The 72,089-nt window shown below is 46.1% G+C and overlaps 1 long non-coding RNA gene and 1 pseudogene across 8 annotated transcripts; both read left to right on the top strand.

Moving 5' to 3' along the window:
• The first annotated feature begins 27,316 nt into the window (after positions 1-27,316).
• LOC126062589 (leucine-rich repeat-containing protein 37A2-like) lies at positions 27,317-32,992 on the top strand (annotated as a pseudogene).
• Positions 32,993-52,176: 19,184 nt separating this feature from the next.
• Positions 52,177-71,783, top strand: LOC126063006 (uncharacterized). Of its 8 annotated transcripts, none has more exons than XR_007514185.1 (6): positions 52,177-52,276; positions 57,247-57,334; positions 57,639-58,663; positions 67,957-68,096; positions 68,292-68,583; positions 68,738-71,783. It is a non-coding gene; the product is annotated as an uncharacterized LOC126063006 (long non-coding RNA). The 8 variants fall into 8 exon arrangements; XR_007514186.1 differs by having other exon boundaries at positions 67,957-68,583; positions 68,738-68,820; positions 71,145-71,783; XR_007514187.1 differs by having other exon boundaries at positions 67,957-68,583; positions 68,738-68,881; positions 71,145-71,783.
• The last annotated feature ends 306 nt before the right edge of the window (positions 71,784-72,089 follow it).

The raw sequence follows: 72,089 nt of genomic DNA, 5'->3' as shown, positions 1-72,089 counted from the left end.
GGCCCTTTCTTCTTTTTGGATGTGTGCATTTATTGATATAAATTGACCTCTGAGCACTGCTTACATACACTGTGTTCCAAAAAGGTTCTTATAGAAAGTGTTTTCATTCTCACTGGATTCTATGAATTTCTTTATTCCATCCTTAATGTCTCCTATAATCCAGTCTTTTTTGAGCAGGGTATTGTTCAGTTTCCAAGTGTTTGATTTCTTTTCCCTGCTTTTTCTGTTATTGATTTCTACTTTTATGGCTTTATGGTCAGAGAAAATGCTTTGCAATATTTCAATGTTTTGGATTCTGCTAAGGCTTGCTTTATGATCTAATATACGGTCTGTTCTAGAGAATGTTCCATGTGCACTAGAAAAGAAAGCATACTTGGCTGCTGTTGGGTGGAGTATTCTGTATCTGTCTATAAAGTCAAGTTGGTTTATTGTGGCATTTAGATCATCTGTGTCTTTTCTGAGCTTCTTTCTGGATGTCCTGTCCTTCATTGAAAGTGGTGTGTTGAAGTCTCCTACAGTTATCATGGAGCTGTCTATCTCACTTTTCAATGTTGATAGAGTTTGTTTTATGTATCTTGTAGCCCTGTCATTGGATGCAGAAATATTTAATATGGTTAGGTCCTCCTGGTATAATGTCCTTTTAATCGTTATATTGTGTCCTTCCTTGTCCTCTGGGTTGATTTAACTTTAAAGTTTATTTTGTCAGAAATTAATATTGCCACTCCTGCTCTTTTTTGATTGTTGTTTGCTTGATATATTTTTTCCTATTCTTTGAGTTTTAGTCTGTGTCTCTAAGTCTAAGGTGTGTCTCTTGTAGGCAGCATATAGATGGATCATGTTTTTTGTTTTTATACATGCTGCCACTCTCTGTCTCTTTATCAGTGCATTTAGTCCATTAACATTCAGTGTAATTATGGATATGTATGAGTTTAGTGCTGTCATTTTGATGTCTTTTTTGTGTGTTGTTGACAGTTTCTTTTTCTCACTTAATTTTTTGTGCTGAGTAGTTTATATATTGGCTTTTCCTCTTTTTTATTGTTGTTGATTTTGTTTCTGCTCAATCTCTATTTTTTTCTTGTATTTTATTTTGATGAATAGGATAGTTAGTTGAGACAACTTCTTGTTTCCCTTTTGACCTCTGCCAGCCCTAAGGCTGTGCCCCTTGGCTCCACCCCAGCAGACCTTCCCCAGGCTCGGTCCCAACACAGAGGGAACAGGTTGGTAGATATGATTGCTAAGCTGACCAGGAGGCAGAGTCGGGCCCTTTGGGGGCAGGTAGGGGACCCTAGCATTAGAGGGCGAGTTCAGCATCTGTTGGGGGTGGCCATGGGGCCCATAGGGACAAGGGGACCCCTCTGGGCCTCCATCCTCTGGCCCTAGGTTGAGCTGGGGTCTGGGGCAGGGGCCTCATGGAGTCGGGACTTCTAACCTCTCGTTTGAGGCCCAGCCTGTCTGAGAGGAAAGACAGGGCAATGCTAAAAGGGGGTGGGCAGCTGAGGGAGGAGAGGCGGGGCTGCCACCTGCTTGTGGACAGGGGGAGGAAAATTGGAGATGAGGGGACTGCTGCTGTCAGGAATTGCTGGGGGGTTGGTAGCTGGGGGTGATGAGAGCCAGACCCCTCTTGACTGGGTCCTTTAGCTTGAGGTGGGGGGCCACTTCCTCTTTCCCACTCATTGTCCCTTTCGTCTCGTGGATACAACTCAAGTCTGAGCACCAGGAACCCTTGGTACTCTAGTCAGGCCCCTGCTGCTGGTCTGTGTCTGGGTTTTGCCTGGGCCTCTGGGATTTGAGGGCAGAGGCCCTGCTGTAGCCATGGTGAGCATCCCCTCCAAGCCAAAGGTATGGGAGGGCCTGGCCTTATCTGTCCCCAGGAGCTGGTCAGGTCCAGCCTAGGCTCTGCCTGAGAGGAAAATGCCTCTGTCTTAGCACTGTGGGGGCTCAGCAGAGAGTTCTCGGTCTGAAGGGGCCTCAGGGATTTGGTAGTCTGGCTACCTCCACACAGCTGCTCTTCTTGAATCATCCCTAGCAGGTGGTTAGACCCTGCTTACTCATCTCCAATGATGTCCACCCTCACTATCTCTTGAACCTGGCTGTGACTCTGGGGCAGCCCCAATCTTTACATAGTGTTTCCTTCAAAGGGGCACTTCCCTGCCCCCATTTGATCTGCACTGTGGAGCCCCACAGTGTGACTCTGCATCTTTTCCTTGTGACAGCCCTGTCACGCTGGGGGCCCACTCTTCTACCTCCAGGATCTCCTCTGTACCTGCTTGGGGTGTTCCGTGTGCGAGATCCCTGTCAGCTCCACCAGCCTAGGACTCCCTGTGGACTCAGAGCCACGGCCAGCAGCCTGGCTCCAAAGAGCCTGGCTCCTCTGCTGGTTCATACAGGCCCCCATGGGCCATTTGAATCCCACCCCAGGGATGGGCATGGCCACTGCCTCAGTGAGTCCAGCTGGGGTGGGTAGAGGTTGTGTGGTTTATCTGCCTTCCTCCACCCCCTGCCTCCACCCTGTCTTCCCAAGGAATCTCCTGGTTTCTGTGGCTGAAACCTTCATGCTCAGGAAGTTCTTACTCAAATCTAACCTTAGTCTCTCCCCAGCATCAGGTCTGTTTGTATGTTTGTTTGCTGCTGCAGTTTACCATAGGATTGACATGGGTACAGCAAGCGTTTTGGTGGATCTGCTATGTGCTATGGGGCATTGGAGCACCTGCTGGGGGTGACAGGGATCACTTAGTCAATGTGGGTCTTGCTCTCCAGTAACTCCTGCCTTTTGGGGCAGAGAAAGTAAGCAAATGGATGGACAACTCACCAACTACCTAATGGCAACAAGCAGAGGGCCAGAGGGTTTGGCCTCTCTTAGGAGGGGGAAGGCCTTACGCAGGAGAGGCTTGGGAGCAGAAAGCCAGTGGATGGGCAAGGTTTGGGTAGGCAGGGACCCAGATAAGGGCATTCCAGGTTTCAGGAAGCACAGGAGCAAAGGCACAGGAGGTAGGCAGGTGCCTTTTGTGTTTGCGGGAGGGTGAGCTGTCTGGTGAGTTGGAATGCTGGATCCCACATGAGGGCTACAGTGGGAAAAGAGAACAGAGAAGTGGAGGGGAGCGTCCTGTCTCCACCACACGGAAGCGTGAGTAGGGGTGTGTCCCCAGGTCTCTCTGCCCCTGTGCCAGGGGAGCTGCCCTTTCACAGGCTCCCTGTCTAAAACAGCAACGCCCCCTTTTCTGACTGCGGTTTGGTTTTCCTTCTTAGCAGTGATAACCAACTCATCATTGATGTGCCTGCCATAGACACACACATGCACTAGAGTGTTGGCCCTCCCAGGGCAGGGATTTGTGTCCGCTTGTTGCTTTCCCAGTGCCTAGAACAGTGCCTGGCACACGGCGGCAAATTTTCTTGGACGGATGATTTCTCAGGTGCCTGCCTAAGGCCCTTGAGTGGGACGGGCTTCCCCTCTCAAAGAGGTTATAGCTTAGTGAAGGAGTCACAGTCAATGCAGAAACTTCTATGATTTTTTTTTTTTTTTAAGGTTTATTGTACGAATCTTTAAGGTTGCAGGAAAGTTTAAAGAAACAAAAAACAAATTCAACCACTATAATATAACTACCACAAATGACCTCTGTTAGCATTTTGGAGGGTTTTTTTCTTTCCTTTTTTTTTCAGTTGTGCTTTAAGTGAAAGTTTACAATGCAAGTCAGTTTCTCATACAAAAACTTACACATTGTTATGTGACCCTAGTTGCTCTCCCTACAATGTGACAGCACACTCGTTCTGTCCACCCTGTATTTCCCATGTCCATTCAACCAGCTCCTGTTCCCCTCTGCCTTCTCATCTCACCTCCAGACCGGAGCTGCCCACATAGCCTCACGTGTCTGCCTGAGCTAAGAAGCACAACCCTCGCCAGTATCATTTTATGTTTTAGAGTCCAGTCTAACCTTTGCCTGAAGAGTTGGCTTCGGGAATGGTTTTAGTTTCTGTTACATAGAGTCTGGGTTACAGAGAGTCCTTGACCTCTGGTGTCCTTCCAGTCTCAGTCAGACCATTAAGTCTGGTCTTTTTACTAGAATTTGAGGTCTGCATCCCACTTTTCTCCTGCTCCATCAGGGATTCTCTGTTTTGTTCCCTGTCAGGGCAGTCATTTGTGGTAGCCGGGTACCATCTAGTTCTTCCAGTCTCAGGCTAATGGAGTCTCTGGTTTATGTGGCCCTTTCTGTCTCTAGGGCTCATATTTTCCTTGTGTCTTTGATGTTCTTTATTCTCCTTCGCTCCAGGTGGATTGAGACCAGTTGATGCATCTTACATGGCTACTTGCTAGCTTTTAAGACCCCAGCTGCCACTCACCACAGTGGGATGCAGAACATTTTCTTAATCAACTTTGTTATGCCAATTGACCTAGGTGTCCCCTGAAACCATGGTCCCCAGACCCCTGCCCCTGCTACTCTGTCCCTTGAAGTGTTTGGTTGTGTTCAGGAAACTTCTCAGCTTTTGGTTTAGTCCAGTTGTGCTGCCTTCCCCTGCATTGTGTGTTGTCCTTCCCTTCACCTAAAATAATTCTTGTCTACTATCTAATTAGTAAATACTCCTCTCCCTCTCTCCCCACCCTTGTAACCATCTCAAAATGCTTTCCTCTGTGTTTAAACCTTTTCTTGAGTTCTTCATAATAGCAGTCTCATGCAATATTTGTCCTTTTGCAACTAATTTCACTCAGCATGATGCCTTCCAGATTCCTCCATGTTATGAGATGTTTCGGAGATTCGTCATTGTTCTTTATGGTTGCATAGTATTCCATTGTGTGAATATACTATAACTTGTTTATCCATTCATCCATTGATGGGCACCTCGGTTGTTTCCATCAGTGATGCAGTGAACATGGGTGTGCATATATCTATTCATGTGAGGGCTATTATTTCTCTAAGATATATTCCAAGGAGTGGGATTGCTGGATCCAATGGTAGTTCTATTTCTAGCTTTCTAAGGAAGTGCCAAATTGATTTCCAAAGTGGTTATACCATTTTATATTCCCACCAGCAGTGTATAAGTTTCCAGTCTCTCCACAACCTCTCCAACATTTATTGTTTTGTTTTTTTTGGATTAATGCCAGCCTTGTTGGAGTGAGATGGTATCTCATTGTAGTTTTGATTTGCATTTCTCTAGTGGATAATGATCGTGAGCATTTCCTAATGTCTGTTAGCCGCCTGAATTTCTTCTTTGGTGAAGTGCCTGTTCATATCCTTTGCCCATTTTTTAACTGGGTCATTTGTCTTGGTGTTGAGGTTTTTTTTTTGTAGATTTTAGAGATTAGATGCTGATCGGATTTGTCATAGCCAAAAATTTGTTCCCAGTCTGTAGGTTGTCTTTTTACTCTTTTGGTGAAGTCTTTGAATGAGATAGGTGTTTGATTTTAGGAGCTCCCTGTTATGTAGTTTCTCTTCTGGTGCTTGTGCATTGTTAGTAATGTTTTTGTATACTGTTTATGCCATATATTAGGGCACCTAGCATGGTCCCCATTTTTTCTTCCATGGTCTTTATTGTTTTAGATTTTATATTTAGGTCTTTAATCCATTTTGAGTTAGTTTTTGTGCATTGTGTGAGGTATGGATCTTGTTTTTCTTTTTTTTGCAGATGGATATCCAGTTATGCTAGCACCATTTGTTAAAGAGACTGTCTTTTCCCCATTTAACAGACTTGGGGCCTTTGTCAAACATCAGCTGCTCGTAGGTGGATGAATTCATGCTTGGATTCTTAATTCTGTTCCACTGGTCTATGTATCTGTTGTTGCACCAGTACCAGGCTGTTTTGACTACTGTGGCAGTATAATAGGTTCTAAAATCAGGTAGTATGAGGCCTCCCATTTTGTTCTTCTTTTTCAGTAATGCTGTACTTATCTGGGACCTCTTTGGAGGGTTTTTTCTTTTTTTAAAAAAGAAAAGATTGGAACAAAGCTAAGTTTATCATTCTGAAATTTGCTTTTTTCCTTGGAAGTATTATGTATTCTTGGAACGTAAAATTTCCAAGAATAAAATTGCTATTCTGTTGTCTGGGTTATGATAATGTAGTTTTCTATCCGTCCGGTGAGGGTGCTGAACTCAGTGTGGTGGGCACACGGAAGAACAGACCCAGTCACCTCCCTTGGTCATGGAAGGAATTCCCAGGAAAGGTCTTGAACCTGGCACCTGAGCTGAGTCCTGGAGGAGGAGTTGGAATCAGCCAGGTGAGAAAGGGGTGGGGTAGGGCCTGGCAGGCCTTGAAAGAGTTGAGGCCTGGAGCAGTCACAGCTACTGGAGCTTCAAGTTCAAGGCAAGGGGTAAGGAGTGGCAGGAAATAAGGTGGGAAGCACAGGCAGGTGATGGAACCCTATTGTGCCTGATAGGGCTTCTACTTTGCCCTCCTGGCAACTGGGAGCCTTGAGGGTGTTAAGTGGGAGAGCACCACAATGAGGCTTATATTCTGTGCAGCTGAACCTGCCAGCCCCCCGTCCTTGCCATCTTTTCTGAGGAGAGGGGTGCTCTTCTTTTTTTGCCCCTCATTCCTCGCTGCCCTGACTTTCATCTCTCCTTCTCTCTCTCCTTGTCTGGGATTGAGTTTGAAGTCTGCAAACTTCACGTCAGGGAAGTTCCAGCCAAGGGTTTCTGAGCCCACAGAAAAAGATGGGTGGGGCTCTCAATGGGGGCCCCAAAATGGGTACTTGGCTCTAGAATGGCAGAGCCCTGCCACCACGTGACTTGAATGAGGTCCACAGGAAGGAGTGGGTCCCAGGGTATTTCTCTGTTCTCTGAGTGCACAGCTGTGAGAGCTCCATCATCTATATTTTATTATTGTTAATAAATCATGAATGCAGTTTTCCCACACATCTGGGCACTTCATACTTTACAAACTACTTCAAGAACATTCCTCTCTGTCTCTTCACTACAACTTCCAGAGGTGGGTAGGACAGAATTTTGACAGCTGGGGCACTGAGGTCATATGACTGGCTGAAGGTGGCACAAGGGGGGCAAGTGGCCGACTGGGTGCCATAAGTCCCGGGCTTGTGTGACCCCGGAGCTCTCCCGAAAATCCTGTCTCCTTCCTCCTCCCGCAGGTGAACAAGCCCTCGGAGCCTGTGTGCGAGAACATGAAGCAGCAGCCTGGGGCCACCTCCCCAGCGCCGCCGGGCCCCGCACCCCAGCTCCGTGTGGGAGACGCTCACAGGCGCGGGCTCCGGGCGCCCCTTCTACTACGACCCAGACAGGGGTGTGAGGACCTGGGAGTCGTCCTTTGAGGCTGCAGAGGGCCCCGCTAGGCCGGCCACCTCCGGGGCCTCGGTGGGCAGCTGCAAGAGTGTCGAGGCCAAGTGGGGCCAGTACTGGGATGAGGAGAGCTTCTGGGTGTTCTACCCACTGACAGGCTGGAGGAGCCCGAGGATGAGCTGGAGGGCGAGATGGAGATGCAGCCGGGCCTGACCCCCCCCCACAGCCCCTGGGACCAGAGGTTGAGGGGTGGGGCCTGGTGTGAAAGGGCAGGACCTGGCCAGGGTGGGCGGGGCTGGCTCTGGAGGTCCCTGATTCCGCCTCTACTCCCCACAGCCCCAGGGAACAGATGGTCGGGGCGGGGCCTGGTGTGAAAGGGCGGGGCCTGACCAGGGTGGGTGGGACTGGCTCTCCCAGCCTCTGGCCCAGCCTCTGCTCCCAAAGGCCCCAGGGAACAGAGGATGAGGGGTGGAGCTGGGCCTGCTGTGAAGGGGCGAGACCAGGCCAGGTATGGGCAGGGCTGGCTCCCAGACCCTCTAACTCTACCTCCTGCTTCCTGCAGCCTCCCACCCCCAAGACTGACTACCCAGAATCGCTGACCAGTTACTTCGGGGAAGCCTATCCCCCATGGGCTTCTTCAGTGAGCCTGGCCTTGCCTCTACCTTGGCCACGCCCCCCGGCTGGTCTTTGCCACCTAGGCCGGACCAGCAGACCCTGTACAGCAACCACTTCACCCAAGAGCAAGTAGGGGCATGTGGGCAGATGGGCCCAGCTCCCATGGCCCTGTCTGCTTTTTAGACCTCTGCACAGGGAACCTTCTCCCCAGCTCTTCCTCACTCATCGCTGCCCCTCATCAGGCTTTGTGTATTGTCCTTCCCTCTCCTTAACACTCTAAACTGCAGCTCCCCTACAGCCCCAGCCAGGCCAAGACACTGCAGCCACCAACACTGCCCCTCCAAACTCGCTGGCACTATTTTGGATTCTGGTTGGAGGAAACCCTTTCCTCCCCTCTCATGAAGTGGCCAGGGGCCCTGACCATCTCTCTCTGCACAGTGGGTGAAGCTGGAGGACCAGCACCGGAAGCAATATTTCTACAACCCAGATGACTCTGTTCAGTGGGAGATGCCCCAGGTAACCCACTGGGGAAGGGAGAGTGCCAGGGAGAGAGGAGAAGGTTATAAATGACAGTGTCTTTCTCCCCTGGAGCGCCTGGTTGGTGCAGACGGTAACGCGCTCTGCGGCTAAACAAAAGGTTGGAGATTTGAATCCACCCAGAGGTGCCTCAGAATCAGACTGTGGAGCACAGTTCTGCTCTGACACATGGGGTCCCCATGAGTCGGAATTCACTCGACAGCACCTGCTTGTTTTTGTTTTCTCTCCTAGGTCCCCGTCCCTGCCCCTCAAAACATCCACATATCCAGCCCAGGCCAGCCTCGCTGAGGAGAAGGTGAGGGGGCCATGTAGGCTCTGGCAGGGACTCCCACAAAAGAAGTGGGGGGTTTCTGGAGGCCCTGGGGGGCAGGAACTGGGTCTGGTGTGTCTGTCTCCCCCACAAGCCCCAGTATTAGGCTGGGCTGAGTGAACTCAGGAGTCTAGGTCTGCCCAGCCCCAGAGCTGGGTGAGCTTGACAGCTGGGTAGACATGTCTCCTGCTGCTGCTACTGATACTGAAGCAAACAAGCCACCCTCTACCACCAGTCAGGTGGCTGGCTGGGGTGAGGGGGTTTCAGTGGAGACTCTGCTCCAGCCCGCTTGGAGTTGCTGGCTGAGCAGAGAACAGCCTCTGCCTCCTGTGGTGCACCTCTTAACTGTCTCCTTTTTCCCCTTCTCTCTCTAAGATGAAGACCCTGGACAAGGCAGGCATGCTCCATAGTACTAAGACAGCGGACGAGGGAAAGTGGCTCTGGTGAGAGCCTGTCTGCACCCAGGGCAGAGTGGGCCTTAATGATGGTACTCACTGAGCACTTCGTATATGCTAGGCTCTTATTTATCCTCAAAGGGACTTCATAAGAAGTCCTGTGAAGAAACTGAGATAAAATGACTTGCCAAAGGTCTCTTGGCTACCAGGTGTTAGAGTTGGGAGTCCAGCTCTCACTGTCGGGTGCCCCAGGCTGAGCTCTCAAGCTCTGTGCCCTGCTCCTGGGGGTGGTTAATGCTGGGAGAGGGCCTCAGCCCAGGGTCACCTCCAAGCCCTGCCTGACCCCCAGCCACCTAGGAAGAAGCACTGGAGTGCCTCCTGGATGGTACTGGAGGGCGATATCCTGACATTTTTCAAGGACTCAAAGACCTCAGCTCCAAACAGCCTGGTGAGCCCCAGCCCCCAGGACAGTGACCGCCCCATCTGCTCCTGATCCCAGTCGGTCTTTATCTAATCAGGTTTGTCAAGGACTAGGTCTGGGACAACAGAGCTTGAGTGTCAATGAGTTGGGCCTTGCAGGGAGGGGGCAGGAACAGCAGAGTCAGCCCAGGACAAGCAGGTCCAGCCACCTTCTGGCTAGAGAGCAGTCCTTGAGGGTGGATATCTTCAGCTCACAGGGTCGGGGGCTGCAGTCCTTCCTTCCTTTCCTCTCCTGGGTGGGCAAGCAGCAATGGACAAGCCAGCTGATAGGCTTCATGGTTAAGAAGCTCCAAGATCTATAGGTTTCAGGAGCTCCTGGGCCCCCTCCCCCAGAGCCACCAGTGACCACATCTTGTCGTTGGAGCCAGAGGGAGACTGGTGGGTCAGAGCCAGGGTGCTGGGGCAGGTCTGTCTAAGCAGAAGGGTCTCTGTACTGGTTCTCCCCACCCTTCCTCCCGCTTCTACAGAAGCAAACTTCCAAGCTCTCCACCCCTGAGTACACAGTGGAGCTGAAGGGGGCCTCTCTCGCCTGGGCACCCAAAGACAAATCCAGCAAGAAGAATGTGCCAGAGGAAAGTGGTGAAAGTAGGGAGAAAGACAGAAGGGGTTTACTGGTGGCCTGGGACCCTCATTACTAGGGAAGCCCCATTGGAAGAAAGGGGACCTGGGAGAGTTGGGGTTGGAATTCCCAGGGCTCAAGGCCAAAGCTGCCCCCACCTCAGGGATCCACACTGGTTTCTGGTGTCACAAATTCTGCACTTCCCTCTCCAGGAGCTGAGTTTGTCTGTTCTTGGCCCCGAGAGTGGTGAGGAGTAGGGGTCTCTGGGAGATGAACCTCTGTCATGCCTAGGAGGGCAGCCCTTACCCCAGCCACTCTGGCCTGAGAGAAACAGGAGACTCCTCGACCCTGGTCACTCACTCTGGTAGGCTGGGGCAGGAAACCTGTTCTGGATGCTCAGAGCCTAGCTTCCAACTGGCCTGGGTCCCCAGTAAATAAACCAAGGCAGTGGACATGCTTCTCGGGCTCCCCTAGAAGGAAGAGGGGCCAGTGAGGCTCAGGCAAGGGTCCCTGCCCTGCCACAGACTTCATGGTTCAAGTTTGTATTTTTTTTTTTTATTGTGCTTTAAGTGAAAGTTTACAAATCAAGTCAGTCTCTCATACAAAAATTTGTATACACCTTGCTGTATACTCCTAATTGCTCTCCCCCTAGTGAGACAGCACACTCCTTTCCTCCACTCTCTATTTTCATGTCCATTCAGCCAGCTTCTGACCCCCTCTACCTTCTCATCTCCCCTTCAGACAGGAGATGCGAACATAGTCTCATGTGTCTACTTTATCTAAGAAGCTCATTCTTCAGCAATATCATCTTCTATTCCATTCCAATCCCTTTCTGAAGGGTTGGCTTTGGGAATGGTTCCTGTCTTGGGCTAACAGAAGGTCTGGGGACCATGACCTCCAGGGTCCTCCTAGTCTCAGTCAGACCATTAAGTCTGGTCTTTTTATGAGAATTTGGGGTCTGCATCCCACTGCTCTCCTGCTCCCTCAGGGGTTCTCTGTTGTGTTCCCTGTCAGGGCAGTCATCGGTTGTAGCCAGGCACCATCTAGTTCTTCTGGTCTCAAGCTGATGTAGTCTCTGGTTTCTGTGGTCCTTTCTGTTTCTTGGGCTCATAATTACATTGTGTCTTTGCTATTCTTCATTCTCCTTTGCTCGAGGTGGGTTGAGACCAATTCATGCATCTTAGATGGCCGCTTCTTAGCATTTAAGAACCTAGATGCCACTCTCCAAAGCAGGGTGCAGAATGTTTTCTTAATAGATTTTATTATGCCAATTGACTTAGATGTCCCCCGAAACCATGGTCCCCAAACCCCTGCCCCTGCTGTGCTGGCCTTCAAAGCGTTCAGTTTATTTGGGAAACTTCTTTCCTTTTGGTTTAGTCCAGTTGTGCTGACCTCTTCTGTATTGTCCGTTGTCTTTCCCTTCAACTAAAATAGTTCTTATCTACTATCTAATTAGTTACACCCCCTCTCCCTTTCTCCCTTCCTCCCTCTTCTTGCTACCTTCAAAGAATATTTCCTTCTCTGTTTAAAGTATTTCTCCAGTTATTACAATAGTGGTCTTATACAATAAGTCCTTTTGCAACTGACTAATTTCACTCAGCATAATGTCTTCCAAGATTCCTCCACGTTATGAAATGTTTCATGGATGCATCGTTGTTCTTTCTCGATGCGTAGTATTCCATTGTGTGAATATACCATATTTATCCATTCATCTGTCGATGGGCACCTTGATTGCTTCCATCTTTTTGCTGTTGTAAACAGTGCTGCAGTGAACGTGGGTGTACATATATCTGTTCCAGTAAAGGCTCTTAATTCTCTAGGCTATATTCCAAGGAGTGGGATTGTACTAGAAAAGAATGTATACTTGGCTGCTGTTGGGTGAAGTGTTCTGTACATGTGTATAAGGTCAAATTGGTTGACTGTGGCATTTAGATCTTCTGTGTCTTTATTGAGCTTCTTTCTGAATGTCCTGTCCTTCACCGAAAGTAGTGTGTTGAAGTCTCCTACTATAATTGTGGAGCTGTTGATCTCATTTTTCAATGCTGTTACAGTTTGTTTTATGTATCTTGCTGCCCTGTCATTGGGTACATAAATATTTAATATGGTTATATCCTCCTTGTAGATTGTCCCTTTAATCATTATATAGTGTCCTTCCTTATCCTTTGTGGTGGATTTAACTTTAAAGTCTCTTTTGTCAGAAATTAATATTGCCACTCCTGCTCTTTTTTGGTTGTTGTTTGCTTGATATATTTTTTTCCATCCTTTGAGTTTCAGTTTGTTTGTATCTCTAAGTCTAAGGTGTGTCTCTTGTGGGCGCATACAGATGGGTCATGTTTTTTCATCCATTCTGCCGCTCTCTGTCTCCTTATCGGTGCATTTAGTCCATTTACATTCATCGCAATTATGGATAGGTATGAGTTTAGTGCTGTCATTTTGATGTCTTTTTTGTGTGTTGTTGAAAGTTTCTTTTTCCCACTTAATTTTTTGTGCTGAGTAGTTTATATATAGTCTTTTCCTCTCATTTGTTGTTGATTTTTTTTTCTGCTGAGTCTCTGTTTTTTTCTTGTATTTTATTTTGATGAGTAGGATAGTTACTCTCCTTTTTGGTTACCTTAGTATTTACCCTATTTTTCTAAGTTTAAGCCTAACTTTTATGTCTTTATATCACCTTGTCTTCCTCTCCATATGAGCCATCTGTGACCGCATTTCTTAATCCCTCTTTATTATTGTAATGTTGTCTTCTTTTACATAATGACATTGCTGTTTCCCTGTTTTGAGTGTTTTTTTATCTTGATTAATTTTTGTGATTTCCCTTTCTGGGTTAACATCTGTTTTTTGCTCTGTTCAGTGTTCTATTCTTGGATTGATACCTGATGTTACTGATTTTCTAGTCAAAGAATTCCTGTTAGTATTTTTTGTAGTTTTGGTTTGGTTTTTATGAATTCCCTAAACTTCTGTTTATCTGGAAATTCCTAATTTCACCTTCATATTTGAGAGACAGTTTTGCTGGATATGATTCTTGGCTGGCATTTTTTTCCTTCAATGCTTTATATAAGTCATCCCATTGCCTTCTTGCCTGCATGTTTTCTGCCAAGTAGTCCGAGCTTATTCTTATTGACTGTCCTTTGTAGGTGACTTTTCATTTTTCCCTAGCTGCTCTTAAAATTCTCTCTTTATCTTTGGTTTTGTCAAGTTTCATTATAATATGTCTTGGTGACTTTCTTTCAAGATCTACCTTATATGAAGTTTGATGAGTTTCTTGGATAGATATCTTCTCATCTTTCACGATATCAGGGACATTTTCTGCCAACAAATCTTCAACAATTCTCTCTGTATTTTCTATTATCCCTCCTATTCTGGTACTCCAATCACTTTTAGGTTATTTCTCTTGATAGAGTTCCATACAATTCTTAAGGTTTCTTGTTTTTTTTTTAATTCTTTTATCTGATTTTTCTTCAATTTATATTGGTTTTAAGTACTTTATCTTTAAGGTCACCAATTCTGCCTTCTACTTACTTGATTCTGCTCCTCTGACATTCTATTGAGTTGTCTAATTCTGTAATTTTATGGCTAATCTTCTGAATTTCTGATTGCTGTCTATGGACTCTTGCAGCTTATTGAATATTTCATTATGTTCTTGAAGAACCTTTTTGGTTTCTTCAGTTGTTTTATCTGTGTGTTCCTTGGCTTGTTCTGCGTATTGCCTGATCTCCTTCCTGATGTCTTGAAGAGTTCTGTATATTAATCTTTTGTATTCCACATCCAATAATTCCAGGAAGACACCCTCATCCAGAAGATCTTTTGATTCTTCATTTTGAGAGCTTGTTGAAGCGATCATGGTCTGTTTCTTTATGTGGTTCAGTATCAACTGTTGGCTCCGAGCTATCTATAAGTTATGTATTAGTTTATGTTTGCTTACTGTATCCTAGTTTCTTGATTTGTATTGTTTTGATATGCCTTAATGGATTGCTTGAGTGAGCTAGCTTGATTATTTTCACCTTTGGAGCTCTGACATCCTGTCCCCAGATGGCTAGAGTTATTATCAGGTATACGAGGTTATGAGTCCATTCACTTTTCTTGTGTGGATTCAGCTCAGGTGTCCAGGTAGCTGGTCATCAAGTGTGTGGTACAGGCTCTGTCCTACAGTCTTAGAGGGGCAGGAGTGTTTGGTGTAGGTACCGCTATCTGGTTGCAGAAGGAGGTTACGCTCTGAACAAGGCAGGGAGCTGAGAACCGTTCCCCAAGTGTCTCTAAGGAAAGCATGTCCCAGTTCCCTAGAGCACACAGGTGGGTTGGTTCTGCAGATGGACCATGGGCACCCAATGTTCTTGGATGTAAGGACTGGGAGTTACCAGTTATGCTTGGACCTCCGTCACGGGTGGCTGGGTGACCTCAGTGGAGCCACCAGTCCTTAGGCCCCTGATGTGGGTAGGCGAGGACCCTATTTAATATGCAAATCAGTGTCAAGTATCAAACACCCACCTCTCCACCGCACAGCTGAAACAGTTGCAGTCTGCCAACAAGGCCCTATTCTCCCAAAATAGGTCCACAAGGGTCCATGCAGGGGGGAAAGGTATTCAAAGTCCATGGACCATTTACCCCTGGACAGGAGCTGCTTCTGTCCTAAGCTCCCCCAGTTAGTGGCACTGCCAAATTATCTTTTCCCACAGTTGTGAATTTATTCCTTCTCCAAGGCCAAGAGCATGGCTCAGTGTGCTCAGATGGGCCTATCTCAGGCCCAGGGAAATCAACATCCACTAAAGCCGGCTTGGGGATGGGGCGCGTGGTAAAATATAGGCAAGTTCTTAGCTTTTGCCAAGAGTGCCGTTCTTCTCTGGTTCCGGAGGTGTGAGTAGGCTATGCAGCTGTCTGCTTCTCACTGAGAAAACTGGGGCCAAATGCTACCACCAGCCCGCTGCAGCCACTGCCAGGAATGGTGCCTGATGGATCCTGGCGATTCAGGTCTGATAACTCCTCTCCATTGCTGAACCGTCTCTCTCTTACCCTGCTGCTCGGTCCGTTTTGTAACTTTGCCTTTGATGTTCAGGGCTCCTAGCTTGTCATAAATATAATCATTTCACTTGATTTTTAAGGTCTTTGTTGTAAGAGGAATCGCCAGAAGCATCTGGCTATTCTGCCATCTTGACCCCGCCCCCGTCTTTTGATTTCTCAACTGCTGCTTCCATGGGTGTTGATTGTGGATCAAAGTAAAATTATTTGTGTCATGTATTGCTCCGTAATTCTACAGCTCTGCCTTCTGTATAAAGCTTTCAAATATGAACTGACTGTGTTTTTAGAGAAAGCAGCCAAAAATGATTGTTGATTCAGAACCACTGTTGTTAGGCTATTCTCTGGGCTAACAGACAGCAGGTCTCTTGTCTCTTACATTAAAGTGAGTCTGTATCATTTTTCTGTTGAAGGTTCTCTAGTCTTTGCAGTGGGAGGAGGTGTTGTTAGGTGCCATCAAGTCAATTTCAACTCATATCGACCCTGTGTGACCGAGTAGAATTGCCCCATCGGTTTTCTTGGCTGGAATCCTTATCCCAGAGCTTCTGGATGGGTTCGAACAGCCAACTTTTTGGTTAGCAGCAAGCACCTAACTGTTGCGCCACCAGTAGAACATGAAATTTTTCCTTTTTTGATATTTGAAAGCATTTAAATAATACTCAAGTATAAGATTCAAAGGAAGGCAGTCAAAAGACAGTGTTCTCTGATTCTGAAAATTGTTTGCTGTTCTTTGAGACAGTTTCTGCTGACTCTGATGCTTACTGGACACAGAGGGCAGAATCAGTGTGAGCTGCCACACCAAACATCCACATTAAACTCCAACACTTGGTCCTTAGAGCCAGAGGATGAGGAGGGAGTAATCTAACTGGCCACCTCATTCTCCAGAGACTCTGTAAAGGAATATGGGCACTCAACAACAGTTGGAGAAGAGCAGTCTAGGCTGTTGACATCTGCTTATTCCTCAACAGTGTAAAAGAATGGCTGGAAACCTAGCCTTTGGGCTTCTTAAGAATATGGCATATGGTCTGGATGAAACATCCAACAGACTTACAGGGCTGTGCTACTTCCTCCAGCTTACACCCCTGCGGGCCATCCAGACCACACATGCATTTCCTTGGAGTGAGGGCAAATGGCTTGGCCACCCCAGGCTGCTAGTCTGAAAGGGTTTGGCTTTGAGTAGGCAGTCCTGTGGCAGAGAGTTTCTCCCTGGTGGTTGATTGCACTGAAGCTTCTTGATGAAGTGAGCGGTCAGAGGATGCTGTGCCCAGGCTGGAATGGCGGAGAGGTTGGGACTCCTGGCTGCAAAGGGTGGGGCAGCATTGCTAGGTCCTCAGGGCATATAGGCGGTAAGCCCTTGTTTTCTCCAAAATCAGCCACAATCTGCTCTCAAAGCCTCTGTCCCTGCATTTCCTTCACTGTTAGTTCTAGCATCCAGGCCTAGGGCCTCCCACAGGAGTTTCTTTCACTTAGTGTTTTGCAGGCCAGGGCCCTGGGTGAGGCCACTCATGGGGAGGCAGGATGGGGCAGGGGAAAGTGAGGCAGACACTGAGCCATGCAGACCTGCACTCGGATCCTTGCTCCATTGCTCACTAGCTCTTGCCCATGAGGAAGTAGCTTAGACTCTCTGAGCCTCAGTTTGTTCATCTGTAAACCAGAAATGCTTTCACCTACTGCTCTAAGTGAGGTGGATACCTAGGCCTGGGGTGAGGCCCTTTCTCCGTTAGGCTCTGGGTTCCTGGTAGCAGGGACAGGTCACCTTCCTCTCTGGAACCCCCACGGGGCCTAGCCCTGGGGCAGGCCCAGAGAACCACAGATGACCAAGTGCCTTGTGTCCCTCCAGCTGTGGAGTCTTGATGGCTCAGAGTACCTGATCCAGCACGACTCGGAGACCATCAGCAGCACTTGGCGCAAGGCCATTGCCCAGGGTGTCCAGGAGCTGGTAGGCAGAGGCCCAGGGCCTCCGGGGCTGGCGGAGAGGGGGTGGCCAGCCATCATGCAAGGCAGCCGTGCCTACTAGGGGTGGCTGGCAGGGTGTGGGGGTGTGGGGAAGCTCTATGGCCTCGATCGGGAAGTGCCCCTTCCTGCAGACACAGTTCCCCATGTTGCTGGGATGCCAGGACAGGCTGCTGAAGAAACAGCCTTCCTTCAGTATGTGAGTCCAGCCCCTGAGCGTTGGCCTTATAGGAGGACTCTCCAGATGGAGGTGGGGGACCACCTAAGCAGTCTCATGCCGTTCTCACTGGTTGTGCCTCCCTCTTGGGGTATGTCCCTGATTTCCACTGCCTGTGACTTCCACTCAAGCCCTTTGGCCCACTGTTTTCTCCCCTTTGGTGAGCACAGCCCCTTCCCTTTAGCTCCCCAGAAGAGCAGAGAGACTGGAACTGTGGGAGAGACTCTGCGTGAGCCTAAGGCAGGACAAAAGGGAAATGAGCCCCAGAGCACAATGGGCAGGGTACCTCCAGTCAGTGCCAGGAGAGAGTCCTCCTCCGAGACCCCCAGGCCTTGATGGTGGCCTGAGTGACTGGCACACTCAGGTGACCTCCCATACCTCGCCATACAGGCCGGCGGTGCCAGGACAGCAAGCTGACCCTGCACACCCCCCCACACCCTGAAAGTGAACCTGAGGACCCTGCAGGGCCCTGTTTCTGGGGGTCTGTGTTTAATGCCGCCTCAGCTCCTTTCCTCAGCAACCCCAGGTGCAAGGGTGTGAAGACAAACAGGTGAGGGGTGGTAGCCCCAATGAGGGCTCCAGTCTCCTGGAAAAGTCCCCCAGAGAGCTTGAATCTGAGGGGGTGCTTTTGGCCACAAGTTACAGAAAATCCTGCTCAACTGGCTTAAAAGATAAGGGGTTTAGTATCACACATGACCAGAAGGAAAAACAAAAAGTTAGGACAGTTCGAGGGTCCAACAGTTTCACCAGCGTACCACGAGCTCTCCTTCTCTCTGCTCTACGTTTCTCAGCATATCAGCTCCCTCCTTAAGTCAGTTCCCCCTATGGTCCTGGGCTGGCACAGCTTCAAGGGTCACAGTCCATGACAGTGCCCAGAAGCAAGGAAAAGATATTTCTTTTCCTTGTTTTCCCAGACTCTTCCCTCCCATCCAAGTGGCCAAGCCATATGCCCCCAAGAACTCCTTCATAAAACTGGACAGCAGGTCGTGCTGCAACCACTGTGGCTGCTGGTCCAGGTACCATCACTTCCAGAGTAGGCCCGGAACATGGTCCAGCTGACCTCTGTCCCCCCAGTGCTGACCGAACCCTGGTCTTTGCCCTCCCCTGATCTCCCACCTGAATCATCCCATATGCTTACAGCCCCACCCACGCCACGGGGCTCTGACCTCAGTAGTTATCTGAGACTTTGGGCACAGATTCGGCTCCACAGTTTGAATCAGTTTGCTGGCCCACTACTGAATGGAGTGACAACCCACATCGGAATCTGAATGCCAATCTAAGTCGGCGTCAGAGGCTCCCAAAGGTGGTTCCAATGCTTCATTGGGATCAGAATCAGGCCGTAGCTGTGCCTCGACTCAAAAATAAGATTGAAAGTCCAGGTATGAATCAGGCTGAAGGTCACCAGTCATTTGAAATACGTGTTCCACCTCTAGATAGTCATAGTTCAAAACCAACGAAGGTTGTTATTTCACCCCCAAATCTCACAAAGGATCTGGCTCAGCATGGACAGCTTGCTAAGGTTGTTGTTGGAACTTCAGGCCCATTTGCAAAAATACCTAACCGGCTAGACCAACCTGTGGATGATTATCTTCTAGACCCAAGTTTAGATATAGTGTATCCTCCAGACAACCTACCTCCTGGATTCCTAGGGTCCCCAGATCAGCCTCCAGAGCCTCCTGAATTTGATCCTACTCTACCTACGGTGGAACGCCCTGAGCTTCCTGAGGAGGAGGAACCTTCAGTTGAGCAAGGGGCCCCAGCTCAGACTTCAGAGGCCCCTCAGTCAATGAAACCTTACCTAGCCCATCAGGAGGCCCCACATCTGCCTCTAGAGCCCCCTATGGAGATGGAACCATCTCGACTCCAGCAGGAAGGCCCTGCTGAGACTTTGCAAACCAGTGAAGGGGTTAAACCTCCAGTCCAGCAGGAGGCCCCATCTCAGCCTCCAGAGTCCCCTCAGGAGGTAGAACCTTTTTCAGCCCAGCAAGAGACTTCAGCTGAGCCTCCAGAGCCCGCTGAGATTGGAGAACCTTCTCAAGTCCAGCAAGGGGCCCCAACAGAGCTTCCAGAGCCCTCTAAGTTAGAAGAGCCTTTTCCTATAGAGCAGGAGACCCCAGTTCAGAGTCCAGAGGCACCCGAGGAGCATGAACCTTCTCTAACCCAGCAGGAGGCTCAGACTCAGTCTATAGAGCCACCTAATGCAGTTATACCTCAGACTTCAGTGCATCATGAGGTGAGTCTTCAACCTCCAGGTCGGAATCAAAGTCATCATTCAACCTTGCCCAATATCACAATTCAGCCAGTGGATGTGGAGCTTACCCTAACCCCGGAGCATATGAAGGAGGTTCAGTCATGTCCAACTCAGCAGGAAGCCCCAGCACAGCCCCCAAAGCCTCCCCAGGAGGTTAAACCTTCTTCAAGCCAGCAGGAGGCCCCAGCTCAGCCTCCAATGACTCCCCAGGAGGTCAAAGCTTCTCCAGTCCAGCAGGAGCCTCCAGCTCCACCTCCAGAGAGACCTGAGGAGATTGAGCCTTCTCCAGTCCAGCAGGAGGCTCCAGCTCCACCTCCATAGCGCCCTGAGGGGGTTAAACCTTCTCCAGTCCAGCAGGAAACCCCAGCACAATGTCCAAAACCTCCCCAGGAGGTTAAACCTCCAAGACATCATGAAGCCCAGGCACAACCTCCAAGGCCCTCTGAGGGTACTGGACATTTTCTAATCCAGCAGCAGTTTCCAGCTGAGCCTTCAACACTCTCCAAGGAAATTAAACCTTCTTCAACCCAGGAGGAGGCTCCTGCTCAGACTGCAAAGCCCACTAAGGAAGCTGGACCTTCTCAAGTACAGCAGGGGGACACATATCAGCCTGCACAGCTTCCTGAAAAGGTGGAACCTTTGCCAGTCAAGCAGGACGCCAGAGTTAACCTCTAGGGCCTCCTACGGAGGTTATAACTCAAACTACTGCAAATCATGAGGTTCCACCACCAGGTCAGAATCAACTTTATCTTTCAAACTTGCCCAATGTTAGAGTTAAACCTGTTGATCTGCAGCTTACCCAAACTCCAGAACCCACTAAGGAGGTTCAGTCATGTCGAAACCAGCATGAGGTCTCAGCTCAGCCTCCAGAGACTCTTGAGAGGGTGAAACCTTGCTCATTTCAACCTCCTGAGGAGGTCAAACCTTATCCAAGCCTGCAGGAGTACTCAACTAAGCTTCCAAAGCCCACCAAGGAGGTTGAACTTTCTCCAGTCCAACTAGAGGTCCCAGGCCAGCCTCCAGAGCCCCCAAATGAGGTTTTAACACTGCCCTCATTGCATGATAGTGTGACATGACAATTCAACCCCAGGTCATCCTCAAGCTCACTATTCAGCCTTGCCTAAAAAGTATCAGTTAAACCTATGCTTGAGCATTCTCTGACACAACGGGGTGCCCCAGTTCAGCCTCCAGAGTCCCCTGAGGAGGTTGGACCCTTTTCAACCGAGGAGCAAATCCCAGCTCAGCCTCCAGATCCACCTAAGGAGGTTGAACCTTCTTCAGTTCAGCAGGAGGATCCAATTCCACTTCGAGATCTCCCTGAGGATTCCCAACCTTCTCCAGTTGAGCAGGAGGCCCCACCACAGCCTACAGAGCCCAATAAGAAGGATGAAACTTCTCCAACACACCAGGAGGACCTAGATCAGCCTCTAGAGCTCCTTAGGGAGGTTGAACATTCACCCATTCAACTGGATGATACAACACAGCTCCCAGATCCCATTAAAGAGAATGAGCCTTCTCCAACGCAGGAGGAAGACCCTCTTCTACCTCCAAAGTCCCCTGAGGAGACTGAGCCTTCTCCAGTCCTGCAAGAGGGCCTGGCTCAACCTCCAGAGTTGCCTACAGAGGTTGTAACTCAATCAGCAGGGTATCATGAGGTGCCAGTTTCACCTACAGGTCAGAATGAAGCTCAGCGTTTAATTTTGACCCGTATCACAGTTAAACCTCTGAATCTGGAGCTTACTGTATCTTCACAACCTACTACAGAGACTGGACCTTTTCCAACCCAAGTAGAAGCCTCATCGCAGCCTCTAAAGCCCCCTGAAAAGGCTGAATCTTCTTCAGTCCAGCAGGAAGCCCCAGTTCAGCTTCCAGAGCCCTTTGAGGGGACAGAATATTTTTCAGCCCAGCAGGAGGCACCAGCTCAGTCTCCTGGGCCCCCTGAGGTGGTAGAATCTTCTGTGGTCCAGCAGGAGACTCCACCTTCACCTCCAGTGCCGCCTACACAGGTGGAAACTTTCCCAAACCAGCAGGGGTGCCCATTTCAGACTCCAGAGCTGCTCAAGGAGGTTGAATCTCCTCCATCCCATCAGGAAGCCCCAGCTCAGTCTCCCGAGCCCCTTTTACCAGCAGAACCTTCTGCATCCCAGCAGGAGGCCCCAGTTCAGTCTCCCAAACCCCCTATGCCAGCAGAACTTTCTCCATCCCAGTAGCAGGCCCCACCTATTACTCCACAGCCCCCTAAGGAGGTAGAATCTTGTCCAGCAGGAGACACGACCTCAGCTTCTAGAGTCTACTACACAGGTGGAAACGTCCCCAAAGCAGCACAAGATCCCATTTCAGACTCCAGAGCCCCCCAAGGAGTTTAGACCTTCTCCATCCCAGCAGAAGGCCTCAGCTCTTACACAAGAATGCACTAAGGAGGTAGAATCTTCTCTGATCCAGCAGTAGATTCTGTCTCAACCTCCAGAGACTCTTACACAGGTGGAAACTCCCCCAAACCAGCAAGGAGTCCCATTTCAGACTCCAGAGCCCCCTGAAGAGGATGAAATTTCTCCAGCCCAGCAGGAGACTCCAGCTCAGTCTACTGAGCTTCTGTGCAGGTAGAAGCTTCTCCAATGCAGCAAGAGGCCTCATCTCAGCCTCCAGAGCCCCCTGAGAAAGTCCAACCTCCTTCAGCCCAGCAGAAGGCTCCTGCTTCACCTCAAGAACCCCCAGCAAATGTACAACCATCTTCAGTGCAGCAGGAGGTCGCAGCTGCACCTTCTGAACTACCTAAGGAGGTAGGGTCTTCTCCAGTCCAGAAGGAGCCCCCAGCTCTACCTCCAGAGCCTTTTGAGAACGTCCAACAATTTCCAGTCCAGCAAATGGCCTTTTTCCCACCTCCAGAACCCCCTAAAGAGGTTGAACCTTCTCCAAGCCAACAGGAAGCCCCAGCCTCACCTCCAGAGCACCGTAAGGAAGTGGAGCCTCCTCCATCCCTGCAGGAGGTCCCACCTCAGGCCTTCTAAGGAGGCTGAACCTTGTCCAACTCAGCAGGAGCCCCCAGTTCATCCTCCAGAAACCCCTAAGGAGATAGAACCTTCTCCAGTCCAGCAGGGAGCTCCAGCACGGTCTTCAGAGCCTCCTAAGGTGGAGGCCTCTTCAACAACCCAACATGTGTCCCCAGCTCAACCTCTGGTGCCTCCTAAGGGGGTACAACTCAACTTCCTGTGCTTCATGAGGTGAAAGTTTCACGAAAAGGTCAATATCAAGTTGAGCATTTAAACTTACCCAAGATTACAGCTCAGCATTTGGACCTGGAGCTTACCATAACTCCAGAACATGCTACAGAGGTTGGACATTCTACAGCCCCACAGAAGACTACAGCTTCTCCTCCAAATTGTTCTGAGGTGACCATTCCACATCCAGACCAGTTTCAGACTCAGCATCCAAATTTGACGGACAGTACAGTTCAACCTTTGGACCTGGAGCTTACCATAACACCAGGACCCACGACACAGGTTGAGCATTCTATAGCCCTGCAGAAGACTACAGCTCCTTCTCCAAAGGGCCCTGTGGTGACGCTTCTACATCCGGACCAGGTACAGGCTCAGAAGCCAAACCTGAGTGAAGTCACAGTTCAACCAGTGGACCTGGAAGTTACTAAAACTCCAAAACCCAATACGGAGATTGAACCTTCTCCAGTCAAACAGAAGACCCCAACTCAGCCCCCAGAGCCTCTTACGGAGGTTGTGGTTCAACCTGTAGTGAGTCATGAGGTGACAACTCCACCGTGAAGACAGGATCAAGCTCAGCGTTCAAACTTGCCCAAAGTCACAGTTAAACCTGTAGACCTGGAGCTGACCATAACTCCAGTGCCCACTATGGAGGCTGAATATTCTACAGTCCTGCAGAAGACTACAACTTCTTCTCCAGAGCACCCCGAGGTGACATTACCACCTCCAGACCAGGTTCAGGCTCAGCATCCAAACCTGACTGATGTTACAGTTCAACCTTTGGACCTGGAACTTACCGTAACTCCTGAATTCACTTCAAAGATTGAACGTTCTACAGCCCTGCAGAAGACCACACCTCCTCCAAAGCAAATCACGGTTCAGCCTTTGAATTTGGAGCCTACTATAGCTCGAGAGGAAACCCTGGTGGCGTAGTAGTTAAGTGCTACGGCTGCTAACCAAAGGGTTGGCAGTTCAAATCCGCCAGGCGCTCCTTGGAAACTCTATGGGGCAGTTCTACTCTGTCCTATGGGGTCGCTATGAGTCGGAATCGACTCGATGGCACTGGGTTTGGTTTTCTGGGTATAGCTCCAGAACCCATTACAGAAGCCCGACATACTGCAGCCCTGCAGAAGACCAATATCCTCCAAAGCAAGTTACAGTTAAACCTTTGGATCTAGGGCTTACAGTTACTCAGCCACCAGGGTCATCTGGGGCAGTTATTTTCCCCCCAGCGACTCAGCAATTATTGGTGCCTTCTGAAAATTACACCCCTGAAAGGGTTCAGAAAGCTCTAACTGAGCAACAGGAGCAGAATGCCATCACACATCACCCCCTAGAAAGGACAGAAATGGCTCTAAATGAGCTACAGGAACAGAATGCTGTTATACGTTACACCTCAAAAAGGGCACCGATGCCTTTAACTTTGCAGTGGGAACAGAATGCCACCAACGGAACGAACATATGTGAGCTCTGCATCTGCCAGGATGAAACGCTGTCCTGTACTGGCCTCCGCCCAGAGAAGAGGCTCCACAGAGTGCCTGTGCCAGAGCCCAACGAGTACAATGGCACCTTCACTGTCTTGTAAGAATTGCCTTTCCTCATTTGTCCTGTGCACTCTGCTTAACATGACAGCCTTTTCCTTGAGGTCTTCCAGCAGCTTTCCAAGATGGCTCCTGTCCCAGAGGCCTCTGGGATTCGTAGCAGGACTTATTATGGGGTGTCGCGCCTGCACAGTCTCTCGCTCCCCGGGTTTGATACCCTGGCTGCGGCTTTAGCCCCTCACTGCCCCTGGTGGAAGGTCACACAGGGGTCACAGGTGGATGTTCTGGACATGTCCCTGGGGCTGCTTTTCTCCAGCTGCTTCTGAAAGACAACTTTAAAGTAGTTTGTGGGCTATTTCCTCATCACCTGCCCGATTGTTCTGGGGAATGGCTTTGTTTCTGTGCCCTGGCCCATTTCTTGTTACTTTGTTTGCAGATTTGGGGGTCCCTCTGTTCCCTGTCTTACTAAGTCCCTAGGTTCCATACCCAACCCCGTATTACCCCCCTAATAGTATAGCCTATCTCTCTTTTACTTACTTCTCCTCTAACCACACCAGTCTCTTTGCTATTCCTCAAACAGACACCTGATCTCAGGGCCTTTCTTCCCTGTCTTACTCCCCCCTGAGAGACTTCAAACCCATAAATCTTTACGGAAATGTGGATGGAGGTCTCTGCTTCTGTAACTTCTTCATGCTGGACTGGGGCATTGTTCCTGCCTAACCGAGTACAAGTCTCTTACTATCTGATTTAAGTTACTATCGGAACCCCTTCTTGGTCTCTTTGCAATTGCTCAAACAGGTACCCTCCGATCTCAGGGCCTTTGCTCCCTGTCTTAAAAGTACAACCTTGAGTATATCCCACCTGAATTTAGAGACCATCTCAAGAATAGATTTGACGCATTGAACAGTAAGAACAGAAGACCAGATAAGTTGTGGGATGACATCAAGGGAATCATACATGAAGAAAGCAAAAAGGTCATTAAAAAAACAGAAAAGAAAAAAGAGACTTTCTACTTATGTAAAAACAGTACTGCTTGCTTTTCAAAACATTTCTATTATTCCCTTCCCCCCCAGAGGTGGGCAGAAGAGGCACTTTTAATCTTTTACAGATGAGGAAAAACAAGATTAGAGGTGTTAGTGCTATACCTTGGTGCCCAGGTGTCCTGTTCCCAGTTCTGAGCTCTCCACAAGCCCATACTCCTCCTTTCCCATGATCTTCTAGTCCTCCTTTTACTCTCACTACCACCAAAAATACTTCTAATACTTGTGGAAAAGAAACACAACTGCACAATGGTGCATTTGACCTTTACGCAGTCAGAAGATTTGGGTGGTCCCTCAAGTAAAGCTGGAAATATTAGACAGGAAATAAAATGGAAGGAAAGTAGTCACCTGAGAAAAGTTGCTTTTTCTCTTTTAGCATGTAGGGCTTCACATAACATTTATCCAGAAATTGCTTTTATCCCATCCACTTATTACACATTCCCGCTAGGCATGCAGCATGCCATGGCGCCCGGCTATCCTGACTGAACATTTTGATCAAAGTGTCAATAGAAGAATCCTGATCAAAAGGGGAAATATGCAGACCAGAATTTCAAATTCTAATGGATTCCAGACTTTCTGGAACCATTGAGGCTGGCTGAGCCCCTGAAACTATTGCCCCGAGATTATCTTTAAAGCTTAAACCAAAAAACACCCCTGAAATCTTCTCTAAACCAAACAATAGTTTAGCCTAACTGGTAAAGAATATCTGCCTTGAGCATGTGCTTTTTTAAGAACTATCTATATGGGATCAAACTCACAACAGCAACTTGGAAGATTAGATAGGAAATTTAGGAGGCTGTGTTTATGTTAGTAGGGGAGAAACAATTCAGAAAAGGAGGATGAGAATGGTTGCACAAGTTGAAGAATGTAATCAGTGTCACTGATTTCCTCATGTAGAAATTGTTGAGTTGGTGTTTGTTCTGCTGTGTATACTAGCAACAACAACAACAAAAATAATTTTTTTTCAGAGTCTTAGCAGACCCAAGGGGAGAAAATTTTCTTTACCTCCTATACCCCAGATCTCTGCCGGATTTCAAAAAAGAATCAGGTGGACATAGTGGGCACATTCTGTATAGAGCCATCTGTTATGGGGACTGGGATATATGGCAGGAGGGACCAAGGGAATCAGTTGGGCAGGTGGGTGGAGAAGGGCCTGTCCAGATGAGGAGCTATGAGCAGTGGGATCTGGAGGCTCAGCTTTAACACCTGTGCCCCTATTTTCCTCAGAGGTCTGTCTTTCAAAGTAGGCATCTGTGATGCCAACAAGAATGTGAACACACAGAAAAGGCGGAGAGAGGAAGCTTTGCCCGCTCTCTCCGTATCTGAGGCAGGACAGTATGTGGCATATGAATATGAGAAATTACAGATGGACCTACCTGAGTGGGGGAATCTTTGTCTTCCAGCCTTGGGTTTATTAAGTCTGGACAATTGACCTTTGGGGACCAAAAGAATGTTCCTAAGTATAACCTGTTGCTATTGAGTCAATACCGACTCGCAGTGACTATAGGACAGGGTGGAGCTGCCCCACCGGGTTTCCAAGGCTGTAAACCTTTACAGAAGCAGACTGCCACATCTTTCTGCCGTGGACGGGCTGGTAGGTTTGAACTGCCGACCTTTTGGTTAGCGGCTGAGTGCTTAACCACTGTGTCACCAGAGCTCCATAATGTAAATGTAGTTACTGTGTTTCACACTATGGAATGTCCTCAGTAGGTAGCCACTTATTCTAGAGAACCAGGGTGGACATAGTGGACAAATTCATAGTGGCACATTGTTGTTACTAGTCATAAACTTCAGTCTGGGTTTATTTTTCTCCTCTCTAAATGGCACTCAAATCTTTGTTGAATTCTAATTTCTTTGACTGGGATATATGGCTATGAATTGACAAAAAGCTGTCCGATCTGTCTTTCATTATCAATCATAGTCTTTCTCTTTTGGCAGGTGAAGAAGCATCTCTGGGGGCTGCAGAAGGAACGTTCATGAAGGCATTACAACCCTGGAAGAAGAACATTAGCACTGAGCTCACTATTGAGCCAGAAGAAGCATCCTCAGACAAAAGTGTTAATTTGTCAACTGTCCTGAATGAGCCTCCGGACTTTCATGATGAAAGTGATGTTATTAGTGCCCTAAATTACGTATTGCCTTATTTCTCAGAGGGAAATCTAGAAGACATACAATTGACATTACTACCAGTCATTAAACTGCTTTTCTCAAAGGTACAAGATAGAGAAAAGGCCCTGAGTGATTTGCAAAACAACACAGGGAATCCCCCTCTTAAGCCGGAGACAACCGTGCAACTTACAGAAGGAAATTAAGGAAACTCTATTTTCTGGGGAATTTGTTAGATGCAGAAATTCAAGAAAAAATTGATGAGGCTAAAAAGAAAGAAAAAACTGCCATGCTTATGTATCCCAACTTTTTAGGTGCCAAATCTTTTTAAAGAATTTGGAAACTGCTCAACCCCAGGAAAAACACCTGGCAAAGACCCAGAGAACGGGTGTCAGGAAAAGGCTACAAAGGGTGAACATGGTCCTCAAGAGGCCAAGGGGCATAAAGAAAAGGTACTTCAAAGAAATGGAAGATCCTAGCATTAGGAGGAAACAAGGAGCCAAACCATTTATGGAAAACACGCCCAAACCAAGAAGGCCCCTATGGGCACTCTCAAAGAAGGTGGACTGACTTCTCAAGGTGCGGAGGCAAAGGAAGTTAGGGGACGTCTCCTTCGACACAGAGCCTTTATCCATCAAGGAACATAAGACAGCAGTCTCTTCTTTCCTGAAACAATACTCCATCCTTCTACCTCTCCTTCTTCAAAAGCCCCACCTGAGGTTGGAAACCAATCAAGAGACTTGACCTACACCATTTTTGTTTTAGAAGAGGCAAATGCTAGAGTTAAAAATACGGAGGCTTCTAAATCAGTACCACATTCCGGAAGAAATTACATCTATCATAAATCTCACTCTTGTGTGGTTCACAGAAGACCAAAGGCCAAAACAAGTTGAAGGTTTAGAAAGGTCCATAGACTGATGGTTAAAAATAGACCTCCTTCCTCTGCAGTGAGGAGCCTGATAAATTCCTCTCCACGAGAGGCTTTTTCATCTTCAGGAGAACTGAGTTCTCCAGAAAATCCTTTTCAAGAATTGTTTCTTTTTCCAGAGCCATCTGCAAAAACCACTACTGTACACAATGCTACTATACTAGATGAGACTACCCCTGAAATCACTGCCCATAATCATCCTTCCACTGCAGATTCTGCTGTGACTGAAGAGAACTTAATGGCACCTGTTAAACAAACAAATGAAACACAACGGGAATACCACAACATGGGCCCGGACTTACCCTTCGAGCCAGATGGCTCCTCTCTCCCATTGCTCTCATCCCTGGGGGATCATTTCTCATGTAATCTGGACATTGCAACTGGACTGCTCAGAGCCCCAGGTATAACTGGCCTGTGCCAAGCTCATCTCCAGAACAGGCCTCCTAATGAAGCTTCTCAGTGAGCAGCAAGAATTTAAGGTGTCCAAGGCCGACTGGGATACAGACCAATGAAAACTGAGAATTATATCAATGACACCACAGAAGTCCAGAGAGAGCAAAAAGAGCAAGAGTCAAGTAAGGTGAGGACAACTCCTGATACATGAGGCTCAGACTTTTCCATCAGAGTTCAGGACGTGCCTTTAGAGTGCCGAAGCTCCTACTCCGTTTCTCATCTTGGCCAAGTAACTTTGGCCAAGAAAATCATCTCCCACTATTCCTAGTGTAGAGGAGAAGACTTAACACACAAATTGTACAAGAAGAGTGCCTAATAGTAAGATTATTAGATTTGGTATGTTCTTTATGACTGAACCTATAAGCTAGATTCACCTGGAGGAAGTGGGTTTTGAAACTGAAAGTTAGCTTTCATCCTTTTCATCTCTTTGTTCTATTTAAAAAAAATTTTTTTTTCTTCCTATTTTGTAGCTCACAAAAGAAGTTCCAGGATATGGCTATAACCACAAACTCATCTTGGGAATATCTGTTACTGTGGTAGTAATGATTTTAATTTTCTGCCTCATCGAGGTAAGGACAACAATTAATTCAAGTTTCCAGAATATATTTTGTATTTATACTAGATTCAAAAGCCAAAAACTGAAAACTAAAGCCACTTTCCCACCTACTACCACTTGATATTCCTCTTTAGTCACTAGGACTGGGCTGTGCTTGGTTCTTTTATTACAAAGTATATTCCAGAGATTTTTGAGAGGGACCCTACTCCCACGAGATCTTGGTGGAGTTGAAACCAAGATAGCAAGCTATTAGACTATTTTGAGAAGTTAAATTTAAGAAGGCATGGGTTGACATGATTGTAAAATTTCTTCAACCCAAAACTGTGGCAGTATTTGATGTAGACACCAGTCACTTGCATTCTATCCCTGATTTCTTTCCCTGTTGGTTGAAATGATAAGAGAGAGAAAACGTCCACTCTTAGGAAATGATCAGTCGAACTGGGGAGACAGGACACAATAAAAAGATAAAAGTGTTACCTTTTTTCTCCAGCGAGTAAACAACAACAACAAAAAAAAACTTGCCATTGAGTAGATTCCGAATTATAGAGACCATATAGGCACTGTCTAATGCAAGAGTTCCTGCAGTCCCTCTGCTCATCCATGCGGGAATCAGACATGTTAAGAGTGCAAAGAGGGGATACCTACCCCTATTTAAGTATTTTACTAAAAGCAAAGAAGAAGTCATTAATTCACATTTGTAAGGCAGTGAGAGCTAAACAATAGGTGAGTAAAAGAAATTCTGAGTGAGCAAGATTTGCTAATCAACCTTCATGACCGCAAATAAATGCTGGCAGCTCAGTATCTGAGATGAAGAATGATGCCAACCAAGGAGCCACAGCACAGATTCCCCCAGAAGAGCAACGCAATCGGGCAGTGGCCTCCTGGCATATTTTGCTGGTTAGGGTTCCAAGCAAAATGTACCTCATTTGGCCCATCAGTTTGCCAATGCTGGACAAGAGACACCTGTTCTCTTGGTACTGACCTGAACCAGTTACCTCTCAGTGTTCCTTACTGAGGATGAAAAACAAGCATTTGTCCCTGTGTGGTGACCTCTGTGAGCCAACAGATATTTACTGTGTTTAAAGCACAATTCTAAGTAATAATAATAGGAAGCAGCAGCAGCTCCCATTTACACTTGCTTACTTGGTGCCAAGCTCTGGGGTCAGCATTTTACAGCCTTATCTCATTTAGTCCAACTATCCCTGGAAGGATATTTTGTTATTCTAATATGACAGATAAAGAAACAGGGCTCAACGAGTGTAAGTAACCAGCCCAGGTGCCCTAGACCACACATCCAAAATGGGCAAGTTAGGGTTTCAAGTGTCCATAGGAAAATACGATTTCTCAAAGTAAATTCTGCCAACCTCTATCCTAAACCTCACTGGGATGCTTATTTTAAAGGCTAATTCCTGGACACTTCCCCTCCAAACCTACATGCCTGCCCCACTTGACTCAATCTCCAGGACAGAGAGGCCCATTTTAGGAACCACTGAGCTATGACAAGGGCAGGGAGTTAGAGGAAGCAGAGGTTCTGTGGTTTTTTTTGGGCTGGAGGAGGCAGGGAGATGCCTGTGGGGAGGCAGGGCAGAGCAGTAGGAGGTGAGAGAACTGGTGTCTGGTTAAGTCTGTGATAATGGGAGGCACCAATGAGTGTTACCTTGGACTGGCAACATAGATAACCCCGGGCTATTGCTCACCTCCACGGAGATTAAAAAAAAAAAAACAAAAAACCACGGAGATTAGGGCCCCCTAAAAAGCACCAGACTCAATGAGCTCTGGTTCCCATGGTCCTAGTGGGAGTGAGATGTTATTGTTGAGGCCTGGACCTGCTGGGAGTGACACGCAGTTTTTGAGCACCAGTGGAGCAGAGAGAAGCACGCATTCAAGAAGAAAAAAGTCCTGAGGCCTGAAGCGGAAGTGGGAGGCGGTTCAGGTTGAGAGTCTATGTGTTAGAAGGTAGTTTGGTGTCATACTGTGGAGTGTCTTCACTTGCAGGGCTAAAGGAAATTAAGACTTAAACTATAATCCTTATGAAGGCTTCATGTGGATTAGGGCCATACCCCAAGGTTGGTGGAGCAATAAGATAGAAGGAGCCTGGGCTCCTGACAAGGTGGCCACTAAACTAGCCCTGACTTCATGTAAACAGATTGTTACATGAAAGACTGAGAAACTTCCCTCTTATTTAACCCACTGTTCTTTGGTTTTCTATTGCAGCAACTGACCCTATAGCTGAATAAAGGGGTAAGTATACCTATGAGTTAGCTATTGCCACAATACTGCTGTGTAATAAACCATTCTGAAACTTGGTGAGTTGACATAACAGTTCCCACAGATCTGCAGGTTGGCTGGGGCGCTGTGCTTTAACTCTGTGCCAGGTCACCTCTGCTTCTTACTCTAAGGCCGCAGATCAGCTGGGCTGGCTCTGTCCCATGTGTTTTCATTCTGGGGCCCAGGCTGAAGAGTCAGCAGCAACCCAGGAGAAGCTCTTCTCATGGAGAAGGCAAAAAAACCAAAACCAAACCCACTGCCATCGAGTCGATTCCGACTCACAGTGACCCTGCAGGACAGAGTAGAACCACCCCGTAGAGCTTCCAAGGAGCAACTGGCAGATTCAAACTCCTGACCTTTTGGTTAGCAGCCATAGCACTTAACCACTATGCCACGGAGAAGGCAGAGGCATAAAAAGGCAAGTAGAAAAGTGTATGGCCTCTTAAAGCTTAGACTTAGAACGGGCACACTTTCATTTCTACCCCATTGTATGAGTCAAAGCAAGTCACATGGTGTCATGGATTGAATTATGTCCTCCCAAAAATGTGTGCATCAACATGGTTAAGCCATGATTCCCACTTTTGTGTGGTTGTCCTCCATTTTGTGATTGTAATTTTATGTTAAGAGGATTAGGGTGGGATTGTAACACCAACTTTACTCAGGTCACCTCCCTAATCCAAGGTAAAGGGAGTTTCCCTGGGGTGTGGCCTGTGCCACTTTTTATCTCTCAAGAGATAAAAGGAAAGGGAAGCAAGCAGAAAGTTGGGGACCTCATACCACCAAGAAAGCAGCACCCGGAGCAGAGTGCATCCTTGGACAAGGGGTCCCTGTGCCTGAGAAGCTCCTTGACCAGGGGAAGATTGAGGTCAAGGACCTTCTTCCAGAGCCAACAGAGAGAGAAAGCCTTCCCCTGGAGCCGATCTGAATTTGGACATGTAACCTACTAGACTCTGAGGAAATAAATTTCTCTTTGTTAAAGCGATCCATGTGTGGTATTTCTGTTATGGCAGCACTAGGTGACTAAGACACATGGCCAAGGCCAAAGCCAGGAAACAAGTACACTCTGTCACAAAGAGAAAAGAGTGTGTGGCTATAGGGAAGGGTGAAGAATCGGGGCCAATAATTCTACATACCCTAGTATGTGAACGAGCCCTGGTTTGGTGGTTACACCCCTTGGTTCCACTCTTCTAGGAGTTTTCTATAAATGGAACATAGTGACAGGTAATGCCCTTCAATGTAAGGACTTAACCACTGTTCTCTATTAGGTCAGGAACCCAGACAAGGCAAGAGTCAGATCTCCTTTATCTCTACAGCTCCCGCCTCCCTTCATCCCTAGTATAGGCCCTGACCTTAGTGATGAGTGAATATTAGGTCATTTGTTCATTTTCCTCATGTGATTCCTTACAAAATACAGACTGACCTCTTAAAGGTCAATAATTCTACATACCCTAGTATGTGAACGAGCCCTGGTTTGGTGGTTACACCCCTTGGTTCCACTCTTCTAGGAGTTTTCTCTTAAAGGTCAGTGCATACTCTATATTTTCCCCATAAGCTACAAAGGGAATGTGCCATTTGGGGCTGGAATCTGTATTCAAATCTGTCTGACTCTAAATCCTTTGCCTACTGCTTCCCACAGGAAACACCAGAAGAAAAGGTGTATACAGGGTTAAACACCAAAGCAGGTGATAAAAAATGAATTAAGTCCCCCCGAAATGTGTTGTATATCCTGACCTCTATGCCTGTGGTTATGATCCCATTTGGTTGTCTTTGTGATATTAAGGCAGGATTAGTGTAGGGTGTATCTTCAGTCAGCCTCTTTTGAGATATAAAAAGAGATTAAACAAACGAGCAGAAAGAGCACAGAGAGAGAGGGATGGGGTAAGGCAAATGCTAAGATACATGGAGATCTCCAAGGAACCAGGAAGCAGAAGCTGAAGAGACCAGGACCTTCCTCCAGAGCTGACACACAGAAAAAGCTTTCCCCTCCAGCCAGCGCTCTGAATTCGGACCTCTAGCCTCCTAAACTGTGAGAAAATAAATTTCTGTGACAGTCATCCACTCGTGGTACACGTTATAGCAGCGATAGATAACTAAGACAGAAGGTTAGTGAAGTTTATTTCTCTAGAGGCCATTTAAAGCTAGAAATACTTTTTATAACCTGAAATACTCTAAGAGGAAGGGTGTCTAAAGGCAAAAACTAGTCAGCGATCCACATGGATTTAAGGACAATTTAAGAACAGTGAGATTCACCATCAGAGCCTCCACTCTTCCTTAGAGTCCTCTGGCCCCTCTCAGAAGGACAAAAGCCAAATTGGCTCCAGGTGCTTGACCATTGCTGCCTGTCCCAGGAGACTTTTCACTTTGAAGGAGAGCTGAGAGAGCCATGATTAAGCCTAAAGAATGGCATAGTCACCACTGAATATCAGGCACAGGGGGCACGTGGGTCTAAAGTCTATTCTAGGGCAGTAATTCATGGGAAATCGTTTTCCCATCTCCCAAGACAGACTGTTCAATGTCGAACTGTCTCAGGCTTAGGCTGATCAAGGTGGAGGGGTGGGGAAAGTAGAGTTGGTGTGAGGTCTTTTGTTTTTGCTATCTGTGGAAGACTTTAGAGCTTATTACGAAAAGTGATGGCCCAGGGTTCTCCAGGCGGTTAATAAAGGGTTGCCTCAGTGGATTGCAAGAGAAGGATATTATGCAGCAGTTTCTTTGTTTTAATGAGGCAGACTGGAACAATCTCTCTCCGAGATACATAGGGGTTACTAAGTGAAGAAAAAGGAGCCCTGGTATCCCAATGGTTAGGCACTCGGCTGCTAACCAAAGATTGGCAGCTCAAACCCACCAGCAGCTGCACAGGAGAAAGATGTGGCAGTCTGTTTCCACAAAGATCACAGCCTTGGGAACCCTATGGGGTAGCTCTACCCTGTCCTATAGCATTGCTAGGAGTCCGAGTCAACTCAACGGCACACAGCAAGTGAACAAAGCAAGATATAGTGTGGTGTGTATAGTATGTGTGGTACAGTGAATTTCTTAATATGATCCTTCTAGCCATGCATGGTCTTGTGACTCCCATAATATGATTAGGTGGTACTATGCCAATAAGGTGCTTGTGGCCCACCAAGGGGATTGGACAGCCTGGTAATAATGCAAACATGGTGCATAGAAACCTCGGATGGGACTATACAAATGAGGTATATGGAACTCTTGTAGGAGATCGGTCACTTTTGCCATCCCACTAGGCTTAAAATGAGCCAATCCCAGTAGTGGGGGGCAGAGGGAACCTCACTAATACCAGGAAGAAGAGCCAAGAGTAGAGCATGTCCTTTAGGCCCAGGTTCCCTGCACTGAGAGCCTCCTAGACTCAGGACACAGACAGAACTGTAACGTCAGAGGTGTAAGATGGTGAGAAGTGGCATTAGCAAGCAAAGTGGAGAAATGGCAGCAGCAGAGCCAGGAGACTGGCACTAGACAGTGCAGTGGGCTTCCCAGCCCACCGAGCAAGGCAGCTACATTGGATGTGCTGACCCACAGAGGTAGAGAGCACAGTGCCTTTGGCAGGAGGCTTCCTCGCTAAGTAGGGTGCCTTGGGACACTTACTGGCAGAGCTTAAGAGCTTGTCCAAGCAGGGCAGAGGCCCGACTGAGGGGCAAAGGGTTTGAGAGCGGAGAGAGAAGCCTGCCTGCAGGCACGGCCGAGAAGCTGTCCTGACCAAAGACTGTATCTTGAGTGGTTTCTGATCCTGAATCATAATCTGTTACTTCCCTAGTACATAGTTCTGTGCGGCCACCGCAATGAATTATTGAACCCAGTAAAGAACGCCGTGGGAGGGACAGCTGGTGTCAGAATTGGTAAAAGGGTTGGAGGATGGAGGTATGTTTGACCTCCACCTCATAGGAATCAGCCTTGGGCTGATGCTGATGGTGATTCTCTCTCCCCTCACAAAGTTAGACTAGGTCTAATGCCACCACGCCATTTTGACAGTATGCTACTAGGTGTTGTGTGGCATTTGTATAAAACTGTGGCTATTTAAATTTAAGTCAATACAAATAAAATTAAACAGCAGTTCCTAAGTCACACTAGTCACATTTCAAGTACTCACTAGCTATTTGTAGCTAATGGCTACCCAATGGGATAATGCACGTAGAAACTATTTCCATCTTTACAGAAAGTTCTAGTGGAAAACACTGGTGTAGAATAACTCTGGGAGGACACGGAAGAAACTGGTAACGGTGGTTGCCTTCAGGGAGGGAAACTGGAAGACCGCAGCGCCATATGCCCTTTTGTACCTTTGGAATTGGATACCAGGTGTTTGTACTATGCGTTTAAAAACACATTTTAATAAACAAATTGGGACTTAGGAGTCCCCATTTAGGGTTACTGCATTCGGACATTCGTGACCAGGTTACTCTGCAATTTGTCTAAAACAAAACAAATTAGTAGACATTATGACTTCACATCATCACATCCTCAGTTCCCCTGGAATGCTCTGCCGTAGCAGTTAGTCTGCGTTCTCCCCAGAGCTCTCTCTCCCGGAGATCTGCCCTCCAGTGTGCTCTAGGTCCTGCCTAGACCTGTCACACAGCTGTCACCCCCAACTTCCTCTCACTGTTTCCTGGCTTGGGACCTTCATTTCCTGCCTGCCTTTTCTTCTTTCTTGATTTACCCTTCTTCTGGAGCACAAACTCAGCTAAGAATCCCTTTCTAATGTTTAAAAAACACAAAACTGTGGACCTCCTTATGATAGTAATTATAATTTGTTTCCTACTTTCCCATTCCAATCACTAGTAATTATCAATGCATCTTGATTGCATGTTTGATCAATTTCAGGCTGCAGAAGCTGCTAAAAGTCATCAATTTCCTCATTTTTGGCCTTAGTGGTTGGTACATAAATTTGAATCATAGTTGCATTAACTGGTCTTCCTTGTAGGTGTGGAAACCCTAGTGGCGTATTGGTTGAGTGCTGCGGCTGCTAACCAAAGGGTCAGCAGTTCAAATCCACCAGGTACTCCTTGGAAACTCTATGGGGCAGTTCTACTCTGTTCTACAGGGTCACTATGAGTCGGAATCGACTCAACGGCACTGGGCTTGGCTTGGGCCTGTAGGTGTATGGATATTATCCTATCACTGACAGTGTTGTGCTTCAGGATAGACCTTGAAATGTTTTTGACAATGAATGCCGTGCTATTCCTCTTCAATTTGTCCTTCCTAGCATAATAGACCATACGATTGTCTGATTCAAAACATCCAATACCAGTCCATTTCAGCTCACTAATGCCTAGGACTTTATGCATTCCATTTAATTTTTGACAACTTCCAATTTTCCTAGATTCATACTTCAGACATTCCACATTCTGATTATTGATGGATGTTTGCAGCTGTTTCTTCTCATTTTGAATCATGCCACATCAGCAAATGAAGGCCCTGAAAGCTTACTCCATCCTCATCATTAAGGTCAACTCCACTTTGAGGAGGCAGCTCTTCCCATGTTGCATTTTGAGGGCCTTCCAACCTCAGGGGCTCATCTTCCAGTGCTATTTCAGACAATGTTCCTATGCTATTGATAAGGTTTTCACTGCTCAATTTTTTCAGAAGTAGACCGCCAGGTCCTCCTTCCTAGTCTGTCTCAGTCTGGAAGCTTCACTGAAACCTGTTCACCATGATGACCCTGATGGTATTTGAAATACTGGTAGCATAGCTCCCCATATCACAGCAACATGCAAGCAACGACTTTATGGCAAACTGACAGGTGCATTGCAAAGAAATGACAGAAAAGCTCAATATTATGGGTCAGAACAAAGCCAGGGGCTGACTGTGGATCAGAGCATCAATTGCTCATATGAAAGTCCAAGACGAAGCTGAAGAAAATCAGAGCAATTCCAAGGGAACCAAAATATGATCTTGGGTATATCCCACCTGAATGTGGAGACCATCTCAAGAACAGATTTGACGAATTGAACACTAATGACCGAAGATCAGATGAGTCGTGGAATGACATCAAGAACATCATGCATAAAGAAAGCAAAAGGTCATTAAAAAGAAAAGATCTTGAGAGGCGGGGCCAAGATGGCGGACTAGGTAGACGCTACCCAGGATCCCTCTTGCAACAAAGACTCAGAAAAACAAGTGAATCAATCACATACATAACAATCTACGAACCCTGAACAACAAACACAGATTTAGAGACAGAAAACGAACAAATACGGGGAAGCAGCGACTGTTTTCAGAGCCTGGAGCCATCGTCCCAGTCAGGTAACCTTGGCGCTGGGCATCTGGGCCCAGGGGAGCAGAACTCATAAATCTTGTGACGGTGCAAACAAGGGGCACAGCCCTACCCCTCTGAACTGATCCCAGGAGGGGGCCCAGCCGGTCTGCGCGGGAGGCATGGCGACGCGGCTGGTGGGAGAACTCCCTGGCAGGCAGTGACTGGTTTTGGAGCCGGGAATGCTGCATCCCAGCCGGGGAACCCTGGGGCCAGGTATTTGACTGGGCGCTTTCACGGCGCAAGCACGGGGCGCAACCCTACTCCCCTGAACTAACCCTGGGAGGGGGCCCAGCCAGTCCGCGGAGGCGGCGCGGCAACGCGGCTGGCGGGACGAGAAATCCCCAGGAGGCAGCGACTGATTTTGGAGCCGGGAGTAAAGCGTCCCAGCAGGGGAACCTTGACGCTAGGATTTGGACTGGCTGCGGAGGATCTGACCATGGCTTCAGCGGGCCAGACCCCTGGAGGCAATCTCCACACAGCCAACATACATAGGCGACACGCCTCGTGGGAATCTCAGATATAATAGTCATTCCAAGCAAGACAAGCAACTCTGGCTATATTCTGAGGTGCTACTCTCCTATCTCTCTGATCCCTCCCCCACCCTCCCCAGTCGGCTTCATTAACATTGGAATTTCCTGAGCCAGAGGGAGAACAGCTCCGGCTCCGCGGCGGCTTTGCTTCCCCCCCCCCTTTTTTTTTCTTTTGGTCCTTTCCTAACCCACTCTTCCGGCCTGAGAAAAGGAACCACAAAAAACCCAGGGACCAAAAATCCACCCCTAATTGGACTAAAAACACAGAACCAGCTACAGCCAAGCATATATGATCCAAATCTCGGACTTCCATCCTTACAGTGAACAAGGTGGCAGTTATAATCCAAAGGCAGTTCTGATAGGGATCTGACTGCATTTTTTTTTTTAGCAGAATTTCTGGAAAAACAAGTTTCCCAGTGATGGCTCGGAGACAGCAGTCCATATCAAACCACATAAAGAAGCAGACCATGACAGCTTCTCCAACCCCCCAAACAAAAGAATCAAAATCTTTCCCAAATGAAGATACAATCCTGGAATTATCAGATACAGAATATAAAAAACTAATTTACAGAATGCTTAAAGATATCACAAATGAAATTAAGATAAATGCAGAAAAAGCCAAGGAACACACTGATAAAACTGTTGAAGAACTCAAAAAGATTATTCAAGAACATACTGGAAAAATTAATAAGTTGCAAGAATCCATAGAGAGACAGCATGTAGAAATCCAAAAGATTAACAATAAAATTACAGAATTAGACAACGCAATAGGAAGTCAGAGGAGCAGACTCAAGCAATTAGAATGCAGACTGGGACATCTGGAGGACCAGGGAATTAACACCAACATAGCTGAAAAAAAAAACAGATAAAAGAATTTAAAAAAATGAAGAAACCCTAAGAATCATGTGGGACTCTATCAAGAAGGGTAACTTGCGTGTGATTGGAGTCCCAGAACAGGGAGGGAGGACAGAAAACACAGAGAAAATAGCTGAAGATCTCCTGACAGAAAACTCCCCTGACATCATGAAAGACGAAAGGATATCTATCCAAGATGCTCATCGAACCCCATTTAAGATTGATCCAAAAAGAAAAACACCAAGACATATTATCATCAAACTTGCCAAAACCAAAGATAAAGAGAAAATTTTAAAAACAGCCAGGGAGAAAAGAAAGGTCACCTTCAAGGGAGAATTAATAACAATAAGTTCAGACTACTCAGCAGAAACCATGCAGGCAAGAAGGGAATGGGACGACATATACAGAGCACTGAAAGAGAAAAACTGCCAGCCAAGGATCATATATCCAGCAAAACTCTCTCTGAAATATGAAGGTGAAATTAAGATATTTATAGACAAACACAAGTTTAGAGAATTTGCAAAAACCAAATGAAAGCTACAAGAAATACTAAAGGATATTGTTTGGTCAGAAAACCAATAATATCAGATACCAGCACAACACGAGGTCACAAAACAGAACATCCTGGTATCAACTCAAATAGGGAAATCACAAAAACAAATTAAGATTAATTAAAAAAAAATGCTCATAACAGGGAATCACTGAAGTCAAAATGTAAAAGATCACAATAATCAAAAAGAGGGACTAAATACAGGTGGCAGAGAACTGCCATATGGAGAGTGATACAAGGCGATATAGAACATTACAAGTTAGGTTTTTACTTAGAAAAATAGGGGTAAATATTAAGGTAACCACAAAGAGGTATAACAACTCCGTAACTCAAGATAGAGCCAAGAAAAACGTAACAACTCAACAAACATAAAGTCAAACACTACGAAAATGAGGATCTCACAATTTACTAAGAAAAACGTCTCAGCACAAAAAAGTATGTGGAAAAATGAAATTGTCAACAACACACATAAAAAGGCATCAAAATGACAACACTAAACACTTATTTATCTATAATTAAGCTGAATGTAAATGGACTAAAAGCACCAGTAAAGAGACAGAGAGTCTCGGACTGGATAAAGAAACACGATCCATCTATATGCTGCCTACAAGAGACACACCTTAGACTTAGAGACACAAACAAACTAAAACTCAAAGGATGGAAAAAAACATATCAAGCAAACAATAAGCAAAAAAGAAGAGGAGTAGCAATATTAATTTCTGACAAAATAGACTTTAGACTTAAATCCACCACAAAGGATAAAGAAGGACACTACATAATGATAAAAGGGACAATTGATCAGGAAGACATAACCATATTAAATATTTACGCACCCAATGACAGGGCTGCAAGATATATAAATCAAATTTTAACAGAACTGAAAAGCGAGATAGATACCTCCACAATTATAGTAGGAGACTTCAACACACCCCTTTCGGAGAAGGACAGGACATCCAGTAAGAAGCTCAACAGAGACACGGAAGATCTAATTACAACAATCAACCAACTTGACCTCATTGACTTATACAGAACTCTCCACCCAACTGCTGCAAAATATACTTTTTTTTCTAGCGCACATGGAACATTCTCTAGAATAGACCACATATTAGGTCATAAAACAAACCTTTGCAGAATCCAAAACATCGAAATATTACAAAACATCTTCTCAGACCACAAGGCAATAAAACTAGAAATCAATAACAGAAAAACTAGGGAAAAGAAATCAAATACTTGGAAACTGAACAATACCCTCCTGAAAAAAGACTGGGTTATAGAAGACATTAAGGAGGGAATAAGGAAATTCATAGAATGCAACGAGAATGAAAATACTTCCTATCAAAACCTCTGGGACATAGCAAAAGCAGTGCTCAGAGGCCAATTTATATCGATAAATGCACACATACAAAAAGAAGAAAGAGCCAAAATCTGAGAACTGTCCCTACAACTTGAACAAATAGAAAGTGAGCAACAAAAGAATCCATCAGGCACCAGAAGAAAACAAATAATAAAAATTAGAGCTGAACTAAATGAATTAGAGAACAGAAAAACAATTGAAAGAATTAACAAAGCCAAAAGCTGGTTCTTTGAAATAATTAACAAAATTGATAAACCATTGGCTAGATTGACTAAAGAAATACAGGAAAGGAAACAAATAACCCGAATAAGAAACGAGAAGGGCCACATCACAACAGACCCAACTGAAATTAAAAGAATCATATCAGATTATTACAAAAAATGATACTCTAACAAATTTGCAAACCTAGAAGAAATGGATGAATTCCTGGAAAAACACTACCTACCTAAACTAACACATTCAGAAGTAGAACAACTAAATAGACCCATAACAAAAAAAGAGATTGAAACGGTAATCAAAAAACTCCCAAAAACAAAACGCCCTGGCCCCGACGGCTTCACTGCAGAGTTCTACCAAACATTCAGAGAAGAGTTAACACCACTACTACTAAAGGTATTTCAAAGCATAGAAAATGACGGAATACTACCCAACTCATTCTATGAAGCCACCGTCTCCCTGATACCAAAACCAGGTAAAGACAATACAAAAAAAGAAAATTACAGACCTATATCCCTCATGAACATAGATGCAAAAATCCTCAACAAAATTCTAGCCAATAGAATTCAACAAAATATCAAAAAAAATAATTCACCACTATCAAGTGGGATTTATACCAGGTATGCAAGGCTGGTTTAATAGCAGAAAAACCATTAATGTAATCCACCACATAAATAAAACACAAAAACCACGTGATCTTATCAATTGATGCAGAAAAGGCATTTGACAAAGTCCAACACCCATTTATGATAAAAACTCTGCACCAAAATAGGAATTGAAGGAAAATTCCTCAACATAATAAAGGGCATCTATGCAAAGCCAACAGCCAACATCATTCTATATGGAGAGAACCTGAAAGCATTTCCCTTGAGAACGGGAACCAGACAAGGATGCCCTTTATCACCGCTCTTATTCAACATCGTGCTAGAAGTCCTAGCCAGGGCAATTAGGCTAGACAAAGAAATAAAGGGCATCCGGATTGGCAAGGAGGAAGTAAAATTATCTCTATTTGCAGATGACATGATCTTATACACAGAAAACCCTAAGGAATCCTCCAGAAAACTATTGAAACTAATAGAAGAGTTTGGCAGAGTCTCAGGTTATAAGATAAACATAGAAAAATCACTTGGATTCCTCTACATCAACAAAAAGAACACCGAAGAGGAAATAACCAAATCAATACCATTCACAGTAGCCCCCAAGAAGATAAAATACTTAGGAATAAATCTTACCAAAGATGTAAAAGACCTATACAAAGAAAACTACAAAGCTCTACTACAAGAAATTCAAAAGGACCTACTTAAGTGGAAAAACATACCTTGCTCATGGATAGGAAGACTTAACATAGTAAAAATGTCTATTCTACCAAAAGCCATCTATACATACAATGCACTTCCGATCCAAATTCCAATGTCATTTTTTAAGGTGATAGAGAAACAAATCACCAACTTCATATGGAAGGGAAAGAAGCCTCAGATAAGCAAAGCATTACTGAAAAAGAAGAAGAAAGTGGGAGGCCTCACGCTACCTGATTTCGGAACCTATTATACAGCCACAGTAGTCAAAACAGCCTGGTGTTGGTACAACAACAGGCACATAGACCAGTGGAACAGAATTGAGAACCCAGATATAAATCCAACCACATATAAGCACCTGATATTTGACAAAGGCCCAGTGTCAGTTAATTGGGGAAAAGATAGGCTTTTTAACAAATGGTGCTGACATAATTGGATATCCATTTGCAAAAGAATGAAACAGGACCCATACCTCACACCATGCACAAAAACTAACTCCAGGTGGATCAAAGACCTAAACATAAAGACTAAAACGATAAAGATCATGGAAGAAAAAATAGGGACAACATTAGGAGCCCTAATACAAGGCATAAACAGAATGCAAAACATTACCAAAAATGACAAAAAGAAACCAGATAACTGGGAGCTCCTAAAAATCAAACACCTATGCTCATCTAAAGACTTCACCAAAAGAGTAAAAAGACCACCTACAGACTGGGAAAGAATTTTCAGCTATGACATCTCAGACCAGCGCCTGATCTCTAAAATCTACATGATTCTGTCAAAACTCAACCACAAAAAGACAAACAACCCAATCAAGAAGTGGGCAAAGGAAATGAACACACACTTCGCTAAAGAAGATATTCAGGCAGCTAACAGATACATGAGAAAATGCTCTCGATCATTAGCCATTAGAGAAATGCAAATTAAAACTACGAGGAGATTCCATCTCACTCCAACAAGGCTGGCATTAATCCAAAAAACACAAAACAATAAATGTTGGAGAGGCTGCGGAGAGATTGGAACTCTTATACACTGCTGGTGGGAATGTAAAATGGTACAACCACTTTGGAAATCTATCTGGCATTATCTTAAACAGTTAGAAATAGAACTACCATACAACCCAGAAATCCCACTCCTCGGAATATACCCTAGAGAAACAAGAGCCTTCACACCAACAGATATATGCACACCCATGTTTATTGCAGCTCTGTTTACAATAGCAAAAAGCTGTAAGCAACCAAGGTGTCCATCAACGGATGAATGGGTAAATAAATTGCGGTATATTCACACAATGGAATACTACGCATCAATAAAGAACAGTGACGAATCTGTGAAACATTTCATAACATGGAGGAACCTGGAAGGCATTATACTGAGCGAAATCAGTCAGAGGCAAAAGGACAAATATTGTATAAGACCACTATTACAAGATCTTGAGAAATAGTATAAACTGAGAAGAACACATACTTTTGTGGTTACGAGGGGGGGAGGGAGGGAGGGAGGGAGAGGGTTTTTTACTGATTAATTAGTAGATAAGAACTGCTTTAGGTGAAGGGAAGGACAACACTCAATACATGGAAGGTCAGCCCAACTGGACTGGACCAAAAGCAAAGAAGTTTCTGGGATAAAATGAATGCTTCAAAGGTCAGCGGAGCAATGGCGGGGGTTTGGGAACCATGGTTTAAGGGGACTTCTAAGTCAATTGGCAAAATAATTCTGTTATGAAAACATTCTGCACCCCACTTTGAAATGTGGCGTCTGGGGTCTTAAATGCTAACAAGCGGACATCTAAGATGCATCAATTGGTCTCAACCCACCTGGAGCAAAGGAGAATGAAGAACACCAAGGTCACACGACAACTAAGAGCCCAAGAGACAGAAAGGGCCACATGAACCAGAGACCTACATTATCCTGAGACCAGAAGAACTAGTTGGGGCCCGGCCACAATCGATGACTGCCCTGACAGGGAGCACAATAGAGAACCCCTGAGGGAGCAGATCAGTGGGATGCAGACCCAAATTCTCATAAAAATACCATACTTAATGGTCTGACTGTGACTAGAGGAATCCTGGCGGGCATGGTCCCCAAACCTGCTGTTGGTACAGGACAGGAACCGTTCCTGAAGACAACTCATCAGACATGAAAGGGACGGGACAGTGGGTAGGAGAGAGATGCTGAAGAAGAGTGAGCTAATTATATCAGGTGGACACTTGAGACTGTGTTGGCATCTCCTGTCTGGAAGGGGGATGGGAGGATAGAGTTGGATGCTGGCAAAATTGTCACGAAAGGAGAGACTGGAAGGACTGACTCATTAGGGGGAGAGCAAGTGGGAGTAAGGAGTAAGATGTATATAAACTTATATGTGACAGACTGACTTGATTTGTAAACGTTCACTTGAAGCTCAATAAAAGTTAATAAAAAAAAGAAAAGAAAAGAAAAGATCTTCCATGTCTTTATTGAGCTTCTTTCTGAATGTCCTGTCCTTCACCGAAAGTGGTGTGTTGAAGTCTCCTACTATTATTGTGGAGCTGTCTATCTCATATTTCAATGCTGATAGAGTTTGTTTTATGTATCTTGCAGCCCAGTCACTGGGTGCATATTTAATATGGTTATATCTTCTTGGTGTATTGTCCCTTTAATCATTATATAGTGTCGTTCCTTATCCTTTCTGATGGATTTAACTTTAAAGTCTATTTTGTCAGAAATTGATATTGTCACTCCTGCTCTTTTTTGATTGTTGTTTGCTCGATATATTTTTTTCCACCCTTTGAGTTTGTTTGTGTCTCTAAGTCTAAGGTATGTCTCTTGTAGGCAGCATATAGACGGATCTTGTTTTTTAATCCATTCTGCCACTCTCTGTCTCTTTATTGGTGCATTTAGTCCATTTACCTTCAGGGTAATTATGGATACGTGTGAATTTAGTGCGATCATTTTGATGTCTTTTTTTGTGTATTGTTGACAGTTTCTTTTTCCCACTTGATTTTATGTGCTGAGTAGATTTTCTTTATATATTGTCCTTTCCTCATATTTGTTTTTGTTGATTTTGTTTCTGCTGAGTCTGTATTTTTCCCTTGTATTTTATTTTGATGAGTAGGATAGTTTGTCTCCTTTGTGATTACCTTATTATTTACCCCTATTTTTCTACATTTAAAACTAACTTTTATTTCTTTGTATCGCCGTATCTTCCTCTCCATATGGAAGGTGTATGATTACATTTCTTAGTCTCTCTTTATTGTTTTAATGTTGTCTTCTTTTATATAATAACATCGCTGTTACCCTGTTTTGGGCTTTTTTTTTTTTTTTTATAATCTTGCTTTTTTTTTTTGGATTTCCCTGTATGGGTTGCCTTCTGATTGCTCTGCCCAGTGTTCTAGTCTTGGGTTGATATCTGATATTATTGGTTTTCTAACCAAAGAACTCCCCTAATATTTCTTGTAGCTTTGGTTTGATTTTTATGAATTCCCTCAACTTGTGTTTATCTGGAAATGTCTTCATTTCACCTTCATATTTAAGAGACAGTTTTGCTGGATATATGATTCTTGGCAGGCCATATTTTTCCTTCAATTTTTTAAACGCGTCATCCCATTGCCTTCTTGCCTGCATTGTTTCTGCCAAGTAGTCCGAGCTTATTCTTATTGGCTCTCCTTTGTAGGTGACTTTTCTTTTATCCCTCGCTGCTCTTATAATTCTCTCTTTATCTTTGGTTTCGGCAAGTTTGATTATAATATGTCTTGGTGACTCTCTTTTAACATCTACCTTATGCGGAGTTCGATGAGAATCTTGGATAGTTATCTTCTCATCTTTCACAATATCAGGGAAGTTTTCTGCCAACAAATCTTCAAGGATTTTCTCTGTATTTTCTGTTATTCCTCCCTGTTCTGGTAGTCCACTCACTCGTAGGTTATTTCTCTTGATAGAGTCCCACATGATTCTTAAGGTTTCTTCATTTTTTTAAATTCTTTTATCTGATTTTTCTTCAAATATATTAGTGCCAAGTGATTTATCTTCGAGTTCAGAAATTCTAGCTTCTACTTGCTCAGTTCTGTTTCTCTGACTTCCTATTGAGTCATCTACTTCTGTAATTTTATTGTTAGTCTTCTGAATTTCTGATTGCTGTCTGTCTATGGATTTTTCCAGCTTATTAAACTTTTCATTATGTTCCTGAATAATCTAATTTCTTCAGTTGCTTTATCTGTGTGTTCCTTGGCTTGTTCTACATATTGCCTCATTTCCTTCCTGATGTCTTGAAGGGTTCTGTATATTAAACTTCTGTATTCTGCATCTGGTAATTCCAGGAATGCACTTTCATCTAGAAGATCCCTGGATTCTTTGTTTTCAGAGCCTGTTGAGGTGATCATGGTCTGTTTCTTTATGTGACTTGATATTGAATGTTGTCTCCGAGCCATCTACAAGTGATTGTATTAGTTTATGCTTGCTTACTATGTTGTAGCTGCTTGCTTTGTTTTGTTTTGATATACCCCTATGGGTTGCATGAGTGAGCTAGCTTGATTATTTTCACCTTTAGAGCTCTGGTGCCCTGTCCCCAGCTGGCTAGACCTGTTATCACGTTTATCAGCCTAGGAGTCCAGTCAGTTTTCTTGTATGAATTCAGCTCAGGTTTCCAGGTAGCTGAACATCAAGTGTGTGGTACAGGCTCTGTCCTACTGTCTTAGAGGGGCAGGGGTGATTGGCGTACATACCGTTATCTGACTACAGCAGGGGGTCATGCTCTGAACTAGGCAGGGGGCTGAGAACTGACTCCCTAGTGTTTCTGAGGAAAACACGTCTCTGTTCCGTACAGCGTGCTGGTGCGTGGGTTCTGTAGAGGGACCATGGCCACCCAAGTTTTGGGTTGTAAGGACTGGGAGGTACCAGTTATCTTTGGACCCCTGTCGCGGGTGGCTTGGTGACCTGAGTGGAGCTACTAGTCCTTAGGTCCCTGATGTGGATAGGTGAGGACCTTGTTTAATAGGCAAAGCAACATCAAACGTCAAACACCTACCTCTTCACCGCACAGCTGAAATAGCTGCAGTTTGCCGACAAGGGCCTATTCTCCCGAGATAGGTCCACACAGGTCCATGCAGAAGGGAAAGGTGCTCAAGATCCATGGATGGTTTACACCTGGACAGGAGCCACTTCTGTCCTGAGCTCCCCCAGTTAATGGAGCTAGCAAATTATCTTTTCCCCCCCACTTGCAAATTTTTCCCTTCTCCAAGGCCGGGAAGTTGCCTTTAGGTGCTTACCAGGGTCTATCTCAGGCCCAGGGATTCTGCTGCTGAAGCCAGCTTGGGGGTGGGGGGGGTGGTGCACGGTAAAATATATGAAAGTATTTAGCTTTTGCCAAGAGCGCCATTCTCCTCAGGTTCTGGAGGTGTGAGTGGGCTGTGTGGCTGGCTGCTTCTCCCTGAGGAAACTGCTGCCGAATGCTAGTGCCAGTCCGCCGCCACCGCCGCCGCTCCGGGAATGGTGCCTGAGGGCTCCCCGCAATTCAGGTCCGGCAACTCCTCTCCACTTCTGAATGGCCTCTTCCTCCCACTGCCCCTCAGTGTGTTGTCTAAGCTTGCCTTTGATGCTCAGGGCTCCTGGCTGGTCACAAATATACTCGTTTCACTTGTTTTTTGGGGTCTTTTTGTAAAGAGGGCTCACCGGAAGCGTCTGTCTATTCCACCATCTTGGCTACACCTCCCCTGCACTGTTTTAAAGAAGCCCCAGCACACAGTATGGAGCAGAGCTGGGATTCAAACCCATGTAGCCCAGGGCCTGAAGCCCCTTGCTCAGCTACTGAACTATGCTGCTGGTTCAACTCGAAAGACCTGGGTGAGAATCCAGTTTCTACCAAGTTACTTAACCTCTCTTAGCCTGTACAATGGGGATAATAACGGGTGGTTGAAAAGGAAAATAAGCCTCAATCACAGTGCCAACCTGGTAAATAGTAGTAGTTTCCATCTTCCATAAGTGTTTGTTCCCTTCCCTCCTCACCTCCTAGGTTAGGCTTGGAAGACTGATTTGCAGATTGAAAACAGAGGAACTATTAGAAAGGGTTATTTAGGGCAAAGGTTATTCCATGCTATTATGATTCAGATCTGTCAGTGGTGAGGGACAGTAATTCCTGAATCCCTCTGTGGAGTGACGCCCTAGGGCCAGCTTGGGGCTCAGGAATCTGTATTTTGAGCCTGTCCCCAGGGGATTCTGATGACTATTATTCTCTTACTTCCACTTTGAATAACTCTGTTGTTGTTAGTATCTATGGAGTCAGCTGCAACTCCTGGTGACTCTGGATACAACATAAAACGTTGCCCCGTCCTGTGCCCTCTTCCTGATAGTTGTCCTGTCTGAGTCCATTGCTCTGGCCACTGTGCAGTGCCTTCCAGGGTAGGGAGCTCATCTTCCAGCACTATATAGGACAACAACATCCTGTTGTGATCCATAAAACTTTCCATGGCTAAGTTTTGGAAGTAGATCACCAGGCCTTTCTTCCTACTGTCTTAGTCTGGCAGCTCCACTGAAAGCTGTCCACCATGGGTGATCCTGCAGACATTTAAATACCAGTGGAATAGCTTCCAGCATCATAGCTACCTGCAAGCCACCACAGTAAGACAAACTGACAGACCAGTGGTGGTGAGTAACTGTCCCTTCAGCTGCACTGCCCTTTTCCCTACTCACCTGGAAGGCTCAGTTCAAGTCAGCTACTCCAGGATACCATGTAGATTTCCCTCTCTGGTCAAACCATTATCATCGCTCATCACACTTCTTGCTGTTGGCTGTGGTGAAATTGTAGGGGAGAGGGAGAGACAGGAGGTGGTGACATTCTTCATTCCTCATTAAGATAGTCCCTAACTTCATAAGGTCCCTGACTTCACTGTTATATGTTAACAGGGACAGATAAGAGAAAAAATGGTATAAAACCCTAATAAAATGCCCAGACTATCGGGGCTCTCAGATTCTCTCTATATCTGAGTAGCACGCTTGACACTCTCTAGTCAAGTGTACTTTTGTTACTAACCCTCTGTTAGCTAATAAACCTCTGCTTGCTTGACACTATTTCTCTCAGTGTTCGAATTCTTTCCTACACCGAAGACAAGAACCGAGGCAATTCTCCGGTAACAAAATCGCCCCCCATGTCACACTAATGTGAGTTTCTCCCCGCTGCCCCATCTGGAGTCTATTCGGTGGGCGCATGGTCCATTTATGCATTTTGTGTGTGTGTGTCTGTATGTGTGTAAATGTGCACAATAGTTGTGTATTTTTCCTCCTCCCACCCACAAGAATCCACTGCTTTATTCAGTGACCCAAAGGGGTATGTGGTCCCAAAAGAGGGTAGAGCAAGATGAGAATGGTACCATAAGGTAGCAGACTCTGCCGAGAGGCTGGGGAAACAAGATAGGAGACCAGCGATTCCTGAAAAAGGTAGACGAGAGTATTCCACGGGGTTCCTCACAGTCCTGCAGATCTGGGGTGCAGGAGGGGAGTGGAATAATCAAGGACATTATGTGCTCGATTTGGGGTGAGATCAAAATTGTGCCAAGTCACCGATGCTCTCACAGGACCAATTATTGCCACAAACACTATCTGTTTGCCAACGTAACTGAATTTCACAAGTAAAACTTACTTTCCACCTTGCTTAAAATTAGTTTAACACCAAGGGAATACTTTTTCTCTATGTCTCTACCTCTGATCTTGCTCAAACATCAACCACTAATTCTCTGGAATGCACTCAGACCGATCCAACCTAAAACAGAGGACTGGCGGTTCTCACTCCTGGAAAGAGAATTACTGAAGGGGCAGTTCGCTCCACACAGTCGGGGGCCAGACCCCCAACTAAGACAGGGAGCAAAGGCCCTAAGATCAGAGGGTGCCTGTTTGAGGAATTGCAAAGAGACTGGTGTGGTTAGAGGAGAAGCAAGTAAAAGAGAGATAGGCTATACTATCAGGGAGGTAATGGGGGTTGGGCATGGAACCTAGGGAATATTAAGACAGAGAACAGAGGGCCCCCTTAACTCCACAAACAAAATAACAAGAAATGGGCCAGGGTACAGAAACAAAACCATTCCCTAGAACAATGGGGCGGGGTATGAGGAAATAGCCGCAAGCTTCTTTAAAGTTGTCCTTCAGAAGCAGCTGGAGAAAACCAGCCCTAAGGACCTGAGAAGAACATCCACCTGTGACTGCTGTGTGACCTCCCCCAGGGACAGTGAGGGGCTGCAGCAGGAGCTGGGAGGCTGTGTAAGCCTGACACCCCATAATAAGTCCTGCTAGGAATCCCAAAGGCCTCCAGGACAGGGACCATCTTGGAAAGCTGCTGCCCCTGCATCTTAGTTAACATATCCCCACCTATGTCTGTGAATAAACATGAAACTCCCCCCACCCCAAGAATTTTTAAAAACCCAGGTCCGTCTTGTTTTGTGAGATGGGGGGTGTGCGTTGCTTTAGGCCCTCCTCTTCTCCACCTGCAAGCCTCTTCAATAAAGCTTTGCTGGTGTGGAAAACTCTACACGTGCCTCACCTGCTCATTCTGTGCCTTACCTGCTCATTCTTGGCCAGTGAGAGGCAAAAACCTTATTCCGGTAACACAACTGCTGCGTTACAATGGAAACAGGGGCTGGGACTCCGACCTCAGAGGTGTCAGGGTCACTTTCCTTCCAGGAGAGTCTGAGGGAGCATAGGACACCAGAAAGGTCAGTGGAGCTCGCTCCCAACAACTGGGTTGCTCACCAGGCACCACTGAATGACCTTAGGACTTGCATGTAGAGGCATCCCCTCCCACCCCCCTTTTCCGGCTCTTATTCAGACTCTCAGGCCCCCATTTGTCCAAGATATTCCCGGCTAAGGCGGCCTGGGCACCGGGCACTGCCAACACTTGGCTGTGGTTGCTACTTTTTGGTATTTTGTTCTGAGTCCATTTGAAAGAGAAATGTCACATTCTACGATGCAAAGGAAACAACTAACTCAATGGCTAGATGAGAATGAGCGGACCCTCGAGCTTTGTGTCCCGCTCCGAGGACCTCAGGGCGCTCCCGTGGCATCAGTTGTAGCCCTAACATGTATGTCCTCCTGCGAGCCTCCCGGGAAAGTTCCCACTTGGGCCCGCTCGGCAGGCCGGGCTGCGCTCGTGCCCTCCAGGAGGCAACCGCAGGAGAAGTATTACTGGTACCATTTCACAGGCGGGCAGCCCGCGGCTGTGGGAGGCAAAGTGATGGCTCCAAGGTGACACTGGTGGTGCCGAGGCCCAGCGAGCTCAGCAGCCCCGAAGCCACGCTCTGCGCGGACCCTGTGGGAGGCAGGGGCCCGGCGCCAGCCCTCGGGTCCCCAACAGCCACGCTGGCCTTCTACTCGGCTGTTGGTAACTGTCAGCACGTGGGAGCGGCTGGCCCCGCCCCGCGTCCCTGCCGGGCTCCACGATTGGCTCTGCGTGCCGGAGGCGGGGCCGGGGCACCAAGCCAACGTGATGGCGTCAGTCCTCGCCGGAGCCGCTTCCTGTTGCCAGTGGTCGGGAGGCCGCAGCTTCCGGTTGGAGGCCGTGAGCGTCCCTTCCGGTTAGAGGCTGAGGGGCCGCAGCCGCTGTGAGTGACCCCCGCCCCGCCCCGCTCCCTTTGGGGGTCAGGGGTCAGGGGGCGAGGAGGGCAGCTTAGGGGCGGCGGGGCGGAGACGGGAGCGGAGAAGGGCGTCCCGCCCCCTCCGTGATCCCAAACGCTGGCTGCTCTGAGACTGTCTGACTTCAGAGCCTCCTACCTTTCCCAGCCCGCGCCCGGCGCCCCGCGCCCCCCCCGGCTCCCTGTGCGCCCCACTCCGACCCCAGCCTCCGTCTGCTCTGCCACTGCAGCGCCGCCCCTCCATCTTCTCCCAGCCGTGGTCTGACCCCAGCTCTTCCCCCGACCCCTCACCATCTGCCTTGCAGGAATGCAGCCTCACCCGGGCCCCATTCTAGCGCAGTGCCGACCGCAGTCTCAGCCGCATTGCTCTGCCTCCCAGTAGCACATCTCCTCCTGAGCCCTGAAGGCCTCTGGCCGTCCTCATTCGCTAGGCGAACCTCCCCCAGCTCACTGTTCGGATTCTCCCTCTTTTGTGTCCAACTTTCTTATCCCAGTCTCTCACACACCCCTGCTCCGCTCCCTGAGGTCTGCTTTCATTGACGACCCACCACCAATGTAGGCGCCCTCTTGAGCTCACCCCTTTCTTCTGGATTACTCCAATCAATCATAGTCATTTTCCGGGTTTTATATGTATCTTGTTGTCCTCACAGACTTGGTCTCTAACTCCTTAGTTCACCATACACTTCTCCACTTTACAACTCCAGTCATTTTTCCGCCTCCTACCATCCTGGGTGAACCCCGGTGGCGTAGTGGTTAAGGGCTACAGCTACTAACCAAAGGGTCAGCAGTTCGAATTCGCCAGGCACTCCTTGGAAACTCTGTGGGGCAGTTCTACCCTGTCGTATAGGGTCACTATGAGTTGGAATCCCCTGTACGGCACTGGGTTTGGTTGGTTTTTGGTTACCATCCTGGGGCCACTCCATTCACTAATTCTTTGCCGAACTGCCCTCAACTCTCACTGCCCCAATTCCTGCTAACCCTCATCCAGTCTTCTCAATAACCAAGCCTCTGTGTGCTTTCACCTCTGCTGTCCCCACCCCCGTACTTCATGCCCATTCTTCTCTGGACCCGGCCCCCATTCAGCTGCATCCCCTGCCAACCTCAGCAGCTGCCCCTTGGCAGCTGAATCTAGGTGTTTGCTTAGAGCCAGGCAATTACAGACTGAACAGCTGGAATGGGTGTGTGCAGGGCCTCAGGTGGTAGACCTCTCTGGAGTCCACGTTTTCCCCAGTGCCTAATCCCCTGTACCTCTTCCCAGGGACATTGTTTCTAGCATTCATATGAAATTACTGATGCTGACTGCTGGAGTAGTAGGCATCATCCAAATACCTGGAAGGTGAGGGACAGTTGCTCATCCAGCTCATTAGGCCTGGGGCAACAGAAGCCATCACTTCCTTTCGGCTGGTATTCTGGCCTTGAGAACCTCGGAGTGTCACTGTGTGAGGTTGGCCATAGTCACAGAACCCGGTGTTTCTACCTCCCAGGGCTGGTCGTAAGTCAGTCCCAACAGTGAACACAGGGGACATGATAGGTACTAGGGGCGATGTTGCATGTTGTAAAGAGTATAAATGAGTGGGTCCAGGGGAGGCTGAGCCAGCAGGGCTCTTTGTGTGGTCAGTGGAGATTGGTTTAGGTGTGAACATGCCGCTGCTTCTGGTCTGTCCAAGTTGCTGTGGTGGGGCTGGGCCAGCCAGCAGCCCCCTCAGGCTCAGGCTCCCCCAGCCACCCTGGGGGAGGAAGCCAGCTGCCCGAGGTATTGCTCATCCTTGGTGGAGCTGGCCAGGACCTGGGATCTGGCCCCCTATTGCTCTGCAAATGGGGCCTGACCCACCTCTTGCGTAAGCGACACTTGAGGGTTTCAACAACAGAAAAGAGAAAATCATTGTTTTTTAATTATACTTAAGGTGAAGGTTTACAGAACAAACCAGCTTCTCATTAAACAATTAGTGTACATATTGTTTTGTGACATTGGTTACCAACCCCACGACATGTCAACACTCTCCCCCTCTCAACCCTGGGTTCCCTATTACTAGCTTTCATGTCCTCTCATGCTTTCTAGTCCTTGCCCCTGGGCTGGTGTGCCTTTTTAGTGTCATTTTGTTTTATGGGCCTGTCTAATCTTTGGGTAAAGGATGAACTTCAGGAGTGACTTCATTGCTGAGGTAAAACAGCGTCCGGGGGCCATACTCTCGGGACTTCTCCAGTCTCTATCAGGTCAGTAGTTCTGGTCTTTCTTTGCGAGTTAAAATTTCATACTATATCTTCTCCAGCTCTGTTGTGATCCTTGTCAGAGCAGTCAGCTGTGGTAGCCGGTCACCATCTAGTTGTGCTAGATTCATTCTGGTGGAGGCTGTGGTAGTTGTGGTCCATTTAGTCATTTGGACTAATCTTTCCCTTGTGTCTTTGGTTTTCTTCATTCTGCCTTCCTCCAGACGGGATAAGACCAGTGGAATATCTTAGATGGCCTATTTACAAGCTTTTAAGACCCCAGACGCTACTCACCAAAGTAGAATGTAGAACTTTATAAACTATGTTCTGCCAGTTGAGCTAGATGTGTCCGGAGACCATGGTCCCCACAGCCCTCAGCCCAATAATTCCATCCCTCAGGACATTTGGATGTGTCTATGGAGCTTCCGTGACCTTGCCTTAGACAAGTTGTGCTGGCTTCTCCAGTATTGTGTACTGTCTTACCCTTCACCAAAGTTACCACTTATCCATTGTCTGTTTAGTGTTTTTCCATCCCAACTCCACCCCTCATAACCATCAAAGTTTGTTTTTTGTGTGTCTGTAAACCTTTTCATGAGTTTTTATCAAAGTGGTCTCATGCAGTATTTGCCCTTTTGTGATTGACTTATTTTACTCAGCATAATGCCCTCCAGATTGATCTATGTTGTGAGATGCTTCGTGGATTCATCATTGTTCTTTACCGTCTTGTAATACTCCACTGAGTGTATGTACCACAGTTTGTTGGTACATCCGTTCAGCTGTTGATGGGCATCTAGGTTGTTTCCATGTTATTGCTATTGTGAACAATACTGCAGCGAACATGGGTACGCATATGTCTATTCATGTGGGGGCTCTTATTACTCTAGGATATATTCCTAGGAGTGGGACTGCTGGATCATATGGTACTTCTATTTCTAGTTTACTGAGGAAGCACCGTATCGTTTTCCAAAAGGTTGTATCATTTTTGCATTCCCACCAGTGGTGCATAAGAGTTCCAATCTCCCCGCAGCCTCTCCAACATTTGTTATTTTCTGGTTTTTTTTTTTTTTTTTTGATTCGTGCCAGCAGCACCAGAGTGAGATGGCATCTCATTATGGTTTTGATTTGTATTTCTCTAATGGCTAGTGATCGAGAGCATTCCCTCATGTGTCTGTTAGCCACTTAAATGTCTTTTTTGGTGAAGTGTCTGTTCATTTCCTTTGCCTATTTTTTAATTGGATTATTTGTCTTTTTGTTGTAGAGGTGTTGGATTTTCCTGTAGATTTTAGAGATTAGACCTTTGTTGGATTTGTCATAACCAAATTCTTTTTCCCAGTCTGTAGGTTCTCTTTTTACTCCTTTGACGAAGTCTTTTGATGAGCGTGTTTAATTTTTAGAAGATCCCAGTTATCTAGCTTATCTTCTGGAGTTTGTGTAATATTAGTTATGGATTGTATCTTCTTAATACCATGTATTAGGGCCTCTAGTGTTCATCCTATTTTTTCTTCTCTAATCTTTATGGTGTTTTGTTTTATATTTAGTTCTTTGATCCATTTGGAATTAGTTTTTGAGTATGGTGTGAGGCATGGGTTCTGTTTCATTTTTTTGCAGATGGACATCCGGTTTTGCCAGTACCACTTGTTAAAAACACCGTCTTTTCCCCATTTGATGGACTTTGGGCCCTTGTCAAAGATCAGGTGACCATATGTGGATGGATTTACATCTGGGTTCTCAATTCTGTTCCATCGGTCAATGTATCTGTTGTTGTACCAGTACCAGGCTGTTCTGACTACCGTAGCTGTGCAGTAGGTTCTGAGGTCAGATGGTGCCAGTCCTCCTACTTTATTCTTCTTCAGTAGTGCTTTACTTATCTGGGTCCTCTTCCCTTTCCATGTAAAATTAATGATTAGTTTAAGAGAAAAAACTTTTCCATTAAAAAGGAGATTTCACTGTGTACTGACTTCAAGTATCAACTATTTGTGCACATTTGTTTAGATACCATTTATATTGAGCACCTGGTATATATCAAGACCTGTGCTAAGCATTTTACACACCTTCCTAATCTCCATCAGAGGGGTCTGATACCCTCCCCAGGTATGCCCGGCTGGCTAGAGGCAAAACTGAGATTAGAACCCTTGTTGGCCCCGTTTAGACGTGTCCCAGTGCTGCTGAAGCCAGACCCTCATAGCCCAAAGGAAACGCAGAAGTGTAGCAGACATGTCCTCCCCTTTTGAAGCCATTTCAGTTATAATTTTTAGTGCTGAGCTGCAGTTACGGGCGTGGGGCAGGAGTCGGGGCAGCTGCAGGGCTCTGAATAAATTCTAAGCCCCAGCATCCTGGTCCCAAGGAGCACTTCCTGCTGCAGCATCCTCCTTGTACCCTCATCTTTATATCTAAATCAGCCTGTCATTCTCTGCCCTCCCCCCAAAAAAAACCCATGAACACTGGCACTTTGCCAGTGTTTGGTGTAAAGAGCCCTTGCTGCCGATTCCCTGGGGCAGATCGACGTGTGGCACACAGGGCTCTTCACCTCCTGAGGTCTGAGCCCTCTGACTTTTTTCCTTCCTTGTTTCCTTCCATAGAATTCACTCTCTGATTTTTATTTTTGTACTGAAAAGGCCCTTCAGTTGCAGTTTGAGTAAGATTCATTGACCTCTGGCTGCCTGCTGGGGACTCTGGCTGGGAAAGGGAGTGACTTGGGAGCTTGCTCATCTGGCCCTCATCTTCCCCTGCAGGTGTCTGTGATTCTCTGTGGGAGCTGCTGCACAAGTGGAAATGCTGTCAGTGGTGGGGAATGGACTGGACCCCCGGGCTGCCATCCCGGTAGGCGAGCCAGGGAGGGTCAGGGTGGGAAAGGAGAGACTGTATTTCATCAGCTTTTCTTCCTTTCAAATGAACGGGCAGTATCCAGAATGAGGCCTCAGGTTGAGAAAAGTTATAGCAGAAGCAGGGTCTGAGGAGATCCCACCCTTTCTTGATCATCTTATTGGTGATAAAATGGGAGTTTACAAAGAATGGATTTAAGATAGGTTGCCTGTGTGGCTGCATATGTATTTGCCAACAGGCAAAGAGTCCCATCCCCTGGAATATTTCTCTAAAGGCCTGTGTTACGTTTGGCACTGCCTAGGTCGTCAAGAAGAAGCTGGTGGGATCAGTGAAGGCGTTGCAGAAACAGTACGTGTCCTCAGACACAGTGTCACCAGTGAAGACAGAGATGCCAATAGCTTGTGCAGTGCCCTGGAGGCCGTGTTTCTCCATGGCCTGCACACCAAGCACATCCAAGCTGAGGCTGGAGGAAAGAGGAAGAAAAGCCCCCACCAGAAGGCTCTGTGTCAGTCTGTCTTCTGGCCCCTCCTGAACGGTATTCCCACAAGTGAGCTCAGCCTAGAGAGGCTTTGCTTTGGGGAGGAGTTTCTGAGTGTGGGACACGTGGCTCTTCCTCTCCAGCTGTGAAGAAAACTTAAAGCGCCTCTCTGTGTTCTAGTGTAGAGATAGTGGATGGAGACCATTGAAGGGTTTCTCCTTAGACCAAGCATCCCAGCCACTGTGCCATTAGGTTTTGAACCCCCCAGCCCTCAAAGGATGGTCTGGGACTCCTTTGCAGCCCAGGGCTGGCCTCCTGTAGCCGGAACAGTGTCTTCTGTTTACTTGAGGGTGCCAAACAAACATTATGCATGTTTGTCACAATCTGAAACCTTAGAGAAACGTTGCATTAGACGAGGGTTGGCAGGCTAAGGCTCATACGTCAAATCTGGTCCACCACCTATTTTTGTAAAAATGTTTTACTGGAACACAGCCACACCCATTCCTATACATACTGTCTATGATTGTTTTTCCCTGACCGTGGCAGTGTTGAGTAGTTCAACAGAGGCTGTATGGCCCACAAACCCTAAAATATTTACCATCTGGCCCTTTATAAAAAAGGTTTGCGAGAGTCGGGGCCAAGATGGCTGACTAGGTAGATGCTACCTCGGATCCCTCTTCCAACAAAGACTCGGAAAAACAAGTGAATCGATCACATACATGACAATCTACGAACCCTGAACAACAAACACAGATTTAAAGAGTTGACCTGAGTGACAGAGACGGAGAACAAACAACTACAGGGAAGCAGCGACTGTTTTCAGAGCCTGGAGCCAGCATCCCAGTCAGGTAACCTTGGCGCCGGGCTTAGGACTGGGCGCAGGGGAGCTGAACACGACATCTGTGACGGCGCAAACATGGGGCGCAGCCCTAGCCCCCTGAACTGACCCCGGGAGGGGGCCCAGCTGGTCCGCGCAGGTGGCACGGCCACGCGACTGGTGGGAGGAGAAGTCCCCGGGAGGCAGTGACTGGTTTTGGAGCCGGGAGTGCAAGGTTCCAGCCGGGGAACCTTGGCGCTGGGCTTTGGACTGGGCACAGGGGAGCTGAATGCGGCATCCAGTCACGGCACAAACACAGGGCGCAGCTCTACTCCCCTGAACTAACCCCGGGAGGGGGCCCAGCCGGTTTATAGGGTGGCGCGGCGACGCGGCTGGCGGGACGAGAAGTCCCCGGGAGGCAGTGACTGATTTTGGAGCCGGGAGTGCAGCGTCCCAGCAGGGGAACCTTGACGCTGGGCTTCGGACTGGCAGCGGAGGATCTGACCACGGCTTCAGCGGGCCAGACCCTCGGGGACAATCTCCACACAGCCAGCACACATAGGCGACACGCCCCTCGGGAATCTCAGATAAAATAGTCATCCCAAGCAAGATAAGCAACTTTGGCTATATTCCAGGGTGCTACTCTCTGCTGTTTTTCTGAACCCTCCCCTCTGCTTCCCAGGTGGCTTCATTAACATTGCAATTTCCTGAGCCAGAGGGAGAACAGCTCTGGCTCCGCGGCTTTGCTTTTCCCTTTTTTCCTAATCCATTCTTCCGGCCTGAGAGAAGCAACCACAAAAAACCCAGGGACCAAAAATCCTTCCCTAATTGGACTATAAACACAGAGCCAGCTCCAGCCAAGCATATATGATCCAAATCTCGGGCTGTCATCCTTGCAGGGAACAAGGTGGCTGTTATAATGCAAAGGCAGTTCTGATAGGGATCTGACTGCATTTTTTTTTTAGCTGATTTACTGGAAAAACAAGTTTCCCAGGTGTGATATCTCTGCTTATTCAACACAGCCCTAATTGACCCACAACAGGGAACTGAGAGCTGAAGCTCCCCCCAGACCACCTAGTCTCTTGCCTTAGGGGTCTAAGGAGGGTGACACGTACCACTCAGTAGAGGTACTCGCATTGGGGGCCTAAGGTACAGCTACAGAGACCTCCCACCAAGGTGCTATAGGAATAGAGACACACCTACCTCACTGACACTTGGGGGAAGCCTGTCAGCATCCTGCCCCCCTCTGGAGTGTGAACCTCAGCTGCTAATAGAATCTGGTGCACACAACTATCACCACTACTTCTCGAGGTGTTAGGGTGCAGCACACACTTGACCCAAAATTCAGATTCTACTCAAGAATAGTGAATAGACTCAGGCATATATATCTGGCAATAGCCCAAATCAGCTGGTAATAGGTCATAAGTAAGTCAAGGGCTACAACAAACAAGACAGCACAATCTAGTAGCCCATCCACGTATATTGAAGAAAAACAAAACAATATAAGACTCAGTGAGCAAATATAGAAGAAATCACTACTATATCTTAGTGATGGCTCGGAGACAGCAGTCGATATCAAACCACATAAAGAAGCAGACCATGATAGCTTCTACAACCCCCCGAACAAAAGAATCAAAATCTTTCCCAAATGAGGATACAATCCTGGAATTATCAGATACAGAATATAAAAAACTAATTTACAGAATGCTTCAAGACATCAGGGATGACCTCAGAAATGAAATAAGGCAAACTGCAGAAAAAGCCAAGGAACACACTGATAAAACAGTTGGAGAACTCAAAAAGATTATTCAAGAACATAGTGGAAAAATTAATAAGTTGCAAGAATCCATAGAGAGACAGCATGCAGAAATCCAAAAGATTAACAATAAAATTACAGAATTAGACAACACAATAGGAAGTCAGAGGAGCAGACTCGAGCAATTAGAATGCAGACAGGGAAATCTGGAGGACCAGGGAATTAACACCAACATAGCTGGAAAAAAATCAGATAAAAGAATTAAAAAAAAAATGAAGAAACCCTAAGAATCATGTGGGACTCTATCAAGAAGGATAACTTGTGTGTGATTGGAGTCCCAGAACAGGGAGGGAGGACAGAAAACACAGAATAGTTGAAGATCTGCTGACAGAAAACTTCCCTGACATCATGAAAGACAAAAGGATATCTATCCAAGATGCTCATCGAACCCCATTTAAGATTGATCCAAAAAGAAAAACACCAAGACATATTATCATCAAACTTGCCAAAACCAAAGATAAAGAGAAAATTTTAAAAGCAGCCAGGGAGAAAAAGAAAGGTCTCCTCCAAGGGAAAATCAATAAGAATAAGTTCAGACTACTCAGCAGAAACCATGCAGGCAAGAAGGCAATGGGATGAAACACAAGCTTAGAGAATTTGCAAAAACCAAACCAAAGCTACAAGAAATACTAAAGGAAATTGTTTGGTCACAAAACCAATAATATCAGATACCAGTACAACACAAGGTCACAGAACAGAACATCCTGATACCTACTCAAATAGGGAAATCACAAAAACTAAGATTAATTAAAAAAAAAAAAGCTCAAAACAGGGAATCATTGAAGTCAATATGTAAAAGATCACAATAATCAAAAAGAGGGACTAAATACAGGTGGCATAGAACTGCCATATGGAGAGGGATACAAGGCGATATAGGACAACACAAGTTAGGTTTTTACTTAGAAAAATAGGGGTAAATATTAAGGTAAACACAAAGAGGTATAACAACTCCATAACTCAAAATAGAAGCCAAGAAAAATGTAACGACTCAACAAACAAATTCAAATACTATAAAAATGAGGATCTCACAATTTACAAAGAAAAACGTCTCAGCACAAAAAAGTAAGTGGATAAATGAAATTGTCAATAACACACACAAAAAGGCATCAAAATGACAACACTAAACACTTATTTATAATTACGCTGAGTGTAAATGGACTAAATGCACCAATAAAGAGACAGAGAGTCTCAGACTGGATAAAGAAACACGATCCGTCTATATGCTGCCTACAAGAGACACACCTTAGACTTAGAGACACAAACAAACTAAAACTCAAAGGATGGAAAAAAATATATCAAGCAAACAATAAGCAAAAAAGAAGAGAAGTAGCAATATTAATTTCTGACAAAATAGACTTTAAACTTAAATCCACCACAAAGGATAAAGAAGGACACTACATAATGATAAAAGGGACAATTGATCAGGAAGATATAACCATATTAAATACTTATGTACCAAATGACAGGGCTGCAAGATACATAAATTTTAACAGAACTGAAAAGTGAAATAGACACCTCCACAATTATAGTAGGAGACTTCAACACGCCACTTTCGGAGAAGGACAGGTCATCCAGTAAGAAGCTCAATAGAGACACGGAAGACCTAATTACAACAATCAACGATCTTGACCTCATTGACTTATACAGAACTCTCCACCCAACTGCTGCAAAGTATACTTTTTTGTCTAGCGCACATGGAACATTCTCTAGAATAGACCACATATTAGGTCATAAAACAAACCTTTGCAGAATCCAAAACATCAAAATATTACAAAGCATCTTCTCAGACCACAAGGCAATAAAACTAGAAATCAATAACAGAAAAACTAGGGAAAAGAAATCAAATACTTGGAAACTGAACAATACCCTCCTGAAAAAAGACTGGGGTATAGAAGACATCAAGGAGGGAATAAGGAAATTCATAGAATGCAACGAGAATGAAAATACTTCCTATCAAAACCTCTGGGACACAGCAAAAGCAGTGCTCAGAGGCCAATTTATATCAATAAATGCACACATACAAAAAGAAGAAAGACCAAAATCAGAGAACTGTCCCTACAACTTGAACAAATAACAACAAAAGAATCCATCAGGCACCAGAAGAAAACAAATAATAAAAATTAGAGCTGAACTAAATGAATTAGAGAACAGAAAAACAATTGAAAGAATTAACAAAGCCAAAAGCTGGTTCTTTGAAATAATTAACAAAATCGATAAACCATTGGCTAGACTGACTAAAGAAATACAGGAAAGGAAACAAATAACCCGAATAAGAAACGAGAAGGGCCACATCACAACAGACCCAACTAAAATTAAAAGAATCATATCAGATTATTACAAAAAATGGTACTCTAACAAATTTGCAAACCTAGAAGAAATGGATGAAATCCTGGAAAAACACTACCTACCTAAACTACTAACACAATCAGAACTAGAACAACTAAATAGACCCATAACAAAAAAAGAGATTGAAACGGTAATCAAAAAACTCGCAACAAAAAAAAGCCCTGGCCCGGATGGCTATCCTGCAGAGTTCTGCGAAACATTCAGAGAAGAGATAACACCACTACTACTAAAGGTATTTCAAAGCATAGAAAATGATGGAATACTACCCAACTCATTCTATGAAGCCACCATCTCCCTGATACCAAAACCAGGTAAAGACATCACAAAAAAAGAAAATTACAGACCTATATCCCTCATGAACATAGATGCAAAAATCCTCAACAAAATTCTAGCCAATAGAATTCAACAACATATCAAAAAAATAATTCACCATGACCAAGTGGGATTTATACCAGGTATGCAAGGCTGGTTTAATATTAGAAAAACCATTAATGTAATCCACCGTATAAACAAAAGACAAAAACCACTTGATCTTATCAATTGATGCAGAAAAGGCATTTGACAAAGTCCAACACCAATTTATGATAAAAACTCTCACCAAAATAGGAATTGAAGGAAAATTCCTCAACATAATAAAGGGCATCTATGCAAAGCCAACAGCCAACATCATTCTAAATGGAGAGAGCCTGAAAGCATTTCCCTTGAGAATGGGAACCAGACAAGGATGCCCTTTATCACTGCTCTTATTCAACATTGTGCTAGAAGTCCTAGCCAGAGCAGTTCGGCTAGACAAAGAAATAAAGGGCATCCGTATTGGTAAAGAGGAAGTAAAATTATCTCTATTTGCAGATGACATGATCTTATATGCAGAAAACTCCAAGGAATCCTCCAGAAAACTACTGAAACTAATAGAAGAGTTTGGCAGAGTCTCAGGTTATAAGATAAACATAGAAAAATCACTTGGATTCCTCTACATCAACAAAAAGAACATCGAAGAGGAAATAACCAAATCAATACCATTCACAGTAGCCCCAAAGAAGATAAAATACTTAGGAATAAATCTTACCAAAGATGTAAAAGACCTATACAAAGAAAACTACAAAGCTCTACTACAAGAAATTCAAAAGGACCTACTTAAGTGGAAAAACATACCTTGCTCATGGATAGGAAGACTTAACATAGTAAAAATGTCTATTCTACCAAAAGCCATCTATACATACAATGCACTTCCGATCCAAATTCCAATGTCATTTTTTAAGGTGATAGAGAAACAAATCACCAACTTCATATGGAAGGGAAAGAAGCCTCGGATAAGCAAAGCATTACTGAAAAAGAAGAAGAAAGTGGGAGACCTCACTGCACCTGATTTCAGAACCTATTATACAGCCACAGTAGTCAAAAGAGCCTGGTACTGGTATCACAACAGACACATAGACCAGTGGAACAGAATTGAGAACCCAGATATAAATCCATCCATATATGAGCACCTGATATTTGACAAAGGCCCAGTGTCAGTTAATCGGGGAAAAGATAGTCTTTTTAACAAAGTGTGCTGGCATAACTGGATATCCATTTGCAAAAAAATGAAACAGGACCCATACCTCACACCATGCACAAAAACAAACTCCAAGTGGATCAAAGACCCAAACATAAAGACTAAAACGATAAAGATCATGGAAGAAAAAATAGGGACAACATTAGGAGTCCTAATACAAGGCATAAACAGAATACAAAACATTACCAAAAATGACGAAGAGAAACCAGATAACTGGGAGCTCCTAAAAATCAAACACCTATGCTCATCTGAAGACTTCACCAAAAGAGTAAAAAGACCACCTACAGACTGGGAAAGAATTTTCAGCTATGACATCTCCGACCGGCGCCTGATCTCTAAAAAATCTACATGATTCTGTCAAAACTCAACCACAAAAAGACAAACAACCCAATCAAGAAGTGGGCAAAGGATATGAACACACACTTCACTAAAGAAGATATTCAGGCAGCTATAACAGATACATGAGAAAATGCTCTCGATCATTAGCCATTAGAGAAATGCAAATTAAAACTATGAGGAGATTCCATCTCACACCAACAAGGCTGGCATTAATCCAAAAAACACAAAATAATAAATGTTGGAGAGGCTGCAAAGAGATTGGGAATGTAAAATGGTAAAACCACTTTGCTGTTGGGAATGTACAATGGTACAACCACTTTGGAAATCTATCTGGCATTATCTTAAACAGTTGGAAATAGAAGTACCATACAACCCAGAAATCCCACTCCTCGGAATATACCCTAGAGAAACAAGAGCCTTCACACCAACAGATATATGCACACCCATGTTTATTGCAGCTCTGTTTACAATAGCAAAAAGCTGTAAGCAACCAAGGTGTCCATCAACGGATGAATGGGTAAATAAATTGTGGTATATTCACACAATGGAATACTACGCATCGATAAAGAACAGTGACAAATCTGTGAAACATTTCATAACATGGAGGAACCTGGAAGGCATTATGCTGAGCGAAATTAGAGGCAAAAGGACAAATATTGTATAAGACCACTATTATAAGATCTTGAGAAATAGTATAAACTGAGAAGAACACATACTTTTGTGGTTACGAGGGGGGGAGGGAGGGAGGGAGGGAGAGGGTTTTTTACTGATTAGTTAGTCGATAAGAACTGCTTTAGGTGAAGGGAAGGACAATACTCAATACATGCAAGGTCAGCTCAACTGGACTGGACCAAAAGCAAAGAAGTTTCTGGGATAAACTGAATGCTTCAAAGGTCAGCGGAGCAATGGCGGGGGTTTGGGGACCATGGTTTAAGGGGACTTCTAGGGCAATTGGCAAAATGATTGTATTATGAAAACATTCTGCATCCCACTTTGAAATGTGGCGTCTGGGGTCTTAAATGCTAACAAGCGGCCAACTAAGATGCATCAATTGGTCTCAACCCACCTGGAGCAAAGGAGAATGAAGAACACAAAGGTCACACGATAACTAAGAGCCCAAGAGACAGAAAGGGCCACATGAACCAGAGACCTACATTATCCTGAGACCAGAAGAACTAGTTGGTGCCCAGCCACAACCGATGACTGCCCTGACAGGGAGCATAACAGAGAAGCCCTGAGGGAACAGGAGATCAGTGGGATGCAGACCCCAAATTCTCATAAAAAGACCATACTTAATGGTCTGACTGAGACTAGACGAATCCCAGCGGTCATGGTCCCCAAACCTTCTGTTGGCCCAGGACAGGACCCATTCCTGAAGACAACTCATCAGACATGAAAGGGACTGGACAGTGGGTAGGAGAGAGATGCTGATGAAGAGTGAGCTACTTGTATCAGGTGGACACTTGAAACTGTGTTGCCATCTCCTGTCTGGAGGGCAGATAGGAGGGTAGAGAGAGTTGGAAGCTGGCAAAATTGTCACGAAAGGAGAGACTGGAAGGGCTGACTCATTAGGGGGAGAGCAAGTGGGAGTACGGAGTAAGGTGTATATAAACTTATATGTGACAGTCTGACTTGATTTGTAAACATTCACTTGAAGCTCAATAAAAGTTAATAAAAAAAAAAAAAAGGTTTGCCAACCCTGCCTTAGAATGTTTGAACATCTATGCGCTAAATGTTATACATGCAACTAAGGGTAGGATTTTTGGAGGAGTAGAATCCAGGTAGAATATCTGAATATTCACCCAGGAGACATTTGTCTTTTTGGCCCTGCCCAGAAAATATCTGGCACTGTGCCTGTAATCAGAAACCAAACCCGTTGCTATTGAGTCAATTTCAAATCATTGCGACCCAGTAGGACAGAGCAGAACTGCCCCGTAGCGTTTCCAAGAAGCACCTGGTGGATTCAAACTGCTGACCTTTTGGTTACCAGCCGAGCTGTTAACTACTGCGCCGCCAGGGCTTCCCACTGCGCCACAGGGCTGCTCTGTGCCTCTGAGGGCTATTAAATGCCACCTTCAGGATCAAAGTGCCTTTTCAGTCTCTCATCTTCTTTTCCATGCCTTACTACCATTGTCCTGTCTCAGGTTCTTATCTTGCTCCTGGCTGACCATTGGCTTTCTAATTGTCCCTCTTATCTCATTCTGTCTTCCATTAGGTCAGTCAGCAGGCCAAAAGTTACTGAGCTTAAGCAACTGGGGGCTCAGTTATTGAGCCCAGTAGAGTGTGGTCGGCCCCCAGTACAGAGTGGCCTCCCTGCCCACAGAGGAGACATGCACAGAGGGCTAGGGTAGCTCACAGGAGGGATATTTACTTCAAACCTAGGGATTCAGACACTGAGTTTGGTGGACTTGGGTTCTTGTCTTTCTATTCAGAGAAGTCCACCCTGAAATCTGCATAGTTATGGCCAAGTCAAACCTGCCTGCACAAAAACCTGTAGCCCATAGGCTCCCAAATGCCATCCTGGTGCTGCTGTCAGTGCCCTGGATTTCTGATTCACTAGGCTGGGGCCTCAGAATCTGTGACCTGATCAAGTTCCCTAGGTGACTCTGATGCACAGCCTGTCATGGGAACCATTGCCTCACTTTGCCTCATCACTTTGATACTCAAGTCCCTTTACTACCTGGCTTTGCAACCGAATTCCCTCCACGTGTTGTCATCGGAGTGCTCGCCACTCCTGTTATATGTCTGTTGCTTCCCTACCCTTCTGTGCCTTTTTTTCTGTCAGTCGCTTGTGCCTAGAGGGTTCTCCTTCCATCTTTGTCTCTTGAAATCTCTCAGGGCTGCCTTTTCTATGGCATTTTACTCACTCTAACCCTGAAATGATACCAAAAATAGGGCTTGACTCACATGTGCCCTTGAAATGCAGTTAGTTGCCGAAGGCAGAGACCGTGTCTTTACCCTGTATCTTCACAGCTCCAAGGAGCTTGCACCTGGGGGGCTCAACAAACACATCTTAGATGAGTAGATCGCTGCCAGGGGCCCAAGGGGCAGTTGTAATAAACACAGAAATTCATGACAGCAACCTGGAAACTTTGGCGGTTATAGATTAGATATTTCTGAGTTCCCCTTGAAACACTATTATCCAGAATTTGTCACGCCTATGTATATTTACAATCATCATTATTGATTCTTGCTACCTCGTGGATAAAATGACATCTCAGTGATTTGTGGTAGTTACTTAAAGCAAGTCTGTTTTCCCCCTTCCCAGACACATCAGTTGAGAATTAGAGCACCCGGTCTTCGTCAACACGGATGTGGGCCGCTACTGGGCATGGCTCCGACTGACCCTCAATGATGGACTGAGGAAGTGTTACCTGAAATTGCTCTTCCAGGAGCAGGCCCGGCTGTGTGAGTACTATCAGGCTACGGCCCTGCTTGGAGATACCGAGGAAGGCGAGTTTCTCCTTAGCTTCCTGCAGGGACTAATGTCTTTGTCCTTTGAACTCTCCTACAAATCTGCCACCTTAAACGAGTGGACACTCACCCCATTGGCCCTCTCTGGGCTTTGCCCATTCTCCGAGCTCGACCCTCTCACTACCTCAGGTGCGGAACTACAGTAGAAGGAGTCCCTGGATTCAGTTTCCCGTTCCTCGGCCACAGAGGACATCGAAGTCCAGCACTCAAGCCATAAGATCCAGCAGAAGAGGAAGCTCACTGCCTCCTCCCTCAGCCTGGACACGGCCAGTTCATCCCAGCTGACCTGCAGCCTGAACTCTGATAGCTTCCTTCTCCATGAAAACGTCTCCAAGAGTCCAGACCGTTCTGAGGAGCCCATGTCCTACGACTCAGACCTGGGGACGCCAAATGCTGATGGTTCATATCGGTCTCCGCAAGAGTGAGTACCTGCCTCCCTCCCTCTCTCTTTCCTTCCTTCTTTCTCTTTCCCTCCTTCCTTGCTTTCACATGGGATTTGTGATTGTCTGTCACTGAACACTGAACTCTATTAGGGTATAAAGCCAGACAACGGAGACATCATTCCTCTTTTTCAGGGACTGGAGAAGCTGGGAGCTGTAACTTGAAACAACATGGAAGCAGTGGGAAGAAGGGACGTAGGACTCAGAGCAGATTCAAGGTCCAGCTCTGACCCTGAATAGCAAGTTACTTTGTCTTACTTAGTCTCTCTGAGGCTCAGTGTGAGTATTTCAGTGTAAAAAGTTTTCATCTAGAAGGGAAGAAGCTAACAGTTCAGTCTGATATCTACAACCTCCAAAAAATCCAGTGAAGCATAATGCCTAAGAGTGTGATGTAGTGACACAGAAGATATGGAGAACATGAAAGTTGAGTGGCCCGTGGAGGAGGTGGTAGACAACTGGGGAGAAGGAAGTGTGTGGAGGAGTGTATGGTGCAGACTAATTAGAGGGGGAGAGCCTGGGAAGGAGCCTTCCTCATACAGTCTTTGTTTTTAATTAATTTTTTGAATAGATAATCTATTTTTATGGTTAAAAAAAAAAAAAGTAGCCCTGGTGGAGCAGTGGTTAAGTGTTTGGCCGCTAACTGAAAGGTCGGGAGTCTGAACCCATCAGCCACTCCACAGGATAAAGTTGTGGCACTCTGCTTCCGGAAAGATTTACAGCCTTGGAAACCCTATGGGGCAGTTCTACTCTGTCCTGTCGGGTTGCTATCAGTGGGAACCAACTAGACAGCAACAGGTTTGGCTTTGGTTTTTTGTCCATTCCTGCTGCTCCTACCTTGGTTCAGGTCCTTACAAGTTCCCACCTGGTGTGAGTATAATACTGGATTGGACTTGATTTCAATCCCTGTCCCACCATGTACAGACCTAGTAATATCAGGCAAATTGCAGACGCTGAGGTTCTGTATCTTCTTCTGTAAAATGGAGATGCCCTCATAGGGCTATTTGAGAATCAAATCAGATGACTGTTAATGAGTTGAATACATGAGAATGTCTCATAGGTCCCATAAAGGACCTACAAAGCACTGGTGTGTTGGAATGTGGTTGCCATATGTGACTTGGGGGAGTTTAGATCTGACATACTGGGGAGGAACGTCTCTTTCTCCAGAAATGGCCGGACCCATGGCGTGACTTAGGCCGTTTTACCCATCTTGGCCCTTTGTGTGTCTCTGTCTCCTCCCACAGACCACCCAGCCTAATTTTGGCCGTGTGCCTTGCCTTTATCTTTCATGAGTCTTGTGACTGGAAAATTCCAGCTTAAGGTCGTTGAAGCAGTGACCATCCACCCTGTGTGGGAAATGTTGTCCTGGCTATTACGGGGAAACTCAGGGAAAGAATGTCAGGATATATAGATGCACACTGGACGGTGGTGGAGGAACCGGCAAACACTAAACACCCAGGTGCATAGACGCACATCCAGCACCGTCCTTATTATTTTTTTTTTGACTTCAACAAAGAGAAATTTATTCCCTCCCAGTCTAGGAGGCTAGATGTCTGCATTCAGGGTGCCAGCTCCGGGGGAAGGCTTGCTTTCTGTGTTGGCTCTGGGGGAAGGTCTTTGTCATCAATCTTCCCCTGGTCTAGGAGCTTCTCTGCACAAGAACCCCAGGTCCAATGGATGGCTCTGCTCCTGGCACAGCTTTCGTGGTAGTGTGAGGTCCTTATGTCTATCTGCTGGCTCCTTTCTTTTATATTTCAAAAGAGATTGAATTAAAACAAAACCTAATCCTGTAGATTGAGTCCTGCCTCATTAACATAACTTCCTCTAATCCTGCCTCATTAACATCATGGAGTCCGTATTTAGAACATATAGGAAAATCAGACCAGATGACAAAATGGTGGACAATCACACAATACTGGGAATCGTGGCCTAGTCAAGTTGACACACATTTTTGGGGGATACAATTCAATCCATAGCACACCCTGTGGGTGTCCAGCTGCAAAGCCCATTCTCTGTCCATTTCTCATTCTTTAGTTCTCAGCCGAGTGGTCACTATCCCAGGAAACTCCACTGGCTCTCTGGCTGGGTCAAGTACCCATTACGGGCTGTTGTGCAGCCTGCCTCTCTCCCTTGAACACACAGTGCAATGGCTTTGAGCAGTGTCCTAGTTACCTAAAACTGTAACCAAAAATACCACAATAGGTGACTTTAAAGAACAGAAATTATTTTTTACAGTTCAGGAGGCTAGAAGTTCAAATTCAGGGCCTGACCCTAGGGGAGGGCCTTCCTTGTCGGTAGTCCCTGGAGTTCCTTGGCATACCTTGGTGTTCCTCGGCATTTGTCTGCCCCCGTGTGTGTCTCTGTGTCTATTCTGCTCTTTATATAACTCAGAAGTGCTTAGGTTAGACCCACCATAATCTTTTCCAAGTTATTCCACCACCATTAACAGAAACTCAGTGCCCCCTAAGCAATGATCCCTCCTTACCCCTCCCTCTCACCCCCTGATAATAAGCCTTGGTCTCTAAACATTTGCTTATTTCCCCAGGTCAGCGTGGTGTGTGCTGTGAGGGAGGACACCCGACCAGCCTGAACAGGGCCCAGGGGCCAGCGAAGCTCCCAGAGGAGATAGCATCTGAGCTGAGGGCTTGCAGAGTCCTTTTTTAAAAAAGATTTTTCTTGTTTTCAAAGATGGTCCATGGTGAATGATGTTAGAATATTCAAACAGTATAACATAGAAAAAGGTAAATTCCAATCACCCCTTCTCAAATCCTACCACCATCATTATCGACAGAGCATTCTTTTAGACCTCATTCTGTCTATTCACACATGAGAACAGGTGCCTGTACACAAATGGCATCGTGTATATATGGAACTGGCATTCAGAAAAATGAATACAGAGAGAAAGGGGAGAAGAGGGCCAGGCTTTCCAAAGGGAACCTGTAATGTGGAGGTGGGAGAGAACATGGCTCACAGGGACCTGCCAGGGGTCCAGGGCAGCTGGGCTGTGGTGCATGGGCCAGTCGTCCTCAGGAGCCAGACTTGAAAGTCCTGTGTGCCACACTGATGGCATTTGGGTTTTATTCTCCAGGCAGTGGGGAGCCACTGAGCAGTTTTGAGCAAGGGACTGTCATGTTCTATCAGGGCTTTAGAAAAGACTACTTTGGCTGCAGTGGGGTGCAGGGGCTTGGGGGGATGGGGGCTGAGCAGGTGACTGGTGTAGTAATTCATTAATCCGGGGAGATGAGAGGGCCTGGACCCAGTCGGCCGGAGTGGAAATGGAGAGGAAGAGGTGGATTGAAAAGGAGACTGAGCAGATCTGGGGTGCAGGTGGTGAAGTCAGGGTGGTGTTCCCCTTCACTAGTAGCAGCACCCTGACTGGGTGCTCTGAGACAAAGGGGCAGGCCTGGGGCACGGACACATCTCCAAGAGGTAGGGAAGCCCAGGAGAACATCCTCTCAGGCCTTTGCGAAGCAGCCCTCACAGAAGTGCC

Source organism: Elephas maximus, chromosome 19, assembly GCF_024166365.1.
Source record: "Elephas maximus indicus isolate mEleMax1 chromosome 19, mEleMax1 primary haplotype, whole genome shotgun sequence".
NCBI lineage: Eukaryota > Metazoa > Chordata > Mammalia > Proboscidea > Elephantidae > Elephas > Elephas maximus.
Note: the sequence above shows the minus strand (reverse complement) of the source record. Positions and strands in the feature narration are given on the sequence as shown.